General features: G+C 40.1%; 2 protein-coding genes across 4 annotated transcripts; both read right to left on the reverse strand.

The window, feature by feature from the left end:
* Positions 1 to 3,165: 3,165 nt before the first annotated feature.
* Positions 3,166 to 14,493, reverse strand: LOC310946200 (uncharacterized protein). 3 transcript variants are annotated; one of them, XM_083912588.1, is made up of 7 exons: positions 14,462 to 14,493; positions 11,656 to 11,739; positions 10,537 to 10,596; positions 8,773 to 9,390; positions 8,636 to 8,674; positions 6,577 to 7,797; positions 3,166 to 6,454 (listed from the first exon to the last, which is right to left on the reverse strand). In XM_083912588.1, the coding sequence occupies exons 2-7, from the start codon at positions 11,672 to 11,674 to the stop codon at positions 4,095 to 4,097; spliced, it is 4,317 nt and encodes a 1,438-aa protein (XP_083768714.1). In that variant the 5' UTR covers positions 11,675 to 11,739; positions 14,462 to 14,493; the 3' UTR covers positions 3,166 to 4,094. The 3 variants fall into 3 exon arrangements, with proteins under 3 accessions (XP_083768714.1, XP_083768713.1, XP_083768712.1); XM_083912587.1 differs by lacking the exon at positions 14,462 to 14,493 and adding an exon at positions 12,684 to 13,534; XM_083912586.1 differs by lacking the exon at positions 14,462 to 14,493 and having other exon boundaries at positions 11,656 to 11,938.
* Positions 14,494 to 17,012: 2,519 nt separating this feature from the next.
* On the reverse strand, positions 17,013 to 47,811 carry LOC310945887 (GTPase IMAP family member 8-like; the record flags this gene model as incomplete). Its single annotated transcript, XM_083912145.1, has 6 exons — positions 17,013 to 17,017; positions 17,481 to 17,540; positions 38,602 to 40,047; positions 40,847 to 40,906; positions 46,341 to 46,375; positions 47,783 to 47,811. 6 exons carry the CDS (start codon positions 47,809 to 47,811, stop codon positions 17,013 to 17,015), a joined length of 1,635 nt encoding a protein of 544 aa, XP_083768271.1.
* Between the last annotated feature and the right edge of the window lie 24,278 nt (positions 47,812 to 72,089).

The raw sequence follows: 72,089 nt of genomic DNA on the forward strand, positions 1-72,089 counted from the left end.
ATGTGTAAAAGGTAGTGTAAAAATAGTTCAAATTAAGTTCAGTTCAAACTAAATCCATTACAAACATGGTTTTCATTGCACTTTTATTTAGTTCTCGCTTTATTCAATAGTTATAATAGTAATCCAAAAAAATCTGCACTTTTTTCAGATAAAAAAATAAATGTTCTTTACAGAAGCATTATAAAAGCGCATTTGAATGTTAAAAAATGTATAACAACTCCAATAAATGTTGGTAATTACCACAATGTGTTATTTTGTTTTTTCCCCACAAATTATAAATATATATCTATATCTATATCTATATATCTATATCTATATAGATATATATATATATCTATATATATATAGAGAGAGAGAGAGAATGGTGAAAATGTATGGTTATAGTGTGGCCCCCGGGTAGTGCTGGAAAAAAAATGTGGCCCTCCATAGCATTAAAGTTGCCCATCCCTGATCCAGTTCATGATCATCTGTCATTAAAAAATATACAGCAAAGTTATTTTAATTAGTGTGCAATTCTTTGAGCTCTCAAGATAAGTTCTGTGAGAGACTGCTGTGTAAATTTTATTTGGGTAATTTTATCCTTCCAATCAAAATCATGTTTTTACAAGCTGTGACTGAATTGTTTTGATTTCAATTTGCCTCTACACATGATGAGGTGAGGTCTTTTTTGTTTGCTTATTTTAATCAGTCTATTTGTTCTGATCAGGTCTCTGAGAAGGACACTCAATCCAGCCTGAAATACATATAGGTGAAATAAAATGACTAAATAATAAAATTATCCTTTTTGCTGTTTTCTCCTCATTTCCAGGAGCCCAGTTTTGACCGAGGTGTGTGCCAAAGTCCCGACATGTCAGCCAATACCTGGTGGCTGCCATCAGCGCCTGCTACACAGAGCAGCTCTGCTGAAAGACCGCCGTCATCCTCCCCTACACAGAGCAGCCCTGCAGACGTAAGACCGCTAAAGTGTAAATTATTTTTGCCCCAATATTCCAATTTGCCTCTGTGGGCTTAAAATTGATATGACCAATAAAAATGTATCTGTTCTAATTCTTTTCAGGAGGAGCGATGTGACACAAGAGATGTTCCAGGATGGGAGAAGGTGGAAACCTGAGTACCTGCTCAACCTCAACCGCACAATAACAGCGATCTCAACAAGAGAGGCTGCTGACATTGTGCGGCTGTATTCTTTCCTTTGCCAAATGGACAAGACGCCGTCAAAGTATAGTCTGAAGTCAAAGAAGACTACCTTGACAGGGTCATGGAGGGCTTCCAGAAAAAGAAGTGGCTCTGCCCCTGGTCAACAAGCAGCTGAAAGGCGAACACTGTAGAAGATATACACACTATGTGCTACACATTTATCATATTAATCGTTATCAAATGTTAAAGTTAGTGGTATTTCACAGAAGCAGCAAACCATCTTTGCAGCAAAAGATCCCCTGGTAAAGGCTAGGGATCTTCCCTCTTCACCTGTTAATCATGGACATGAAGTCCTAGAGTTCCAGTAGCCAGAGAATCGGGAGGGCGAGGCAGTTATACGTCAGCGCCGAAGTGTCAGAACTGATATAGAACACCAGTGTCCTCCTGGTTCTTCTGAATACCAGCAGGGTTACCCACCTCCGGCCCCATCGCCTGCCTGGCCCCCATTTGCCAGGGCAACCCACCTCCGGCACCATCACCTGCCTGGCCCCCATTTGCACAGGGCAACCCACCACCGACTCCTTCACCCCCCTTACCCTCCAGCCTTCTATTTACCATCACAAGCAGCAACATCAGAGCCGTCTGACGGCAACTTAAGTCGGCATCGAAAATGGAGACTGCAAAAGGCAGCCCTTGAATACGAGGAGCGTGTGGCAAGAGGGGAGCAACCAAAAAAACGTCAGCGCAAAGAAGATTACCATTACCAGTGCAAAATATGTGGACAGTCTAAGAGTAAGGGCACCGGTCATACACAGGTAAAGGGCAAGTGGTTCTGTCCAGCGTCTGGACGGACTGTAACAGAATGGAAAGACACTCTAAATAATTAGTGGAAGTCTGTTTAAAGAACAGTGCCAACCACTAGTAGCAATTTCTTTTTCTATTTATGTTTTAATATTGTTTGAGTGTTATTTAACTGAATGTTTCAAAAGTTGCTTTTTTTGTCAAATGTTTATTAAACTATTAAACTATTCTTTAGTTAAACTATATTGTACAGTTATTATACAGTAATTCAATTGAACTATATTATACAACTATTAAACTATATTGTACAGTTATTATACAGTAATTCTATTGAACTATATTATACAACTATTGAACTATTTTATTAAACTGCTATACTATATTATTAAACTATATTATACAGCTATTAATCTATAATGTACAGCTATTGCACAATCTGATAACTATTATATTGTAGGACTGTTAAAAGCATTTCTCATATTCTGTAATACACATTATTATGTGTATTATTACTGTTGTTATTTCAACAATAAAAAGCCACTGAGAAACATATGTATAAACATACCTGTTTTATTTCTAAGAAAAGTACGTGTGGTATAGGACAAAGATGTGTTTGAGAGTCCCTCCCCCCAGTCAGGATGGTTGAGCAAAGCTCAGTAGCTGATGAGGGGATGAGCCACAGCTGGACGGATCCATGCCTACCTGCTCTATCAGACAAACATATGGGAAAGTCACAAGCAGGGAAAAACAAACAGACAGAGGGAGACAAACCCACACAAAAGGAAGAGGGAGAGGCCTGACAGGACAGTGATCCTGACATCATATATCACAAAATGCTTAAAAGATCCATCTCCTGGAAATCAGTCTAACATTACTGTGACACCAAAACAAAGACATAGAGGTTAAAATGTAAAACAATCAAAGTTCATACAGTGTGGTTATCTAAATGCTTCAGTATCAACAACATTCTGAATTACAGTATCTGCCTGTTCATGATGTCTGAACATTGAGACATGGGAAACAGATTGTTCTTAAAGTTTCCACAAGCTGTCACTGTAGAGCTTTTTAAGTATTAAAACAGGGAAGTAAGAACGTTTGGCCTTCAGATACTGTCCTTCATGTTGAGTAAAGAACAAAATGAATTCAGACATTATTCACTCAGCCATCCACTTTAAGAATGTGGTTTCATTTATTTGAGAGATCAAGAATTTACAAATGTGTCCAGTGGAAAGGAGCTGGAAATGCACCTCACTTACAAAAGTAAAACATGCAAACTGAAAAATATCGTAAACATTAGTCTTAATCAATTATTTTTTATTCCTGGGTAATTTCAAATATTTGACCCATCGCACAATAGATTACAAAATCACTACTGTTTAACATACATCTTCTGTTCTCAGCACAAAGCATGTGGAAATTGAAAGAGGGTCAAATAAACAAACAATGAACAACAAAAACATCATCTCAAATGAGCTGTTAACATAAACAACAAATGTCTACAGCTCAGATTAATAGCTTTTTTCCATCCCAGGCTTTCTCAAGATTACAGGTGAATTTATATATTTCACGTGTTTCAACAGCCATCGTAGTATGTGAGCATCATCCATATTTACAAAATCAATATCTATTTGCATGTTATTGAATAAAGCATGGTGCTGTTCACATCTCTTTTTAAATATGATTAAGAAAATACATTGGACAGATCTGCTTTCCTTCTTCTAGATTAAAGCGCCGTCCAGTTTAAATATTCAAAAGGAAAACACTTGATCTCAACTGAGCACGAGATCTTTGCTTTTTTACACAAATTACATACAACACAATTCTCTGTGCCATGTTCAGGTTTTATATTTTTGGTATAGACATACAAATACAAATATGATATGCAAATCACAAAATGTATCTTAACAATGAGTCTGTTACCACTGGAAGACTCCAAAACAAGGAAAAAAGAGCTGACAGGGTCAATAGGAAAAAATATGCACACTGTGTAATGTGAAGTCAGGGTGTCAAGGAGGCTTTTCACAGCGTCATAGGCTCTCTGTAGGGTATGGGTTAGAAGGTTAGGCCATAGGCTGAAAACTAAGGATTACACCCGCTGAATGGAGTGATAAAGCCTGAATTAGGTGGCTGTTGGGACACTTAGATCAAAGTATATCTCATAGAATTGAGCAAGACCATGAGTCATCTGTGTCATCGATTGGCAAAAGTTTCTCTTTTAGCGCCTTCATTTGTTTTTCCTGTCTTTTCAGCAATTCCTCTCTGTATTCGGCCATCAGTTGCTGTTTCAACTCATTTATCTCTTCCTTGTGTTTTTTCTGAAGATCATCAATTTTCTCTTTCTCTCTTTTGTTATGTTCATCTAAAATATTCTGTTTCAATTCATCCATCTTTTGCTCATGTTGCTTCTTTAAATGATCAATTTGTTCCTGCTGGGTCCCAAGTTCTTGTTTCAGCTCTTCAATTTCTTGTTCATGTGTCTGCTGTAGTTCAACTATTTTCTCTCCCTCATTTCTTTTCTTTTCTTTCAGGAGTTTCTGTTTCAATTCATCCATTTTTTGCTTCTGTTGCTTCTTCAAATTATCAGTTAGTATCTTCTGATTTTGTTCCTGCAGCGTCCCAAGTTTGTTTTTTTCCAAGTCTTCTTTTTCTAGTTTATGTGTCTTCTGCAGTTTATCTATTTCTCCTCTTGCACTTTTTAGATTTTCTTCCAGGAGTTTCTGTTTGAATTTGTCCAATATCTGCTCATGTTGTTCCTGTAATTCTGCCAATTTTTGATGTTGTTGGTTCAATAATTCCAGTTTCAAGTCATTCATTTGCTGCTGATGTTGTATGGTCAGCATTTGTTTTCTGATGCTATGATCTTCTTTGTTTCGGGTTGAAAGTTCCTCGTCCAAGGCTTTCATTTCTTGATATAATTCATCAATTTGCTCCTTCTCCTTTTGTTTGTTTTGGGCTGAAAGATATTTTTTAAGGGTATCCACCTCTGTTTCGTGTTTCTTCTGCATTGCCCTAATTTTCTCCCTGTTTTCTTTCTTTTGGGTCAGAAGTTGCAGTATCACACCAGACATTTCTTTGTGTACTTCATCCAAATCTAGTTTCAGCCTTTTTTCTTTGTGGGTTGATAGTTCCTGTTGTAGCTTTAGATCATTCACTTCCTCCATGTGTTTTTTTATCAGAGCTGCAAAGTCCTTCTTTCTTGTTTCTCTGAATTCATTTAACACTTCAGCTTTATTTCTGGCCTCTTCTTCATACTTTTTGGTCATTTTGTCCAGTTTCATCTTGTAGTGCTCCTCTAACTCTTTACGCTTCCTGTCCTCTTGTTCCCTTCGGATTTCATCTGCTTTTGTTTTTCTCTCATACTTTTCTTTTTCCAGTTCATACTCTTCTTGTTGCTTTTTAAGTTTGGTTTGCTCTTCCAGTCGTCTCTGTTCATCTTCTTGCTTTCGTTTGTCCCACCAGTCTTCTCGTTCTTTCTCCCAGTTCTCTCGTTCTTTTCTTATCTCTTCTCTGCTCTCCTCCAGCTTTCTGTCAGTGTTCTCCTTTGATTCTGACTCTGATCTTATTTTTTTCTCCAAAGCTTTAACTCTTTCTTCCCACTCCTGTCGTTGTATTTCTTCCTGTTGTTTTCTCTTCTTGTCTTCTTTTTCTCTCATTTCCTGTTCTTTCTTTCTGCACTGACGTTCTTTATTGATGTTCTCCTCCTTTTCTTTAAGTTCTTTTGCTCTCAGTTTTCTCTCCTTTTCAATTACCGCTCTCTGTTCTTCCACTCTTCTTTTCATCTCTTGCATTTCTCCCTCATATTTTCTTTTAAGCTCCTCCCTCTCTCTCTTCATCTCTTCTTCCTTCTCCTTGAGGATCATCTCCACTTTTGTCCTTATAGCTGCCTCTGCCTCTTGAAGCATCTCATTGGTGTAACAGCTGCCTCCGTTTTCCTTCACCATAGTGTCAATCTTGGTTATGAGATCATCAACTTGTTTGCAGTTTTGTTGAGCAACGTTATTAAACACATGGTATCTTCCTCCACAGTCAGCGATCAGTTTCTTAAAAGAATCATCACATTCCTTTTCAATATACTCTTCAATTGTCTGCTCATCACGTTTAAGTGCATCTCCTCCAGTTAAAAGAATGATGGTGAACTTTTCAGAATTCTTCCCGAAGCCTTTCTTGATGAGTTTTAATGTTTCTCTCTCCTCTGGTGTAAATCTGCCAATTTGTAACACCAACAGGAAGACATGTGGTCCTGGAGCCAGAAGGTTGATGCATTTCATCATCTCCTCATTAACCTCTTCATGGGACAAACTATTGTCAAAGAGACCAGGAGTGTCGACCACAACCACCGACCGACCATCCACCTCACCCTGTGCTTTCTGACAAAACTTGGTGACTGATGATTGGCTTGATTTAGCTTTAAACTCCTTTCTTCCTAGAATGGTGTTTCCCGAAGAGCTCTTTCCACAGCCAGTCTTCCCTATCAGCACAATCCTGAGACCCTCTGGGCTCAGCTTCTCATCATCACCTGCAAAATCAGAAGAAGTGGAGTTACTTCAAAGTTCCACATTTGTTACAGAATAATCTTAGTAAAGTAGGCAATGTAGATCATGGTTCAGGACACAGAAACAAACTTTTACAAGTACTTACAAGTGATCTTGTTATTTTGCCTCAGCCTCTCAAGTTCATCTTGTTGCCTGTTGATACGTTTCTCTTGTTGTATGACCTTTTCGATTTGGGCATGTGCAAAGGTTACAGTTGTATAGCAGTCTGGTTCATTTTTAGATGGACTGATTTTTCTCACGGCTTCCAAGAGTTCTGGGATCTGCTGCTGGTCCTTGATGTTGAGAACAACATATCTTCCTCCAAAGCGCTGACAGAGCTTCTGGATGTCGCAGTCTTTTTTTACAATGTTAACAACATCTGGAGCTGTAAGATCTGACTCCACAATGAACAGAATCATGGTGAAGTCATTGACTCGAAAGCTGAATGTGTTCTGGATGATCTTAAGCTCTTCCTTGTCTTCATCAGTGAGGGGACCCACAGGTAGGACCAGGATGAAGGCATGGACACCCTCAGGATCAGAGAGGGAGATACACCTCAGTGATTCCTTCATCACTTCCTCCTGAGACCTTCCACACAAGGCAGGCAGCTCCACCAAGGAAACCCAACGTCCACACACCTCTGCCTGACGTTTAACACACTCTGGTGAGTTGGAGACTGAATGAAGCTCTGTCTGACCTAAAATGGCCTTTGCTACTGAAGTCTTCCCTGCTCCTCTCCTCCCACACAGAACCAGGTTTAAAACTGGTTTGATGTGTTCTGACTTTGGTCTGATGATCTCTTCAGTGAAGGTGAGGAAGGTTCCTTTATTTTCCTGCACAATGTTCTGAATCTTCTGCATTAACAATGTGTGGTCATTTTTACACATCATGTAGTGTCTTCTTCCACAGTCTTTCAGGAGCCGACTGACAGAGAAACCTGATTCATTTTCCTTGTGTGTGCTAATGACCATTGAATGTTTAAAGGCATCTTGACCAAACAAACTCAGGATGAACTTCAGTCTTTGTCTGTTCTCCTCTGTGAACTCAGAAGGCTTCACTAACAGCAGCAGAACATTTGGTCCAGGGAGACAAAGATTCACACAGCTTCTCATCTCTTCTCTAACTTCTTCAACAGAAAGACTGAAGATGTTTGGAGTTTTCACCACTTTCACCCCAGGATTTCCTCTTGACCCTCCACAGGCAACCTCACATTGCTTGTTTTGATGTAATTTTAATAATTTAAATGGTTTTGTCCCAATGATAAAATTGCATAACGTTTTCTTTTTGTCCTCACTTTTTCCAAACATCACAATCCTGAGTTCAGGTGCTACGAAATAACAGAGATATAACATTAGTTATAAGATTTCAAAGAGCACATTGTCCTCCCTCCTCAATTTATCAAACAATGTCATTAACTTATCAAAAGAGGGGTGCATAAAATAAAGAGTGATCACTCTCCACATTTAAATATATGAACCAAGATCCTCCATGGTAGAAATGTTAAAATAAGCATGCCTGAAAGTTTTAGGCTGGTTTGCTTATTATGGGTCCTTTACAATGAGCAAGAGTATTGATTCACCAAAAGGAATGTGTAGGAGCAAGAAATGTGTAATGTATACCTGTCACTGCATGCCTGTCACTATGTGTCACTGCTAGCATTTGGAGGGATGTTTTCATGTTTGGTTGGAGGTGTGTGTGTGTGTACATCACCAGGGGCCTAGTGGATAATTAAAATCACCTGTGTAGGAGAGGAGGGCCTAATTTTTTCCACGACTACGACTGCCAAATGCTTATGCTAACAATACTACTCACAATTCTATAGAGAGCACAGGAACACAGTTACAGACTCATATTTGGACAAGCATGTTAAACAGACATCCCTGCATCTCTCAATGGCTGATTGTTTGTTAATAGTTGCTACAACTGAGCCAAACATTTTCAGCCACATCTCTAACTGATACTACAGATATCAAGATATGTTTCATTGTTGTATTATATATTCAATTCAATTCAATTTTATTTATAGTGCTAAATCATAACAAAAGTTATCTCAGGACACTTTACAGACTAGGTAAAGACCACACTCTATGACTTATTTAGGATTTACATAGACCCAACAATATTGCTAGTGTATTTATCTGGATAGAAACATGTGATTTACTTACATTGATGGGACAGGGTATATTTTCTAGGAGCTTTCATCTCTGCAAAAGATTGTAATATCAAGTACAACAGTATGATTCAACAGTCAATTGTTGTCAGTTGAAAGTTCTCATTAACTGTGTTAATGTTCTGTTCTTACCAACAGCTTTCTGTAGATCTTCTGTTTGTTTCGGGCTTTCAGCAAAAGCTGGTGCTGCATCCTCAAATAAATTGCATCTGACATGTTCTCTATTGTTCTCTTTTAAAATTTGGTCCAAACGTGTTAACAGCTCTGGAAGTTCAAGGTTCTTCTGCTTCAGGTGTCTGTAGCTACATTTCTTGATCATGTCTTTTAAAGGCTGGTCTGGTTTATCTGTGTCCATGAAACCTGAACCCTCCTCTCTGGGTGGTAATATCAGAACCAATGCATGATCAAACGATTTTTGACTGAAGTTTTCAAGGATTGATTTTAGCTTCAGTTTTTGTTCCTCAGTGAAGTCTTCAGGCTGTAGAACCAGAAGGAACACATGAGGTCCAGGGTCAGAGAGTCTCACACAGTTTTTCACATGTTCTGTCAGTTTGTGTTCAGGGATGTTGGGATGCAGCAGATCTGGAGTGATGATGATAACTATTTCTTTCTCCTTCACCCGTTCTCTGACTGTCAGACAGAAGTCTGGTTCTTCCTCAGTGTTAAACTCTGTCCGTCCAAGTATGAAGTTCCCCACTGAACTCCTCTCAGACCAGCTGTTCCCCAGAAGAACAACTCTCAGCTCAGACACTGAAAAGAAAACACTGATATAGGAAAACCTCCTTGTGTAGTCTTTGTCCAAATAAAGTATAATTAAAGTGGATATATATGGCTTTGACTCCGAACTTCGATATTCAAATATAATTTGAATATTAAAAAAACAACAACATTCAAATGAATATTAGGCATATTCGAACCTGTTTTGAGCATTATTTTTTGTAAATGTGTTTGCTTGGAAACGTCATTTTTAATACAGATTCAGAGGCTTTTTCACACCTGGTGAAGTTATGAATTGCAAGCTCATTAGCAAGGCTATTATTGGTCATCTGGGCTCATGTAGGTGACGTTAGCGTCAGTCTGGAACGGTCAGGAGTGTTTCACTCAGCATTGAAACTGATACTAATTATCTGGGCAACATTCTATAACAGCTGTCAAGTTGTGAATTTGTTGTAATGTAACATCAATAAACAGGAGATGACTTATGTGATGCACAGAGCTCCAGTGGTTGTAGCAGAATCACATGAATAATTCCAGGATAACTATGCTTTTTTATTATTGGTTGTTGCGTTAAATCTTACCCAGAATGGTAATTGTAAGACCACGTTATTTTTTTTGATTGACTGGTCTCTGATAAGTGGCAGCTCTTGATTCCTGCCAGTTCCATAGTGAGAGTGGCACTACTGCTGTAGCATATTAAAAATTATATTTCTTTAAAAGAGTGACTATCACGCTCAGTGCGTAACACTTGAGAGGCCGGGACATTTAATAAAAAAACAGTCATGACAGTATGTTTTTCTTTAGAAAACATCATTGCCTGCCTATGGACATTGATACACTACACTTTGGTGGACAGATCATATACAACTTAATTCGGATACCAATATACAGTAGATCTTATTGAAGGCATTTAATGGGCATAATATAATTAATAAATATTTGAATTAATTCAAATATTAATATTAATCAACATACAAATTTCGAATATGATTTTTGGCCAAAAGTCACAGCCCTAATGTATAATAAATGAGGGAATCACAAAGTGAGTCTGAAGCAAATTCACCAATGAACTTGCAAATATTCAAATACAATTAAATGCCGAGTTTGTAACCACCACCTACAAACAATTATAGATATTGAAAGAAAAGATTATTTGTGACTCAGTTCAGTTTGACTCACTGTAAGGTGGCAGCAAATCCAAGCTGCTGATCTGCTTCAATGGTTGAGGATCATCTGTCTCTGTAAGGATACAGAAAACTGATTAATTTACATGTAATTGCATGCTGTTGATTATTCTGCATTCATGCTTGTTTAGTTAAAACTTGCAAAACTTGTTTTTGCCTTTGATTTAGACGAGGGAGAATCTACAGGCAACTCAGTTTATAACAACATATCGAAAGGCTTGCACAACAACAACTCTGGGACTTTTGGATAATTCATCCAGGAATTCAGATACCTAAGGGCTGAACCAGAACTGTTTAAACAAGGGGGCAGATTCAGTGAAGCATTTAACATATTAAGGCACCAATACAACTATAGGGCTCTTCTGGCAGTAAGAAACACTCTGCCTGCATACTTGTTTGGTTCTACAGTGTCTCACTGTTCTCCTCATGTTAATACACAGGCAGTAAAGTGCTTGTAAGTTCCGGATTTACCAAGTACCTTGTGTAGTGAGGATGAAGGGCACTTCAGTTACAAAAGTTTGATACAACTGTTACATCATGCGACGCAAGACAAATTTCCGAACACTATTTTAATGATAAAGAATAATAAAAGTAAACAATCATTAATATAATCAAAAGAGAATGTTGGTATTTTTAAACGTTTAAACCTATGTCCCATGTGTTTGTGCCCAGATGACGAATGTGAACAACAATTTAAGAAACTGGTCCAGTATTGAGCAAGAGTGCTAGAGTCTGCAATGTAATCACACAGGGCATTTATGCACCATCAAATAGTTTTATTGCAGCCAGGCTTCTATTGGTTCAAAGACATGCTGTCTTTGCTTGTTAGCTTATTTAGTTAAATATATTGAGCCTTTAGAAAACACTAGTCTTTGAACATGCTTAACTTGCTAACTGTTCCTGCTGTACATGCTTACTGGTTATCATGCTAGTGTAGCACATGTAAAGTATTTAGTTTTCTTTTTTGGACTTGAAGAAGAAATGTTTTACAGTGAATGGTTGAAACAAAGAACATGGACTATAGAGTTTTATTGAAGCACATGCCAGCTATGTACTTTGGCTCCATAGCTTATAGCTGGGCATTTTCAAGAAATAAAATCTGACTAGAATTCACCTGCTCCTGCAGTCTCCATGATGTCACTCTGCTACAAACATCAGCGAGTGATTCAGCTGGAAACCAACTGCTGGGTTTGAGAACCTAAAGAGAGGATATAAAATGTTATATTGTCTTGTTAACATGTCTTCTGCATTCTGGTGATTTTTTATGCAACAATTTGTGGCGCAAATGTCTTATATAAAGGAAATTATTTTTCTGATGACTCTGCCATATTTGGCTGCATCAGAAAGGGGGGGGGGGTGAAAGTGAATACAGCGTTGTTGTGGGCAACTTTGTCACTTGGAGTGAGCTGAATTATCTGCAGCTCAACGTGACTAAAACAAAGGAGCTCGTAGTGGATCTGAGGAGGGTGAAAACACACACACACACACACACACACACACACACACACACACACACACACACACACACACACACACACACACACACATACACACACACACACACACACACACACACACACATACTATTTATCCGTGCATGCGATACATTTCTGTTGCTCTTCCTCTACTATTAATACTATTATTATTACTATATTGTCAATATTTTCATTATTAACAAGAATATGACTGTGCTAACTATTACTAATATTATGCTCACTTTGTTAATTGTGGTTATTAATATTACTGACTATTGAATATTATGATTATGATTGTTATTACTGACAGTTCTATCACTGCTATCATTACCATGTCATATATATCATATCTCTTCATTTATTTTTTGCTTGCTTTATTACTTATTTATTATTATTATTATCATTACTATTATTATTAATTTTGTTTATTTATTTATTTTATTTTATAACAATAATCATGACAATGACATTTGTATAATACATTTAAGAGAAAGGGCGGGGCTGGACTGGAATGGTTGAAGGTGGAGGTGGGCGGGAGCTTCATGTCGGGGTCTCTTGGGGCAGGGCAGTACCTCGGTGGGGGCGGGTGGGGCTGAATGGTTTGGTCCTACCTCACATCCCCTCTCTTTCAAAACAAATCATCAAACAAAACAAACAAACAACCCACTCCTCAGCGGGCAGACTTCTTCCCTAGGGTCTGGAAGTTGCCCAGACCAGGAGTTTAGATTTGCAACGGGTCAGCAGCTACCTTTGGGTTTGGCAGCGGCCCAAGGCACAATCTAAACAAATAAATCATAAATCAATATACAAACAGAACAGCAGCAACAACAACAACAACAACAACAACAGATAAGACGACACAAAAAAAGGGGGGGGGGGGCTTTTCACTACCTCCCCGTCTGTCTCCCGCTGGGGCTACCAACTGGGCTACTGGGAGCCGGCTAGGGGGCTCCTTCGCTTCTCTTACCTTGAACCCCGGTCCAACTTCGCCCCTGACTGCAATATATAATCATCGACATAATATAATTTATTTATTATAATCCCAACAATTAATCTTACGATAGACATTGTCACGATATATTGCTTGCATTAGGTCATGTCCACATACGTTATGTTCACATATATATTACGTTATTATCCTTTATTACAGCATGATATATTACATTACAAATCTGCCCTGTATTACATTATCATACCCCACACTATCCCTTCAGACTATATTTGGTTATAATATTCTGCATTTCTTATAATAATATCTCATATTACATTATACTGTCTTATCTTACCTCAATCATCTAATCACATTATATAAGGTTAAACTATAAAACACTGTATCATGTCAATATATCTCATATCATGTTGCATACTATTTCTACTTATTTAACTTATCTTTTTCCTAGACTTCCATCCCTAGGAGTCTGTGATCTCCTCACTTTAATTCAGACTCAATCATAAACAATCTTTTCTTTGCAAATCTTTACGGTACTTTGCACGCTATTACAGCTCTTTTGATCTGTATATATTACTATTGTAAATTTGATATATATATATATATATATATATATATATACTGTATATATATATATATAATATATATAAACTGTTTTATATTTCTGTTTTTACAAATATATGTTATCTGTATAATATTGTTGTTGTTAAATATGTTGTTTGTATAGCTGGAGTTTGAAACAAAAACAATTTTCCCCCTGGGATTATTTAAGTATTTCTGATTCTGATTTCATTAGGTTAAATAACAAAGTTAAATAATACTGCTTAATGTAACTCTAATAAGAACCTACTACATGCATGGTATTACTCGGGCCTAGCTGGCTAACTGTTGAATGACATGATGAAACTATATATAAAGTTTGATCCTGTTGTCAGTTATAGTTTACTAATGTATGTGAACTTGGCACTGAACAAACTGAACAAACTGGTTTCCTACTCCTTGAAACAGGCGACACCTTAACCGACGTGTGCATGAATGCCAAAATGCAGTAACTACAAATTGATTAAAACAATAAAAAATGGCTTTAAAGTTGTATTACTACTTATCAAAACAAATTGAAAGTTTGCAGATCTATGATACAGTTGATTAGGGTTTACTGGTATGCCATGTTATATTTTTATACAAATCAAGCCGAACATACATTCTTTCAGGCCCAAAAACTGTGTGATTTAGTGATTTTAAAGTTATTGCACTCAGGCTTTGTAGGGCAGAGTTCATTTTGACAGAGTTTTAAGATTAAACACAGACTGAAAACATGTCAGGAGCTCTCGGTTCAGACCCAAACACACAAAATAATCTGTTTCCTTGCAAATTGCTCACAACAGACTACACGGGTTATTATGGCAGTTGAGTGTCTATCCAGTAAACCAGATATGATACCTTGACTTGGATTACTTGGTTATTTTTCTTGATCTAGATTTGTTCCGTTCACTCACCTATTCGATTTCTTGCTGCGACACGAACAGCCACGAAAGTGAAAGTAAAAATACCTTAGAAGTCTCTATATTTTTATTTATTTATTTATTTATTTTAAATCTGTAGGCTATAGCCTACCCATTTAATCAAAAATAAGTGTCCTTAATGTCATTCCTTACTACGATATGGTGATATTTATAAATTGTAACATAAACCACATTTACGCCTTGCAGAGTTCACATATTTCAAAGGCGTTACGAGTAAAATGTAAAACCAGTAAATGAAAAAGAGAGTTCAACAGAAACAGATCTGCAGAAGAACCTTCAGTTCAGCAGTTGATTTTAGAGCACCACCTGCTGGACAAAAACACTGCTGACACACATGAGGTGCAGTGTATCACCTGAAATATAAAAGGTGTATGCAGGTGTAGCTTGGGTTGATGCGTTTGTGATTTACATAGATTGATAAAATTCCATCAGGAAAAACATGAAAAAAGATGTTAAATAGTGAATAAATCGTCAAAATGAATCTATGGATTAAGATAGATAGATTAAGATCAACCATGAATTCTAACGTGCCCAGTTCAAGTACAGTCGGAGCTTTTGTTGCTCTCTACCTCATTTCTTGTCATGTCTTTACTCTCTGTATTACAGACACAAAAAGAAATCTGAATGAAAGAAATAACTATATATTTTGTATTAGTTAACAAAAATATTATATATATACACTGAATGATATTATACTCTTATATTCTTTGTATATAATCAATAGCATGCAGTAAAAGTTGTTTGTATCATGAGAAAATCAAATCAGAACAGTCAGTACAAATGTAAACATTTTTCCAAAGATTCACAGGTCTGGACATTCAAATCCTAATGGACAGATGTTTTTGAATAAAGATGAAAATCTTTTAAATTATATTTTGACTTGTATACATATGGACTTGTACTTATATAGCACCTTTCTAGTCTTCTGACAACATAATGCATTTTTTGCTCTATTACATGCACACATTCACACAGACATTTACACTGATGGCAGAATCTACCTGCTTATCATCTAGTGTGATCATTTAAAACCACATTCATACACCCATGAACACCACAGGTGGCATTTTGGGGTTCAGTGTCTTTCCCAAGGAAAGTTCGACATGCGGACTGAAAGAAGTGATCGAACTGATGACCTGAGTCACAGCTGCAACAACAATGTGATTAGAACAAAGTGCACCTCAATAAAAACCGCATCTTTATTTCTAGTGCCGTCTGCTGTAACCATCCAACATCACAGCTCCAGTCAATTGCACATTGCTTCAACGTCAGGCATGCTTGCTAAAAAATGGGTTGTGGTACAACTGCAGGCCACTTTAGATTTTAGATAATGTGGAATACTGGGATTGGCTCATAGACATGCAGTCAAATATGTCTGTGCATTTGGGTGGTGTCAGATGACAGTTAACATATATCCATACATTCTAGATAAGTCCACTGTCCAAGCAAATTTCCTCGGTTGACTTCTCGCTCTATGCTCTACATAATCAGTTGACATTGCATTTGTTTTTCTTTTCAACACGTTTTGGCTTCATGTCTTTAATTTCTTGTCTCAGTTTTTTAATTTATTCCTCCAACTTAAGCTGACTTTGTTCTCCGTGTTCTATACCTCTCATTTCCACTTCAGATTTTAGTGCCTCTAGTTTTGCCTGCATTTGTAGCATATCTTCATCTTCCCAGCTCTCTAACGTGTGTGTGGTTTGTGTCATCTTTGTTAATGAAGACCTGGTTTCTCCCTTTCAAAGGCATTTATGAGTTTTTGACGAACCAATTACAGTCTTCAATGTAACTCTGAAATGTCGGATTATCAAGTTCTTCTCCTCTGGGGAATATAATGATGATAAAATCTTCAGATTTCTTGCCAAAAACCTTTTTGATCAGTTCCACAGAGTCTTTTTCCTCTTGTGTAAAGTTTCCGACCTGCAGCACCAGTTCGAACACATGAGGTCCAGGAGACAACATGCTGATGCATTTGTGAAGCTCCCGTGGAATTTCACCATCAGACAGAGTTGGGCCAAACTACCCAGGGGTGTTGACCACAACAACAGGTTGCCAATCAATCTCTCCTTTTGCTTCTTCAGAAGACTTGGTCGCTGCCTTTAGGGCAATTCTGGGTGTGAAATGCTTTTTGCCCAAAATGGTGTTTGCTGTTGCACTCTTCCCACTGCTACTCTTTCCAATCAGCGCCAGGTTTAAAACTGGTTTGATGTGTTCAGACTTTGGTGTCATCATCAAACCTGCATTCTCATCCTCAAATACATCACAGCTCACACATTCTTTATTATTCTCCTCTGCAGTTCGACTCAAATGTGTTAAGAGCTCTGGAAGTTCAAGGTTCTTCTGCTACAGTTGTCTGTATTTACACATTCTAATCATGTCTTTTAAGGGCTGGTCAACTTTGTCCATCAACGCTAAACCCTCCTCTCTGGGTGTTGTTATGAGAATCAATGAATGATCAAATGATCGACCACCGAAGAGTTGAAGGACTCTGCAGAGCTTCAGTTTTTGTTCCTCAGTGAAATCTTCAGGCTGTGGAATCAGCAGGAACACATGAGGTCCAGGGTCAGAGAGTCTCACACAGTTTTTCACATGTTCTGTCAGTTTGTGTTCAGGGATGTTGGGATGCAGCAGATCTGGAGTGTTAGTGAGAACAATTTCTTTCTTCTTCATCTGTTCTCTGACTTTCAGACAGTAGTCTGGTTCTTCTTCAGTGTTTAACTTGGTCTGTCCCAGTATAAAGTTCCCCACTGAACTCCTCTCAGACAAGCTGTTCCCCAGAAGAACAACTCTCAGCTCAGACACTGAAAAGAAACCACTGATTTAGAAAAACCTCCTTGTGTAGTCTTTGTCCAAAACAAATGTGGTTAAATTAGATTCATAACCAATGAGGAAGTCACAACTTTTTAAGGTGGACTTGAGTAAGTCTAAACCCACAGACACTTACAGATATTGATAGAGAAGATTCGTTGTGAGTCAGTTCAGTTTAACTCACTCTGAAGTGGCAGCCATTCATAGCTGCTGCTCCACTCCAGTGGTTTCAGATAATCTGTCACTGCAGGGATACAGAAAAGAGATTCAGTGACATGTAATCTTTAAGTACAAGGGATTCTTGCTAGCTCCTGCCTTTGACTTTAAAAAAGGATAATCTACAGGAACTACTCCTTAGGGCTGAACCAACTAATATATTAAGGCAGTTATACAACTTCAGGTCTCTTCAGGCAGTAAAGATATTCCAGTACCAAATTTAACCTGATACAAACTCAATCTAACAGGATTATGGTGAAACATAACCATAATTAGTAGCAATGTTGTAAGTGACCGAGTTTATGCTGTTTATGGGCCTGAGCGGGGTCCCTTCTATGTGGATTTTTGGGAGTCCATATAAGCAGGGGGTTGAGTCCTGGGATTAGAGCCAAGCACATAGCCAATATCACCACCACTAGTGGGCAACACCCCACACTACATCCAAAGTCAGAGACTTGAAAATGGATCCAGATGAAACCATGGTATCCTACGACGTGACTTCTTTGTTCACCTGTATTCCAACCATGGCCACCGTTAGAGAGCAGCTCACACAGGACAACTCCTTACACAACCGAACAAATCTCAAACCAGACCACATTTGCAAACCTCTGCCTGAACACCACATATTTCCAGTTCAATGGCACTTTTTACAGACAGAAACACGGCTGTGCCATGGGTTCACCAGTGTCCCCTAATGTGGCAAAGCTATACATGGAGGATGTAGAGGACAAGGCTTTGAACTCCTTCAAAGGAGTTACCCCGAGCCATTTGTTCAGATATGGGGACGACACACAGGTTAAAATCCAATCCAAAGAGGTGCACCCTTCACTGAACATATAAAACTCAGTGGACAGAAACATCAAGTTCACCAGAGAAGAAGTCAAGTACAACAGTTTGCCTTTCGCAGACTGTGACGTCCATATGGCGAATGACAGGAGCCTCCGCATTGGGGTATACAGAAAACCCACTCACACAGATCAATATCTACTGCTGACTCCCACCACCCCCTGGAACACAAGCTTGGAGTTACCAGAACACTTCAACATAGAGCTAATAACGTACCCACCAGCTCACAGGCCCAAGGGGAAGAACGCAAGCACCTGAGAGGCGCCCTCACAACTTGTGGCTACCCCAGCTAGATCTTTGTGAAAATGGCAGCTGCTTCCAGAAAGAAAACCAAAGTGGTTAAAAAAGAAAAAGAAAACAAGAGAAACAACATAGTCATTCCATATGTGGCTGGGGTAACAGAGAAACACAGGAGGATCTTGGGCCTGTGAATGTTCTCATTCGTCCAGGTCATCGTTATCCTAAAAGCAATTTCAGTCAAAAACAACTGGACTGGTTGTTTGTCTAGGAAGACGTTTCACCTCTCATCCAAGAGGCTTCATCACTTCATGTACACATCTGACCAGGCTGGGACTGGTCCAACTAACTGGTGTGGAGATCCAGGTATTTAACCTCTCACAAGGCCGATGATGTCACTGACACCCTTTGTGCTCCAAGTGCCCACGCCCGTCGTTAGAGTGACAGTTGTTGGTGGGCAGTTGGTTTCGACTTCGTTAGTGCTCTATTGAGTCTGAACGACAGTCGTTGGGGTCACCCGGGCCATGTGTGAACAGTTGTCCTTTGAGGTTAGATTGTTGAATCTCCTGGGAAGGGTTGAAAGGGCAGCATTGTAAATTGGAGATAAGTGGTGTCTCAGACCCCCTCCTCTGTTTAGCGATGGTTTCTCCACTTTTACATAGATGGCTTCTTTTACTCCTCTTTCAAACCATCTGTCCTCTCTGTCCAAGATTTGGACATTGCTGTCATCAAAGGAGTGGGCTTTCTCCTTGAGGTGTAAGTGGACAGCCGAGTCCAGGCCTGAGGAGTTAGCTCTCCTGTGTTGGGCCATGCGTTTATGCAGTGGTTGTTTTGTTTCTCCAATGTAAAGATCTTTGCATTCCTCGTTGCATTGGACAGCATAAACCAGGTTGCTTTTGTGGTGGTGTGGTGTTCTGTCCTTCGGATGTACTAGTCTCTGTCTGAGCGTGTTACCGGGTTTGAAATACACAGGGATGCAGTGTTTGTTGAAAATCCTCCTGAGTTTCTCCGATACCCCAGCCACATATGGGATGACTATGTTGTTTCTCCTGTTATCTTTTTCTTTCTCAACCACTTTGGTTTTCTTTCTGGAGGCAGCTGCCGTCTTAACAAAGGTCCAGCTGGGGTAGCCACAAGTTGTGAGGGCGCCTCTCAGGTGCTTGCGTTCTTCCCCTTGAGCTTGTGAGCTAGTGGGTACGTTATCAGCTCTATGCTGCAGTGTTCTGATAACGCCAAGCTTGTGTTCCAAAGGGTGGTGAGAGTCAAAAAGTAGATATTGATCCGTGTGAGTGGGTTTTCTGTATACCCCTATGTGGAGGCTCCTGTCATTCTCCATATGGACGTCACAGTCCAAGAAGGGCAAGCTGTTGTCCTTAACTTCCTCTCTGGTGAACTTGATGTTTCTGTCCACTGAGTTGATATGTTCAGTAAAAGTTTGCACCTCTTTGGATATGATCTTAACCCATGTGTCGTCCACATATCTGAACCAATGGCTTGGGGTTACTCCTTTAAAGGAGTTCAAAGCCTTGCCCTCTACCGCCTCCATGTACAGATTTGCCACAATAGGGGATACTGGTGAACCCATGGCACAGCCGTGTTTCTGTCTGTAAAAAATGCCATTAAACTGGAAATATGTGGTATTCAGGCACAAATCCAGAAGTTGGCAAATGTGGTCTGGTTTGAGATTTGTTCGGTTTTGTAAGGAAATGTCCTGTGTGAGCCGTTCTCTTACCGTGGCCAAGGCCTCCATGGTTGGAATACAGGTGAACAAGGAAGTCACATCGTAGGAACAACCACAGTATTACAGGCTTTACCCCCAGGACTCAACCCCCTGCATATATGGACTCCCAAAAATCCATAAAGAAGGGGCCCCTCTCAGGCCCATTGTCAGCAGCATAAACTCGGTCACTTATAACATTGCCAAGCATGTTGCCAATATTCTGGCACCACTGGTGGGAAACACCCCACGCCACATCCAAAACTCCATGGACTTTGTGAACAAAGTCCGAGACCTAAAAATGGATCCAGATGAAACCATGGTGTCCTACGATGTGACTTCCTTGTTCACCTGTATTCCAACCATGGAGGCCTTGGCCACGGTAAGAGAACGGCTTACACAGGACATTTCCTTACAAAACCGAACAAATCTCAAACCAGACCACATTTGCCAACTTCTGGATTTGTGCCTGAATACCACATATTTCCAGTTTAATGGCTTTTTTTACAGACAGAAACACGGCTGTGCCATGGGTTCACCAGTATCCCCTATTGTGGCAAATCTGTACATGGAGGAGGTAGAGGGCAAGGCTTTGAACTCCTTTAAAGGAGTTGGTTCAGATATGTGGACGACACATGGGTTAAGATCAAATCCAAAGAGGTGCAAACTTTTACTGAACATAGCAACTCAGTGGACAGAAACATCAAGTTCACCAGAGAGGAAGTTAAGGACAACAGCTTGCCCTTCTTGGACTGTGACGTCCATATGGAGAATGACAGGAGCCTCCACATAGGGGTATACAGAAAACCCACTCACACGGATCAATATCTACTTTTTGACTCTCACCACCCTTTGGAACACAAGCTTGGCGTTATCAGAACACTGCAGCATAGAGTTGATAACGTACCCACTAGCTCACAAGCTCAAGGGGAAGAACGCAAGCACCTGAGAGGCGCCCTCACAACTTGTGGCTACCCCAGCTGGACCTTTGTTAAAACGGCAGCTGCCTCCAGAAAGAAAACCAAAGTGGTTGAGAAAGAAAAAGATAACAGGAGAAACAACATAGTCATCCCATATGTGGCTGGGGTATCGGAGAAACTCAGGAGGATTTTCAACAAACACTGCATCCCTGTGTATTTCAAACCCGGTAACACGCTCAGACAGAGACTAGTACATCCGAAGGACAGAACACCACACCACCACAAAAGCAACCTGGTTTATGCTGTCCAATGCAACGAGGAATGCAAAGATCTTTACATTGGAGAAACAAAACAACCACTGCATAAACGCATGGCCCAACACAGGAGAGCTAACTCCTCAGGCCTGGACTCGGCTGTCCACTTACACCTCAAGGAGAAAGCCCACTCCTTTGATGACAGCAATGTCCAAATCTTGGACAGAGAGGACAGATGGTTTGAAAGAGGAGTAAAAGAAGCCATCTATGTAAAAGTGGAGAAACCATCGCTAAACAGAGGGGGGGTCTGAGACACCACTTATCTCCAATTTACAATGCCGCCCTTTCATCCCTTCCCAGGAGATTCAACAATCTAACCTCAAAGGACAACTGTTCACACATGGCCCGGGTGACCCCAACGACTGTCGTTCAGACTCAATAGAGCACTAACGAAGCCGAAACCAACTGCCCACCAACAACTGTCACTCTAACGACGGGCGTGGGCACTTGGAGCACAAAGGGTGTCAGTAACATCATCGGCCTTGTGAGAGGTTAAATACCTGGATCTCCACACCAGTTAGTTGGACCAGTCCCAGCCTGGTCAGATGCGTACATGAACTGATGAAGCCTCTTGGATGAGAGGTGAAACGTCTTCCTAGACAAACAACCAGTCCAGTTGTTTTTGACTGAAATTGCTTTGAGGAGAACAGGAGGATCTTCAACAAATACTGCCACCCCTGGTATTTCAAGCCCAATAACACACTCATACTCAGAGACTAGTACATCCCAAGGACAGAACACCACACACCCACAAAAGCAATCCGGTTTATGCTGTCCAATGCAACAAGGAATGCAAAGATCTCTACATTGGAGAAACAAAACAACCACTGCATAAACGCATGGCCCAACACAGGAGAGCTAACTCCTCAAATCTGGACTCTGCTGTCCACTTACATGTCAAGGAGAAAGCCCACTCATTTGATGACAACAATGTCCACATCATGGACAGAGAGGACAGATGGTTTGAAAGAGGAGTAAAATAAGCCATCTATGTAAAAGTGGAGAAACCATCACTAAACAGAGGAGGAGGTTTGAGACACCACTTATCTCCAATTTACAATGCTGCCCTTTCAACCCTTCCCAGGAGATTCAACAATCTAACCTCAAAGAACAACTGTTCACAATGGTCTCCTGTGACTCCAACGACTGTTGTTAAGACCCAATAGAGCACTAACAAAGTTGAAACCTACTTCCACCAACGGCTGTCACTCTAACGACGGCCGTTGGCACTTGGAGCACAAAGGGTTTCCAGTGACATCATCAGTCTTGTGAGAGGTTAAATATCTTGATCTCTACACCAGTTATTTGGACCAGTCCCAGCATGGTCAGATGCGTACATGAACTGATGAAGCCTCTTGGATGAGACAAATAACCAAGTCCAGTTGCCTTTGACTGAAATTGCTTTGGGGATAACGATGACCTGGACAAATGGGACAGTTCTTGGATCTGCTGCTGGTTCTTGATGTTGAGAACAACATATCTTCCTCCACAGCGCTGACAGAGTTCCTGGATGCCTCTGTTTTCCTTCAAAAGTTAACAACAACTGTAGGCTTTGACTCCATAGTGAACAGAATCATGGTGAAGTAATTGACTTGAAATCTGAATGTGTTCTGGATAATCTTCAACTCTCTCTTGTCTTCATGAGTCAGGAGACCTACAGGTAGGACCAGGATGAAGGCATGGATGCCCTCAGGATCAGAGATAGAGAGATACACCTCAGTGATTCCTTTATCCTTCCTCAGACTTTGGTTTGATGGTCTCTTCAGTGAAGGTGAGGAAGGTTCCTTTGTCTTCCTGCACAATGTTCTGATTCTTCTGCATTAACAATGTGTTGTTTTCTGCCATCAAGTTGTAGTGTCTACCTTCACAGTCTTTGAGGAGCTGAATCCAACCTTTTTCATTACCTTCATGTGTGCTAATGACCATTGAGTGTTTAAAGGCATCTTGACCAAACAAACTCATGATGAACTTCAGTGATTGTCTGTTCTCCTCTGTGAACTCAGAGGGCTTCACTAACAGCAGCAGAACATTTGGAGTCGCACAGCTTCTTATCTCTTCTCTGATTTCTTCAACAGAAAGACTGAAGATGTTTGGAGTTTTCACCACTTTCCTCTTGACTCTCCACAGGCACAGGCAAACTCACATTGCTTGTTTTGATGTAGTTGTAAAAATTGAAACGGTTTGGTCCCAATGATGAAGTTGCATAACATTTTAACATTACATAACATTTGCCTTGGCTTTTTTTCCAAACAATTTTTCACATTCCTGAGTTCAAGTGCTATGAAAAAACAGAGATATGTCATTAACTTATCAAAATAGGGATGGATAAAATAATAAGTGATCACTCTCCACATTAAAATATATGAACCATTTACTGTATAACCCATTTATACGAATATATGGTGTATGATTGGGGATCATCTGTCACTGTGGGGATACAGAAAACTTGAAGTTCTTGATTCGTAGTTACAAGTCTTAATGGCAGAGGTTGGTCGATCTGTGCATGTCACAACAATTTCACAAGTTCTACATGTATGGCAAAGTGGCAAGAAAGAAGCCTGTTCTGAAAAAATGTCAACACACATTTTGAAGATTCTGATACCATGTGGAAAAATGTTATATGGTCAGATGAGACCAAAATTTAACTTTTTGGGCTGAATTTTAAGCGCTATTTTTGGCAGAAAACAAACACAACACACCACCAGAAACACACCATACCTACAGTGAAGCATGGTGGTGGCAGCATTATGTTGTGGGCTTGTTTCTCTTCAGCAGGGACTGGGCAACTGGTCAGGATTGAAGGGAAAATGGATGCTGCCAAGTACAACCACATTCTTGAGGAAAACCTGCATGAAAACCTGCAGCCCTCTTTTAGACACTTGAAAAAGGGCAGGGGGTTCACCTTTCAGCATGACAAAACCCCCAAAAAACCCTGACCTAAATCCTATAGAACATCTGTGGATGGCCTTGAAGAGTGCAGTCCATTGCCACTCACCACAGAATTTGACGAACTGGAACAGTTCTGATTGGAAGAACAGGGAAATATTTCCCTATCTCGGTACACGAAGCTGGTAGAGACATATCCAAACAGTCTGATGGCTGTAATTAAAGCAAAAGGTGCCTCCACACAGTATTACATCTGGGGACTCATCCCTTTTACAACCCTGCTATTCAAGCTTTTCTTTTTAAAAAATCAATTTTCAGAAATTTTGAAGACAAAAAAATCACTTGTTGTAAGACATGTTGTAAGGCAAAATGTGTAAATCACGCTGGAAAAATATATAATTTTTATGTATTATCATTTCAGGCTGTAAAACAAAAAGGGGTCTTTTTATAAGGGTATCATGACTTTCCATAGCACCACAGTCTCACTCCCAACGCATCAAAAACTGAAGATCGGTCAGGGCCTTTGGCGTTAGTTACGGACTACAAAGGTCTCCTTAAACGTACAAACCCGACGCGGAGGGCTTTCAACTCATTCCAATGTAAGCCCGTCCGCAGCGATATTTGAAGCTTACGGCTATCCTTAAACGTCCATATTTGAAGTTTTGGGCTCTCCTTAAACGTCCATATTTGAAGCTCAGGGCAGTCTTTAAATGTATATACCCGACGTAGGGGGCTTTTAACCCATTCCAATGTAAGCCCGTCCGCGCCGATATTTGAAGCTCGAGGAGAGCTCCTCGGGGCGCTCATCGGAGCGCTCCTCGGGGCGCTCATCGGAGCGCTCCTCGGGGCGCTCATCGGAGCGCTCATCGGAGCGCTCCTTAAACGTACAAACCCGACGCAGGGGGCTTTCAACTCATTCCAATGTAAGCAGCCTGTCCTCCATCCAAAAACGATCACATAGGTTATTTGATCTAGGAGCTTATTACGACCCATAGGCACGTTTCGAGTTTAGCGGTCGTGTACATAACTACAATAAACGGTGTGCTGGGTATGTCGTCATCGCCTACCCTTTAACCTTTGGCACCAATCAAAATGTGATGCGCCAGAAGGAGGCGTGGCATTCACGTTTCACTGGACGTCGTAGCATTAGTAAGTCCGTTAGTGTACTCAATTTATGTGGTCATGTTGTGTTCTGTGCGTGAGCTATCACAGTGATTGTCTGCAAATCATGTGTAAGTAAGTTAGTTCAGTTTGACGTTTAAGTTACAACTCAGTTGGGAATGCCACTGAGGTCGTATGTTAACTATCAATAAGGCGCTAAGGTTAGCGCACATGCTAACACGCTTTTTATTTATTCTATCTTGACAAAAAAATGCTACCTTATGTGATTTTGTGTATTTGCGTCAGTATTAGGACATCTGTTAGCTATTTATTTTGGTAATAAACAGGTGAAAATGCACTGTAAGAACTAAGAGAGCACATTTTGATACTCAAATACAGAGCCCTGATAGTTTTAGTTAGTGTTAGTGTACTCATAACCTTTGTAGGCACACGTTTTATTTCTCTTTTTATTCTTTTGATAATTTACTCTACATTTTGCTAAATTTTTATTTTTAGTGGCAATAAGTAACATTTATGGAAGTGCAACTAATCCTGCTTCATTTTTTTTTATTATCAAAAAAACTCTCTTCATATATCACATATCCAACGGTTCTTTTAAGAGCCATTTTCTTAATCCTTCTCCCTGTTACACTCATTTAATTTTCTGAGCTTTTGCTTTGTCATTTTGTCTCTTTGTCTTTATTTTGACTGTTGCCTTTGTTTGGTCTTCTGTTTGTTAGTTTCTTCTCTCTCTCTCCTCTCTCTCTCTCTCTCTCTCTCTCTCTCTCTCTCTCTCTCTCTCTCTCTCTCTCTCTCCCTCTCTCTCTCTCTCTCATCTAAAATGGCATCTGGAAAAGAAAAGAAAACAGAAAGGGACTAAAGTTTCCAGAGTTACCTTGAGGAAGAGGGACAAGAATGGGAACATTATAGCTCAACACTTTAGGAAGAATCGATCTGGTCAGTAAAATATAATACAGTTCTACTGTTAATCACAAGTTGGTCAGCAGTAATGTTTCCTACATTATGTTTTGTGTTCATAGTTAAACCGTGTGGCGCTAGGAAGCCCCCAGAAGTGGAGGAGTTGCTGACAGATGACATTCCTCAAGATGTCCTAAGTCTTGGTACACATATTGACATCTGATAGCTTAAATAGCTTAAGGAACGACCTTTAGGTTTCCATTTAAAAATGTGAAATTTAGGCAACTGACTTAAGTAGTGGCCGTGATTTTTTTATGCACATGCAGTAAAAAAGCCATTATGGAAATGACTTTTCTGTCTTTAAATACACTGTCCTTTACATCAATTTTTGTGTTTTATTATTTTAGATCAACATCTTCAGAGACTAAAGTGGAGGAGATACCCACAATGTCAGCATGGACAAGAAAACAGTTAATGTCTGAAAAAGAATTAAGAGCTGCAATGCCAGAGCTCTTGAATTCGAAATTGGGCGCAGAGACTGTAACTCCACATTGCTGTCAGCAATGTAAAACAGCTGATGCTGGTTGGTGTGTAGTCAGAAAAGGGTAGGCTTGACTGAGGGTAGGCTTTTCTGAATTTTGATATTTTCTGGGGGGGTTTTGTGTGTGTGGATATTTTTTTTACAGGCAGAGCAGAGATGATAACTGTGCTTGCCATGGGATGGAACAACAGGAAGACAGAGAGTCTGCACAAGACCCTGGCAAAAAGATTTTTCAAAGTAAGAAGTCTTTACTGCAAGTTAACATTTGTCATTTCATGGTTACTTTCTGTGGGCTTGAATACTGGCATCACAGGTTAAAGGAGTGACAACTTTGTTCAGCTCATGTCCTGTGACTGGTGTGGTGTGGAGGCATGGCAGAGCCATATGCTGGTTGGCTGCTGGCTTGCTGGATCGCTGTGTTTTTGTGCTGCATTGGCTACAAAAAATGAGCAGAACAATGGGCTTATGGTCCACTGACTCACTGCTACTGAGTTTAACAGTCCCTTCTCCTCACACCTTCCTCTGAAGAACATCCTCCCAACTAGCTGTGGCACACTTGACGGCCCCACTGGCGTGTGTTGTCATCATGACAACTCACAAAAATCACCATTAAGTGTTTTTGACATCAAATGACTGCAGCAAACAACTCAATGTCCTTTCTATCCAATTAGCATTCTTATATACGTATTGCATTCTTTCACCATAAAATAGCCTTTGTTATAACAAGGAAATAATTGTTTCATGAGGCACATAGTCTCTTTTGAGGACATACCTTTAAGAATATCCTCTTAAATTTGTGCTTGAATGTTTTGCATGTTGTCATTTAGGTTTTTCAATCATGATTAGAGATACACTCACTGATATTGTCCCCTTTTTTTAAAATAACATATTTTGTCTGATACTATGAAATACTTTTGGTGTATTAAATTCCTATAGATAATTGTCCTACATCTTAAGCCCCTGTCACACATGCACTGCAAACCTGAAACTATCTGAACATTTCCTGGTACAGCTGTGTGTGTACATAAATATCGGATTCAGTCGTTCCGGGCATCAAATGGAGTTTACCCTCCCAGCTTAATAGTGCAAAGACTGGGTAATTCCAGAGTGTGCACATGTGTGAATACAGCTGCACGCTCCCCTTGCCTAAACCAAACTAAGTAGTTACATTAAGTGTGAACACATCTAAGTGTGTGCTGCATGTGTGAAAGAGAAACTCGGGACTATCTCCGGACCTGATTCTCTGACATTATGCACGCGCGCACGCACACACACACTCACACTCACTCACTCACTCACACACACACACACACACACACACACACACACACACACACACACACACACACACACACACACACACACACACACACACACACACACACACACACACACACACACACACACACACACACAGTGCTTTATTTGATGATGTAGATCAAATATCCTCAGCAACATATTATTGCATATATAGATTATATGATTATCAAACCTGTGACAAGCTTCAGCTGCTTGATAACGAGCACATCATTAGAATCAGGTGTGTTGGACCAGGGAGAAACTTAAACATGCACGACAGTGGCTCTCCAGGACTGGAATTTGGGGAAGTTAACAAGGACCAAGGCTGTTGCCTAGCACGGGAATTACATTCAAATGTCTATAGCCTGTTATCTATTATTTAGTATTTACCTTTTATTTATTTTTTGGTCTTTTTCCTTTTAATATGACAATATGATAATAAAAACCCATTCTGATTCGGATGTGGTTCAATATTAATTGAGGAAGACACATACGAAATACGATTTTATTTTAAATATAATCAGCCATATATTCTTAAAAATATAATATTAAATTATATTAATGAGTCACTTCATATTTTACAATCACTGGCTATAAAATGTCTCATCAACAGAGCTAGTGACGCTGAGCGGCGGCAATTTGAGTTGGAATGCAGCCCATCCACGGCGGACAGCTCATAATAGTATTCGAACACACCACGCTGAGCGGCGGCAATTTGAGTTAGAATGCAGCCCATCCACGGCGGACAGCTCATAATAGTATTCGAACACTCCACTTCTGCCTTTAACACAAGCCAAACAAGCGCAACGGTGGCTGCGGGTAAAAACGTAGCCTTCCGTTATCCAAAACTGACAAAATAAAACTACATTTCTCAGATCCGAAAGAAATAATTATAATCGATGGCCATTGCATTAACCCATCGTATTGTGAAGTTATCAAGGACTCTTTATCAGGAGATTTGTTGAAAAAAATACTTCCGGGAGGCGGGTCCTCGGTTCTCCAATGGGACTGCAGGATGATTTAAAACCCATGTCAAGTCATAAATGTATTCAAAAACAAAAGCCCAATTATTTACTTAGTAAAGGACAACAATTATGAGTCTAAGCTAAGTGATTCTACGATAAGAACGTTATCCCTCTCTGGCATCTTCTTACCTTTTCCTTATGGGTGTTATTACACCAGCCAAGAATGAGCATTTCAGATGAATCGATAAGGTGCCTGTAGATCATGGTGATTGTGAATACATTTAAAAGTTTATTTTTAGCTGTGTGAACAGGATGTACTCTTCCTTTTGTCTGGGTATTGTCTTCAGCGTACAAATACATAATACATTGAAAGAAACCCAGGGGATGGAAAAATATTTCTGCTTTAAGAAAAGGTGAGGGAATAAGCCAAAAAATAATTGTTTTACATCCACCTTTTTTTCAGTAAATCATTCTATTTCTCATGTTTTTAAGATGGTGACTGAACACTAAATTTGCCAACAGTAAAAATAACACAAAATCTTGAAAGGTTCTGAACGATCATAGAAATCAAGTGTATATGAAGGAACACAGCCAGTAACTGGTATATGTGATTTAAAAACATTTATTTTTGCAAAACATTTTCTTTCGGCTCCCAGGAGTTTTTCCATTTGTCCCCACTGTAAGACAGAAACACAGTAAGAAGTATTACTGTCAAATTGTTCATAATTTTTGAGAATATAACTGACACTGTACTATTTACAATGAGATATGGATTATACAGGTATGCATGCATTCTTTTTTGAAAATGAGCTTTTCAATATCATATTTAGACAGTGTATAACAAAACTCCCCAACGTCTGTGTGAAAGGTATGGAGAAGGAATGGGGGCAACAGAACTGTTACACCTCTGAGCTGGCATTGGAGGTAGTCACAGAGATGCAACAGCACAGAGTCGACGTCTGTGTAAATGGGAAATTTGTATGGGGGGAAAAAATGTGTAAATTTAGGTTTAATTTGACTAAAGAATGTATTGCCAGTATGAATCTTTTTTTCTTCATGTTTTTGGCCAAGTTAAATCTTGCAGTTTTGTGCCGTTTTATGAGGAATGTTTTTTTCTTAGATTGCATTAGACACCAGGCCAAAACTGAGAAAATTGTGGCGTTCACTTTTATAAGGTGATACAATTTTGAATCATTTCACATTATAGTGATATTGCACAGGGGTTTTTTCTTGATTATGTTATATACTGTGAATTTATTTTAAGTCCAATGCACAATACTGCCCAAAACATTTGACTGCTATGTGACTTGCTTGACCCTCAGACTTTGCTGTCCCTTATTAGACAAAGTTGAAGACATTTTTCTATTTTTATATTTTTATCTATTAAAAAAAATATATTTTTATCTATTTATCTATCTTATTTATCTATTTTTATTTTTTTTTAAAAAGAAAGAAAGATATAAGGAACAATAAGTGTGTGACACTTGATTAGAGCACAAAACAGTTTGCTGTACAAACTGAACATGTCAGTACCAAATGAAAGAGACATAATACCACTATGGAATCAATCAAGATTCATTATTCCGCATCAAATTGTGGAAGGACACAGTTAAAGACTGATGGGTAACCAGGTCTGCATTTTCATCCTAAGCCATGTTGTTCACATGTTAACAAAGAAAAAAAGACTTTGCTTTGCTATATGCAGAAATATGTTGCAAAGGCAGTATTTCAAAGGAGTCTTGAAAATATAGCATGCACTGTGTACATTACCGCTAAGAAGACTTTCATAAATCCTCTTAATTGTAATAAGGGCATTCCTGGCATCTTCTGTGTCCATTTCCCATGGACAGACACACTCGGCTGTTAACCCATCTGGAGTTCTGCTGGCAAGGAGGATGGGATGTCGATTGTGGAGCTGAAACAAAATTGGCACAAAATCACAAGACAGAAAATTGGATACATAAATGGAAGGTCATAATACATAAAAAAATATATTTTATGCTTTGATACCTATACATATAAGCTATACATTGAGACTCAGAGTGAGGTCACTATAAACTGTTTTAGTAGCAATGTAAAAAACAAAAGACCTTGGTAACAAACACAGCTATTCCAATTCAGTGTGAGACAAGGGAAGCATCACATGCTTCAATATCTAAAAACACAGCTAACGCTACAAACTATCCAATTCAATTTTATTCATGGTATCTAATCATAACAGAAGTAGTCTCAGGACACTTTTCATAAAGAGCAGGTCAAAACCACACTATAAGATATCAAAGACCGTCAGATATGCGTTAAGGAACAACTTCCGAATTCTAATCCTGCAATGTAAATGTTCATTTTCAGGATATTTTATCCAAAATTGATAGATAGCAATGTGTTTATATATACGCAATAACAGCAGGCTCTGATCTAGTAGTACATAACCCTGTTCACCAGTGACTTAGGGCGCACTCACACTGTCCTTCCGCACCGCGCCTCGGGCTTTAGGGTACTTGTCCCCCCTCCCTCTCCCCCCTCGCGCCAGGCCCGTTTGTACTCACACTGCCTGGGCCTCGCGCAAATGCTTCACATGTCACATGCATTGATTGACGTTATCTCCATGCGTCTCTTTGTTTACAAATCTTTCCACAGACCTCTGAGTTTCTGTGCATCTTGTCCGCGCATGCTCCGTCCTTCTATTTACTATGTCCGAACAGGCGCACATAAATGACGTCAGAACCGCCGTAGGCATCGTGCTTGGCTCGTACATGTGCAACAGGCTCTACAAAAGCCCACCTCTCTCAGGGCGGCTGTGGACGGCCCACTGGCCGCAGTTATACCCGGAGCGGGTGCACTCACACTGGTCAAACGCACTAGGCTTTAGCCGAAAAACCAGTTTTGGCCCGGTGCGGAAGGACAGTGTGAGTGCGCCCTTAGGTAGAGTGAAAACAAGACAACAAGACAAGACAATTGGGAGTGGTACAGTAAATCGAGAATTCAGGATTGTCTTGCACAATAAAACAAAGATGAGTGTTAAATTGCTGCAAAAGCAAATAATGTAAGAGAAATATAGCAATGTAAATGTAAAGATCAGCAATTAATTACTTATTATTTATGACAACTGTCTGATAGAAAAAAAATAACCTACCAGTAAATTTGTTGCATCATACATTTTGTTGATGCTGCAGTTTTTTTGTGTGTGTTTCCAATCGTGGCCAAATTTCTTCTTTTGATTTTCTAATTTTTTTGTAAGGCTGCTTGGCCCCGCACTGCTTACACATTTTGCTGGCCACACCAATCGTTTCCTTGCATGTGATGCATTGTTTTTGAGTAGGCATCTGGAGACAGAAACAGAAATAAGAAATGAGAACACTGCATGCTGTGTTACCAGTGAATAATAAATTAACACAATAAATACAGTGCTCTTACATGAAAACTGCTACAGCATAATACTACTCAGGACCTGTGTCCCCAAATTAGTTTTTTTTCCAAGTCAATTTATAAAAACTGTATATGTGATAGTTTCTTGAGGGCTCTAGAAGGTAACAATAAATGCTTGTTATGAATTAAGAAATACCTTTTCAAAGATGTAAACTTAAACATTCCAAAACAGTCCTAGTTTATTTCCTGCTGCAGTGTATGTGAATGACACCAGCTGTCAGGAAGTAAACAAGGAACAAGGCTGTTGCCTAGCAATGGAATTCTGTTGAAAAGGTTAGGTGGTATATTAACAAATGCATTCTTCCTTAAAACATGCACAAATAGTCACAAACATAGTAAAAGGGTCACATATTTGACGGTACACCTGTTTTGTCTGTCCTCTACCGTGTCTTATGTATTCCTGGCTTTGCACCTGTACGTGTCTTTACGTAATCTAGGGTGTCTAAAAATATATTTTAATCTCAACTAAACAGCCTGATTAAAAGAAAAGATTAAATCTAAAATACATATAATTTTAGCTTACCATTTCATGTAACGTAAGACTAATTGGGAGCGTGTAAACGCATATAACGTTAAACACCTAAAACAATAACGATGAGCGATCTCTTTCAATTAATATTAGCTATTGTGAAAACGGATATTTATACAAAGCATCATCAAAGTTTAATATCATGTTAGCGGTTGTCCGCGCTAGCTGACTAGCTTTATTGCCTAGTTAAATGAATGTTAACTGAGCTCTTAAAACATTATACAGCCGATAATAATCTAGTTTCTATTACATTAATAGACGGCGAAAGGACATAGAATGCAATGATTTACACATTTGATCGTTCTCAAATCGTTTTTAACACTATTTATTACTAGCTACTTACCTTTAATAGTCCGTGTGTCAAGCGATGAAAAAAGATGTAATCAAATAGACCCACAATGCACAATGGACACATGCAAAAAGAGGCATACGTCCTGCCTACGTTCAAACCCGACGCAGGGGGCTTTCAACTCATTTAAGGACTTCCCTGAGCTTAAAATATGGACGTTTAAGGAGAGCCCAAAACTTCAAATATGGACGTTTAAGGATAGCCGTAAGCTTCAAATATCGCCGCGGACGGGCTTACATTGGAATGAGTTGAAAGCCCTCTGCGTCGGGTTTGTAAGTTTAAGGAGACCTTTTTAGTCCTTAACTAACGCCAAAGGCCCCTGACCAATCGTCAGTTTTTGACACGTTGGGAGTGAGACTGTGCTGTCCATAGGCACTGCATGCACTGTCAAAGATAAGATCTAGTTTAATTACCATTGCAGCCAGGAACAGAAAATATTAGTATCATCCACGAGTAATATTAATTTCAGAATATTGGATACTTTGCATATGTCATTTATATATAGTATAAACAGCTTTGGACCTAGGACTGACCTCTGTGGGACCCCACAAACTATTTCCAAGCGAGATCTCATTTTAACAAATGAAGATCTCTTCTGTACGTAGCTCTTGATCCATTCCAGTACTATACATCTAATACCACACCTCTCCAGGTTAGCTATCAAAATTTCATGGTTAATGGTTTCTGCTTTTTTCAAATCTATGGAAATTCCTATTAAATTTTAATTTCTGGTCAATAGCATCAGTAATGATTTCCACAGATTCAATTAAAGCTAGGGCAGTCCAGTGGTTTCTTCTGAATCCATATTGGCTGTCATACAGCTATGTCATGTATAAATACATATCTATCTCAGAGAAGGAGACGAGCCATATAAAGATTTAAAGAGAGACAGACATAAAATAAAAGTAGATGTCTCCAAGACACACACACACACACACACACACACACACACACACACACACACACACACACACACACACACACACACACACACACACACACACACACACACACACACACACACACACACACACACACACACACACACACACAGAGCATTTATTTTGAAGGGAGTGTCAGACCGCAGTGATGATGTCGATGGTCAGACTCATGAGGCAGAAAGAGACTCAAAGAGAATGTACTGAAGCGCATCTCTCAAACTCAGTCCTCTAGATCAAAGACCGTAACTCTGAACGCTTAGGTCTCTGGCAATGAGGGTGAAGTCACCCCCACACACCCTGGTGGATATTGTGTAAGATTTGTCTGGTTAGTCCAAAAACTGTGAGCGTGAGAGATGTTTTTACAAAGACCCTGCATTTGGTCAGCTCCACATAAGTGTAGGTACTCTAGGTAAATTGGATCAATAGTGTGACTATCAAATGAAATATTAGAAAAAGAAAATTAATAAAGAAAAATTACTAAAAATGAATAACTTTAATTTATTAAAACTTCACATGGAGAACCAATTAAATGTAGGGCCTTGACTCATGTTCAGATTATGAGATTGAGTATTCTCAATAAATGTATCGTTAATCACGTAAATATTAGTTATCACCAATAATTATCAAAGATAATAATAAAAATGACTCTAGTTAAACCAGAGTTCCTCGGGGCACCACCGTCATAGACGGAGTGACAACTAATATTAAAGTCTCATTTAATATATTAAACTATTAATTAAGGGTTGAACACCGATAAATGTAATAGTTTAATTAGTTGAAGTATTTAAAAGTTCTTTTCTTAGTAGAAGCTGGCTCATTCATCTTTGTGTAATATTGAGTAAACAGACATATGGTAAACACAAACATTTATTAATAAATTAATAAATGCAACAAACAAAACACAATAAACTAACTAAAGCTAACAGCAAATGTGTGTGTGTGTGTGTGTGTGTGTGTGTGTGTGTGTGTGTGTGTGTGTGTGTGTGTGTGTGTGTGTGTGTGTGTGTGTGTGTGTGTGTGTATGTGAAACAAAGAGGAGAGGTGGGGGCTTGGACCTCTGCAGAGATGCCGTGAACATTTAAGCCACACAAAAGCCAGCAGGCTGAAGATCTCAGAAGTTCTAATTCAGGTTATGACAAAGTTACAGTTCTATCTAGCCGTTCATACAGTCTTATTACATGTAGTAATGCCCAGTTGGTGATTAGTTACCAGTCCATGAGATGGGAAAGATACGTTGCGTTGCTTTGATGCCAGTGGCTGGTCCTTGTGAAGGAAGCTGGTTGAAGAAAGGCTCTTGTCCTTGTTGCAGTGGAATCAGATCGCTCTTTGTTCTGCTCAGTTGGGTTGGTAACCGGTTGGTTAACCTGGCTGATGATCCTACTCCATACAGGCCATGTTCAGGGCCAAGGGACAGCAGGCAGCTGGTCCCTGGATCCCGCAGGAGAGCGTCGAGTTGAGTGAATAGAAGAAAAGAGTCCAAGAAAGAGAGTGAGCAGGAGGTGTCCTACAGTTTTATAGACCTGATGGTGATGTCATCATCAGAAGGCAGGTCACCCAATGGACTGACAGTTTGGGGTCCCTTGGAGAGTTCACACCTGGGTATGACCTGTTGGGGGCATGGCAGGCCTTTGTGTGTGACCATGCGCTCAGGGACAAAGGCTACCAGGCTTTTGGGCCTAGTCTTTACCTTGGTTTGATCAGGCTGAGGCCTTCTCATAATCAAAGTTCACCTAAATCCAGAAATGAACAATCATCTTTGGGATATCGGTTGCACCTCCATACGTTATTATAGGAGTCAAGGTTGACTTTCTGTCATTTGGAGGCTCACTGTGCCAAATATATGGGTCTGATTGCTGCTAGAAAGGGCACACGTTTTCCTACATTTTAATGTAAAAATTAATTCCGCATTATTTTTACTGCAAGCTCATAGGTTACTCACGCGGCTAATTAGAAGACAGGAAAGAGCACTTGTGACCGGTATTTTTTGCCTCACAGTGTGTGGGTGGTGGACCGGGGTGTCCGTCACCATTTTCTGTGAAACTAACCAATAGACACTCAAAAAAGCACCCACCCACTACCGTCAGAAAGTTGGTCTGATCCTTTTACTGCATCCTGACGCTGGCCGCAGATCACAACAGTGGATAACACAAGCACCATTCTGGAACTGGTTTTGGCCTCGACGAGGATTACGGTGCTTCTGGGCCAGAGGGTTGATTCCTCTGACAGAGAGGAACAATAGAGATTCATTTGAAGATGGGTAAGTGTTTTTACTTTGCAAAAACGTAATTGTGACCAGATTGGCCAAACTGTGGTTCTGTGCGCAATGCGTAAATTGGTCTGTGTATCAATATTATTATTTATTAGTGAGCTTTACTTACTAATAGTCTAGATGTATGGATATGTTTTAGTCATTATTTCAGCACACTGTTCTGTGCAGATGAAACTGTCCGTCATAGAATTGCATTTCTTTATTTGTATGTAATTTTTATACTGAATGTAACAGTGAAATCCTTTTCTGTCTGCCACCAGGAACACATCATCCTTGTCCTGTGTGCCTGCACCACAGCCATCACCACCTCACCAGCACATGGCACAGCAGAATATAAGAAGCATAAAAACATGCACATTATGTAAATATTGCAAATTGTGTAATTTTTTGTATATAATAAATATTTGGTTTGGAAGAAAAACTGTTGTTCATGGTGGAAATAGAGTGAGAGACAACACTTTTTCTCAAAAAGCGATAATGACAAAATTCCATTTCAGACATTCATTTTACATTTATCTACTATTTTATTCATACATTACACTACTTGTGAACCTAAGACCTTGGTCAACTAATTTCAAGCACAAAAATAGTTCATCCACATGAGTAAAGATATGTTTTCATAAGAGATAAGAAGAATTTGAAAAAGCGGTATTTAATTTTCAGCATTTGGGCCAAATAATCTCTTTATGCATTGCTCTAGGACAAATGTGAACATCACTATACATAAAGTTGAGTTTGTTCTGAACATATATCATAGAAAACACTTATATCGTATACAAGTACCCTTAAAAGGGGAATTTACCAAAGTATGCAAAGTCGAGAAAATAGCCTTAGACCTCAGAGGGTTAAGAGTGATTTTCTTCTGTTGCTTTCCACTCTGATGGTTGGGATCTGTGGCTGAACTTTCCATCCAATACACACCCATTGAAAACTCAAAAAAAAGTCTGAAAACAGCATCATATTTAAAAGGTGATCATTTAAAAACTGTGAAAGCTATAAAACATCTGGACAAAAATGTAATAGTTCAAGGTGTTTTAGGTTGTTTAAACCGTAAATGGAGTCTGGTGCTGAAAATTTCTGTGGAGTATGTTTAAGAGGATTTGAACATTCTCTCGATCGATTTACAGTATAAAAAAACACCAATTACCAGAGAATATCCAAGAATTGTTTATGATAAGAGAGTACCAACATTTTCAAGTAACTTCCCTTAACACTTCTCTTAATCAGAAATTTCATTGACCAACTCTTTTCAAGTGTCTGTATCCGGATTGATTTAGCCGTGGAACTTTTTTTTGTTTTTTACTGAATGACATAACATTTACATAAATCTAAACTGTAGACACTCATCTGTAAAGTCCATAAATGCAAACCTACATCCTTTATCAGCCTCACATAGTTGTAAAACTCTTCATGTGTGTTCTTTCGTTGTGGCACTGTCTGTAGTGTGTATGCTCACCTCAAAAAACATAACATAATAGAAATAATAGAAACAACAACAGTGCAACCATAGAATATGTCCATTTTCTTCTTTTACGATGGTACTCTTCTTGGAGCTTTCTATAGTTTGTTTTTCCCTCCTCTAGGCTCTGTTTGTCCTCTTGATGTATTCTTTCCCAGGTGTCCCTTCTTTCCTTGTCCCAGGCATCTCGATCTCTCTTTATCTCTTTTCTAAACTGCTCCAGCCTCCTCTCAGCAGTTTCCTTTTGCTCTCTTTCTGATTGAACTTTTTTCTCTGAGGCTTCCAGTTTTCTCCTCCACTCTTGTCGTTGAGTTTCTTCTTGTTTTTTCCTTCTCCTTTCCTCTTCCTCCCTTTCTCTCTTTCTCTGCTCACGCTCCTTGCTGATGATTTCGTCTTTATCCTGCAGCTGTTTTGCTCTCAGTTTTCTCTCCTGTTCAATTTCTTTACGCTGTTCTTCAGTTTTCCTTTTCATTGTTTTCAAATCTTCATGCTTTCTCTGGAGGTCCTCCTCTTTTCTCTTCATCTCCTCTTCCTTTTCCATCAGCACCATCCTTAGAGACTCTCTACTCTGATGTTCATGATCACCTGCCGTTGCACTCCTCTGTTTCACATCCTGCAATTCAGCTTCAAGTCTGTAAACCTTCTCCATCTGAGCCTTGGTAAACATGTCCTTTGTAAAACATGTGGATCCCTCAACTCTCATCTTTTCCACATTATCAAATAGTTCTGGGATCTGCTGCTGGTCCTTGATGTTGAGAACAACAGATCTTCCTCCACAGCGCTGACAGAGCTCCTGGATGTCCTTGTTTTTGTTTAGAAACCTTAAAACATCTGGAGCTGTAGGATCTGACTCCACAGTGAACACAATCATGGTGAAGTCAGTGACTCGAGAGCTGAATGTGTTCTGGATGATCTTAAGCTCTTCCTTGTCTTCATCAGTGAGGGGACCCACAGGTAGGACCAGGATGAAGGCATGGACACCCTCAGGATCAGAGAGAGAGATACACCTCAGTGATTCCTTCATCACTTCCTCCTGAGACCTTCCACACAAGGCAGGCAGCTCCACCAGGGAAACCCAACGTCCACACACCTCTGCCTGATGTTTAACACACTCTGGTGAGTTGGAGACTGAATGAAGCTCTGTCTGACCTAAAATGGCCTTTGCTGCTGAAGTCTTCCCTGCTCCTCTCCTCCCACACAGAACTAGGTTTAAAACTGGTTTGACGTGTTCTGACTTTGATTTCATCATCAAACCTGCATCCTCATCCTCAAATAAAGCACAGCTCACATGCTCTCCATTATTCTCCTTTGCAGTTTGACTCAAACGTGTTAACAGCTCTGGAAGTTCAAGGTTCTTCTGCTTCAGGTTTCTGTATTTACACATTCTAATCATGTCTTTTAGGGGCTGGTCAACTTTGTCCATCAACGCTGAACCCTCCTCTCTGGGTATTGTTATGAGAATCAATGAATGATCAAATGATTGACCACCGAAGAGTTGAAGGACTCGGCAGAGCTTCAGTTTTTGTTCCTCAGTGAAGTCTTCAGGCTGTAGAACCAGAAGGAACACATGAGGTCCAGGGTCAGAGAGTCTCACACAGTTTTTCACATGTTCTGTCAGTTTGTGTTCAGGGATGTTGGGATGCAGCAGATCTGGAGTGTTAGTGAGAACAATTTCTTTCTTCTTCATCTGTTCTCTGACTGCCAGACAGTAGTCTGGTTCTTTCTCAGTGTTAAATTTAGTCTGTCCAAGTATGAAGTTCCCCACTGAACTCCTCTCAGACCAGCTGTTCCCCAGAAGAACAACTCTCAGCTCAGACACTGAAAAAAGAAAACACTGATTTAGAAAAACCTCCTAGTGTAGTCTGTCCAAAACAAATGCGATGCAATTAGATGTATGAGGAAGTCACAAGATGAAAGCTGCTATCATCTTAAAGCAAAATCAACAATGATCTTGCAAATATTCAAATTAAACTTTAAGAATAGTTTTATCATGTTAAGAATATTACGCAGCAGTCAGCCAGCTAGGTCAGAGTAGAAGCATGCATGCAGTATGTTATTATTAGAGTTACATTTTGCAGTTATGGCAAGTGGTTTTACCATTTAATAGCTATACTGAATGACACCAGTTGAGTCGAAGAATTTCTTTCACAGAAGGGATACAGAAAAAGGATCCATTTACATGTACCCGCCTGCTGTTGATGATTGAGTACTCATATTTTATGTGTTTTTACTTGTTTTAGTTAAAAGAAGTAAAAATAGTTTTTGCCTTTGATTTACACAAGGGATAATCCACAGGCAAAACTCAGATTATAACAAAGTATAGAAAAAAAAAAACAATTCTGAGATTTTTGAATAATTCATCCCAGAATTTAGATACCTTAGGGCTGAAACAAAACAGGTATACAAGATGGCAGATTCAGTGACGCATCTAATATATTAAGGCAGCGATACAACTTCAGGTCTCTTCAGGCAGTGAGAAACACTCTGCCTACATACTTGTTTGGAGCAATGAACTTGCAAATATTCAAATAAAATAAAATGTCAGTTTGTAAGCTCCACCAACAAACATTTCTAGATATTGATACAGGATAATAATTGCAACTTCAGTTTATCTCACTGTGAGGTGGCAGCAATTCATAGCTGTTGCTCCGCTCCAGTTGTTTCAGATTATCTGTCACTGTAAGGATACAGAAAACGGATTCATTAACAAGTAATCTTCAGTATAATGTTGTCATCATTTAATGCCATGTTAAACATAATGCCAGTATCTTATTTTACTATGTGTTGATATTGTATTATTTAGGGGTGACCCCGAACAGTCGACTATTTGACGATTAGCACCGAGGAGCCTGATTCAACTGCCAATCTCACATATATAAAACATAAAACAATGGATTACTCCATTCTGGCTCTGGGGGTGCTGAATGACTGATTTTACATATAGATGCTTGATTTCTCCCAATAAACCATGATAAATAGCCTATTTTTATATCATTTACATGATCTTAATCTATGTCTTTCTCTTAGTCTCCCCAAGTTGTTCTATCCAGGATCCGGCACCGTGAGACTGCATCTTGGCTGGGCTTTAAATCTATCTGAGCGCTAGAAATACAACAGTCTGCTTCTGTTTAATCATCAGCATCATTTAAGTTGAATATTTGCCCAATTGTTGTTTTCCATTATAGACGTTCATCCAACACAGTCTGACACAGTGCTGTGAAAGTGTAACTGCAGTTCTAAATATACCGTCAGCTATTGTCAAAGAAAGATACAAATAAACCACGTGTATGCTATAACAACTAATACTCTTAATAAGATGCCCCTATCAGAAATCATATCTCTCAGTAACAGTGGCGGCTGCTGGTCTTTCAAGGAGGGGAAGCTCATTTTTCCGGCCTACATCATAAATGTGTTTATTTATATGTAAATTGTACCCTTCGTTCATTTTTAAGAAAATGATATGTGACCTTGTCGTACCAACTAGGTGTCTTTTCCAGGGACTTGACCAGATCCCTCTCAATGGCCAGCAGAGCTAGGCTGCTTAAACAGCCTTGGCCCAGCTGGAGCTGCTGCACCGGCTACTGTAAAGTGTGATTGCCTGTGAGTGTGAATAATCGTGACGGGGGAGAAGCTCCGCAGCTGCTGCTGCTTGTTGGGGACAGAAACCGCAGAGTGACAGAACAGAGTCGTCAAACACAACGCTAGTCGTTTTTACCAAAGATAAAGTCACTGGGGATCGGTAAAGTCTCCAGAACAGTTCAGAACAAAGATGTGAAAAACTTTAAAAATGCTCCGGTGGATGTTTATTCTTCAGCACCGCTGATTCGCTCATTAAGCTGTCCATCAAAAAAGGATTCTGTCTCAGACAGCTCATCCAATCATTATGCAGAAGCCAAGCGTCCGGGCCAGCCCACTGTCCCATAGACCCCCAGAGACGCTGAGCGTTCGATTTTTTGTGACATCTTAGGAGAAGATGAGCTGGAGCTGAGCAATCACCACTGCTCAGTAACCCTCCGCCTGACACGCGTGACCGTGCAGTGCTGGACTCATGTGCACCCGCCGCTGTCTGCTGAATGTCCATGGCTCGCCACGCCGGATCAGAGGGTTTTTCATGAGCAAAAAAAATGATTTGATGGTTAGTCGACTATAGGCAAAACGTGACGAATCAGATTTGACTATGAAAATTTTTCAGTTGGGGGACCCCCCTAGTATTATTATTATCTTTCACAGTGAATATTTATGAACAAACTAGGAATGACTCAATCAGCTCACTCTTGAAAATGATTTATGTTGTGTAAGCCATAACAGTGAACAAATTCACATAAAAGTTACTATATTAGTATTGGTTAGAATAATAAATACAACAATATTCTTTAGCAGAAGTGGACAGAGCTCTGGAAAAGTGGACAGAGCTCTGGAAACCAATTGACCTTGGTTGGTCCTGTCAAACACCTGTAACACAAACTACAAACATGTCTTTACTATCTCAGATCTCTAAAATTCTAGAAAAGCTTTTATATAACCGACTGGACAATTTCATAAATAAACACCAATTACTCACTGAAAGTCAGTATGGATTTAGATCCAACAGAGCAACATCACTGGCATTAATCGATTCAGTTGAGGAATTTACAAATTCAATAGATCAAAAAGAGTATACAGTAGGGATATTCATGGACCTAAAAAAAGCTTTTGACACAATAAACCATGGTATATTATTCAAGAAACTAGACCGGTATAGCATCAGGGGGAAAGCATTAGAGTTGATCAAGAGCTACTTGACAAAAAGGAAGCAGTTTTTGGGTGATGCTTCTTCAAAGTGTTTGGACATTACCTGCGGTGTCCCTCAGGGGTCCGTGTTGGGCCCCAAACTCTTTATACTCTATATCAATGATATATGTAAGGTATCAAAAGTGTCTTAGTTGGTCTTGTTTGCAGATGATATAAATATTTTTTGTTCTTGTAGTGATCTACAAATTTTAACAGAAGTGATCAATACTGAATTGAATAAAATAAAAGAATGGTTGGACAAAAATAAATTATCATTAAACCTTAGCAAAACAAGACTAATACTTTTCGGAAATCACAGAACTAATGTACAACCAGAGATACTATTAGATGGGATTAGTATTTAAAGAGTAAGTGAAATCAAATTTTTAGGGGTGATCATAGATGAGAAGATTAGTTGGAAATCACAAATTAGACATGTACAAACCAAAATGTCAAGATGCATCGCAGTATTAAATAAAACAAAACATGCACTGGATCATAAATGACTATGTACTCTGTACATTGTACGTTAGTTCTGCCATACCTTATTTACTCTGTAGAAGTTTGGGGCAACAACTATATGACTACATTACATCCAGCAATACTGATCATTCATGGGGTTGGATACAAGGATCACACAAACTCACTATTCTTACAGTCAAAAGTAATTAAATTCAAAGATATGGTGGATTTTTATACAGCACAAATACTATTTAAAGTAAAAAATAATCTACTACCAGAAAACATTCAGACACTATTCACTGGAAGGGAAGGGGGTTATAATCTAAGGGGGAAATTTAAATTCAAACCACTTAAGGCATGCACAACAAGAAAAAGTTTTTGTATTTCAATATGTGGGGTTAAATTATGGAACAGTCTGGAGGGGACGCAACAGAGATCTTAACAGTAAAATAAAACATATTGTTTCCAATCTTAGAGTTATTATACATGCAGATAACATATTCTTACATTTATAATTATATATAATATTCTTACAAGTTAACATGAAGAATGTACTTTCAGAATTTTCAGAAACATTTTATAGAACTCAGAACAAAAAATGAATTATCTCATTTTGCAGAACAACTAGTATATGTAAAAAACTTTGTACTTATAATATACATACTTGGCTTTAAAAATCATTGGATCTCAGCGAAAAAATTGTATGTGGTAACGGTAGCAGCAGTTTTGGTGGTGGTGGTTGGAAAAGGTTAATGTGTTATCAATGGTGGTAAAACCAGCAATTGTAATCTTGATGTTGTATTGTTTATTAAGGGATGGTTCAAATTATTGTTTACCTTTAGTCTGGACTTCAGACTTTTCAGTTGTATCACATATGAGACACTGTTGCACACATTTTAAACATTGCACTTGATTTTTTAAAAGTTTTTTAGAAATCACCAACAATTTCTTGAAACAACTTTGTGTTAGACTCACCTGGGGACCGTTTCACAAAGCAGGTTTAGTGAAAACTCTGAGTCTGTTAACCCTGAAATGAGGGAAACTGTGAGTTTTCCGTTTCACAAAGGGAGGTAACTCAAACCAGAGACAGAGGGGTAACTCTAGCCTGTTTCACAAAGAGAGGTCACTTAACCTCTTGGTCAGTTACCATGGTAACATGCTCTCTGAAACTAACCTGGTCGGGACCAGGTTTTTCTCAGAAAACCTGGAGTTTCTCTCTGTCTCCGCCCTCTTTCAGCCACACACGGTATTTGATTTCCTCATTCATTCAGTCAGCACGCGAGTTTTGGCGTAGTATAGTTCCGTCTGTTTTTTCAGAAAATCATTGCAAAAATCAGTCAGTAGGCCTACATTAGAAGTTATATTAGGTGGCGACTATTTCACTACCATGGCATGTCCTTTGGATAATGATCCCGTGGATGAAGCTGCAGCATTACTGCACAGAGAATTAAATATGCGTCGGGAGATGATTATCTAACTATCGATTATAGATGTTCTTGCATTTCCAGGCAATTCTCTTTTTGAGCGGTACCGTTTCATATCCCAGCAGATATTCTGTGTTGCGCTGCGTTTTTTTCCAAAAGGGAGTTTTTTTTATACAACGTATAAAAATCATTCAGTAGGCCTATATAGAAGTTATATTAGGTGGTGAATATTTCCACTACCATGTCATGTCCTTTTGATAACGATCCCGTGGATGAAGGTGACGCATTACCGCAAAGAGAATTAAATATTCTTCGGGAGATGATTATCAGACCGCGCATAGCCGTCCTTAATATACTGCAGCCATAATTACAAAATGAATGTATTTGACTCAGCGTTTCCTAAATATAATCCTAGCTTTTCTTGCAATTCATAGGTTCAAAAGTGTGTGCTTTTAATTGGGTTACCGGTATATAAACTACTCTTATAGGTGGAAACAACAGCCTTCTGATCAAGAATATCACCTATAATGCGAGGGGTGCATTTCACAGCACGGGTGCTGAATACGGCACAACACCGTTTCATGTCACAGTCCATCATTTACATACAGAGCCTCATCCGTCCTTACATTACCAGCATTAACAACCAAAGTCATGCTCTCACATCCCAGCAGATATTGTGTGTTGCGCTGCGTTTTTTTGCAAATGGGAGTTTTTTATACAACATATAAAACAGCCACAGCCACTACGTTTAAACTTACGCACTGACCCGAGCAGCAATGTTCTCCCACGCCGTCTCCCTCTCTTTAGCTGCTGCAGTGGTGTCACACTTTCGGCGAAAACATGCTCAAACTCTCCGTATGAGCGCATTAATATTTCCAATTCCAGTGGTAGCGTAGCGCTCCGCTTCCCCGTTGCTATGGTGACTAGTCAAATCAGGGCTCCATTGATGCTGTCTTTTTTTACTTGTGGTGCACGCGCTTAACTACAGGTCAAACTACTCTGAGTTGATCAACCTAACGCAAATCTGCTGTTCTGTTCCTATCTCAGAGTAGATCAACTCAGAGTTCAGGGTTAAACTCAGAGTTTTTTTAACCTGCTTTGTGAAACGGACCCCTGATGTGGCTGTTACTGTTATTGTGGGTTGAGTGTCTCCCATCACAGATTTAAAAAAATATATATTTCAAGAAAGAATAGCCTTCATTCCTTTCAGTTAATTAATTTTGTTACTTTGGTAACTACAAACAGCAATAATTCTGGTCCTGCTAATCACCACTGCTGAATAGTCAGCACACACCTGAGGATTAGTAACAATCAGTTTTTACTCAGAAATCCAAGAATATTGTCTTTCCTATAAACACATTTGTTTTTTGAATTTCAATTGGTTCTACTTACCAGGTGAAAATTGTTTTGCTTCCATCAGTGAGATTACAAACTTCACAATGACAGCGAACTCACCTGACACAACCTTTCCCCTCAGAGTGGGCAGGACACTGCAGACACATGACACCCGTTCAACAGCTAAGTTAATGTTTAACAAGAATATAAACTCATAAACCAGAAACTGGGATGCCTGATATAGTTTAAGACCCAGTGATTTACACTCTGATTTAATATAAACAGCACTTTCCTTCACCTTGATGTTCGAAACATCTATCATAGAGCATAGGCCTGGTGGATATATTTGAACCTTTAATGACGAGATGTGATAATCATTTAATTTAAATTAGGGATCTCCCTATCAAGTTTTGTGACCCTGGTCCCAGGTTACTTTAAACGTACATTGGGCGTCATTGGTTGCTGCAGTCATTCTTCTTGTCCATAGTGGTTGTTGTGAATATTCTTAATGCAAGAAGGATGTAAAAGATGGTGTGACCCATCTTTTACATCGTTCTTGTGTTAAGAATCCATGGTCCTCAATCGAGCATGAGGCCATCAGTTTTGAAAGGATCTAGATGAATAAAACTTTTCTTACTTTACTTATGTACATTGAGAGTCATTGGTCTTTGCAGTCATTCTTCTCGTCCATAATGGTTGTGACTCTTCTTAATGCAATAACGATGTAAATGGCGGGTCACAATCCACGGTCCACAATCCAGAATGCTGCAAAATCAAGTAGGTATTTTCTATGGACTGTTTTTCTAGGCTTAGCTTTGACGGAAGGAAATGGCCTCGCTATGGAACAAAACTATGGACTGCAAGGACAAACATTCCGGGTATTATTAGAACAGGAAAATGCAAAACAGAAATGCCAAAGATATGTTTGAGGTTAACCATCAGAAGATATAGCGCAATACAACAATGGTGAAATTTGATGATTATTAATGTCCCTAATTGCTGAAGTAGCAAAACTAGGAGGTGTTGCCACATTAACAAGTTTAGTTTAGCTAATCAATATCATAACAGAAAACATAACCTAGTAAAGAAACCAAACAATCTATAGAGGCCTATAATTACATTTGTTAAAATAACGTGAATTTGATTTGATATTTGCTATTACCATATCTACCCCAATGTGCGTCACACATTTTGACAGTGAATTGATCTAACATTATGGCAAATTCATCCCTTCCAGTTAGAGTTTGCACAGTGCCGAATTTAATATTTTCAGTTCATTGATTATGTTCTCTCTCACTCTAACTGTTATGGCAATTTCTCCCATTTTTGTTCCATTGTACAGTTGCCATTGACACACAGGTGTTCGCAGTGATCTCTTACACAGACACGGTTAACAGGTAAAGTATATGGTTATAAAAAAGTAAATGGGTAGTTGATGTAGATGCACCTACCAGATTCTGTAACTCTTTTCGTCGTAGTTGCTTCTCCGTTGCCGGTCCGGTGAGAACTGTTTGGCTCCTGCCTGTGTTATTGTTTCCTGTCACCTGTGCCCCTATTCATACCACTGCGGGCTCCCAATGACCGCCACCATGTGTCCAAAAATAATAGTACACTAAAGACAAGACTAAATAAAAAAATGCAAACAGTGAACATAAAATAGCTCCTACACTGACTATGCAATTAGTTAGGAAACAGATTTTCCATAAAGACAAAGAGAGCACCCAAGAGGGATGACCTACTTTTGTGCTTGTCCATGTACGTCTTTGCTGAACTTGAAATATAGCATGTGGTTTTGTGAAGCAGTTAGGCTAGCTCTGATTGCTAGCTTACGATGATGTTAGCAAGCTACTAAGGTAGCTATCTCACTGTTGAAATTTATTTTTGGTGTAGCAGTTTTTTTGACCGTTGTAGCAAAAATAACACTTTAAGAAATTAGTTAAATGAATAAAGCAACTCAAATTTAAAATGTTTGATTTTAGCTTAATTATTACTTAGTACTTCTTCCACTATTGTACAAAAGTTGCTCAAACTTACGGGTTACACTTTAATATTTAACATTATACTTCTCTTTTCTTCCTAAATTGTAGTGAAATTATATGAATGAAAAATGAATGTCATTCTTTCAGGTTAATATGTTGTTGTTGTTGGTTGTATGTTAACCTTTACAATTGTAACTCCAAGTTCACTGCTAATATCATGACTAACTAGCTGACTTTTTTCTAAATGAAATTTTACGGCCAATTAATGGATTTGTTCTCAGCCATCTTGGTAATGCTAACAACTAGCCGTTAGCACAACTGTTAGATAACCTAACTGCCCATAGTTGTAGTCCTACACATACTCTTTATTCATTCATCTTCAACCGCTTGTCCCTGTCGGGGTCGCGGGGGGCTGGAGCATATCCCACCTGACATCAGACGTGGACAGGACGCCAGTCTATCGCAGGGCACATCGAGACGAACAGAGACAGACAACCATTCACACCTACAGGCAATTTCAGAGTCAGCAATTAACCTAACACATGCATGTCTTTTGGATTGTGGGAGGAAACCGGAGAACCCGGAGAAAACCCACGCAGACACGGGGAGAACATGCAAACTCCAGCCGGGATGCAAACCTGGTACCTTCTCGCTGTGAGGCGACGGTGCTAACCACTATGTCACCGTGTCACCGAAACATACTCTTTTGTGTTGTTTTAATAAAATGATGTTAGATACCTGTATAAGATGTTTTGTTAACCATTATAACCATTAGGCAACTGTTGTAGCAAAATAACATTTTATTATTATTTTACATTATTACTTAGTACTTCTTCCACCATTGTACAAAAGTTGTACAATGTTGTTACACTTTAATATTTAAAATTATAGTTATCTTTCCTTCCTAAATTGTAGTGAAATTATATGAATGGAAAAGTAATGTAATTTTTCAAGTTTACATGTTGTTTATTGTTAACCTTAACTATTGTAACTGCAAGTTCACTGCTAATATGATGACTAGCTAGCTGACTTTTTCCTTAATTCAGTTTTAGGATCCATTAATGGATTTGTTCTCCGCCATCTTGGTAATTCTAACAACTAGCTGTTAGCACAACCTATGGAGCTTTTCAAAAAGTAAACATAAACATTCCAAAACAGACCTAGTTTATTTCCTGTTGCAGTAAGGGTGAATTACATCAGCTGACAGGAAGTTACCAAAGACCAAGGCTGTTGCCTAGCAATGGAATTCTGTGAAAAAGGTCTACAGCTAACCTAACTCCCTACTCTTTAATGTATTTCAATGCCGAAATGGGTTTCCTCAGGAGGGTGGCTGGAGCCTGAGAGAGAGGATGAGAAGAATGAGAAGAAGCCATCCGTGAGGAACTCGGAGTAGAGCCGCTGCTCCTTTGCATTGAAAGGAGCCAGTTGAGGTGGTTCGGGCATCTAGTAAGGATGCCCCCTGGTCGCCTTCCTAGGGAGGTGTTCCAGGCACGTCCAGCTGGGAGGAGGCCTCGGGGAAGACCCAGGACCAGGTGGAGAGATTATATCTCCACACTGGCCTGGGAACGCCTCGGGATCCCCCAGTTAGAGCTGGTTAATGTGGCCCAGGAAAGGGAAGTTTGGGGTCCCCTGCTAAAGCTGCTGCCCCCGCGACCCGACCCCGGATAAGCAGATGAAGATGAGATGAGATGAGACATACATAAGACGTTTTGTAAACCAACAGGCAACAGCTGTAGCAAAAATCACATTTTTAAAAATCATTAAAACGAATAAAGTAACCCAAACAAAGAGCGTTCGCTTAATTACCGGGTGCTAGGGCGATTCCTTCATTTCCCCGTTAATCAGCGTCACTTTCTTCAGGTGTGTTAACCGTCAAATACGGTGAGGAGCGTTCGCGCCCAACAGGTGATTTGACTGTTTCCTCCTGTTTTATTCAGTTATTCAAATGCGGAGTCAAACTATCACCGGAGGAGAGAAGTGGAGGAGACAACCACCACAAAACTCGGGCAGTTCAAGCTAAAGTTAGGCCTGAAGTCCGGGAGGGTCTCTGTCTGTGCGAGAGGCCGGCCTCACGTCGATACAGTGGGGATGAGAGGGGGCTTCAATCACCGGTGATTCTGAACGGTAAGAGCGCGCCAGACCTCGCTTATAAATCTCCCTGTTTATGTTTTTCCGTGTGTGTTTAAAGGCACACACGTATAAAACCCGCTTATTTTTGATTCTTTATAAATCAAGAGGACGTTAGGGTACATTCGGCGTGGATGACTGTCAACAAAGATACGTTAAAAGCCGAGGACGAGGCTATTTATTGTAAATGTACACCTCACAACTGGTTCCTTCCTTCCTTGTCGCTTGCACATCATGGTGTAGCTTATCGTGCAAGATTAACGTGACGTTTTACCAACAATATGTGATGGGCCTATTAGTTATGTCGAATTTTAAGGTTACTGGTAGGCTACGGATTAATTTTTTTCATGTTTTTGAAATACATTTCTATATTATTTGCACAATGACGGTATAAATTGTAATTTGCTAGATTTTCGATTGGAGTTTGGTGTCCCCCTGGAGAATTAATAGGTTCCTGCTTTGAAAACGTACATGCATCCCATTTAGCAGATTATTATGCTCAATTGCATATTAGGCTTATTTTTTAATGGTTCGACCCGTTTATAGAAATACTTAAAAATAAACTATTTGGAAACAAGGAGTCACAATGTCTCCATGTAGGCTCAATGTCTGGACTCTGGTTTAGGATAAGTGTTCAAACTGGCCACTAAAGTGACAACTGGTCTGTGTATTTAGCCCTTTATGATTGACAGATCTACGGAGAAGGAAGTAGGAAGTGACAGGAGATAGCTGCTCAGCGTGGTGTGATGTCATTTACATGAGGATTCAAGACAGGAACATTTTTTTATGTGCAGAAATGAGTACACACGAAACCATAAAATCTCCAGGTGCACGGTTTTTTGTGCAGGAAATTGAAAAGTTGCACATTTAATTTAGCTTTTATAGCAGAGGAAATGAAAACCTGAACTTGACGATTTCATTCTATATTTTCCTAAACATCGGAAGAGCAAATATTTTGACTGTCAGAACCTCTATTGGATGTAAATGCAAAAGGAAAATGTACTTAGGCCTACTGCCAATTTGGCATTTCATCAAATAGTTCTGATCTGCTCCTTTTTGTCCACTGTGACAATGGACTTTATTCTTATAGACCGATAGAAACTTTATTGATCGTGAAGGAAATTAAATTTTCAGCTGTTCCAATATTAAACTGAAGTAGCAAGCAGGAAATTTACAAAAATATAGAAATAATTACAATATAGAGGGAAATTATGATGAGAAATACAGATGTGCGCTGAGAGGAATACTCCAACCAGAAAATGTGCAATATAGTGAAGTTTATTATCATTATTTTTATTATATGAAAGTGTACGAAAAATAAAAACTATAGCCATATGTGCACAAAGTGACCAAATGAGCTCCAACAGAAACTACTCTAAAGGTGCATTATTGGTTGATTCCCTGCACTCCTCCCAGTGCGGTGTTGTCATGAACAGCCTATTTATAGTGGATTTAATCAGATGTACATGGCTTTAACTTTAACTATCTACAGTATAATTGAGTTCAGCTTAGGATGCATCTAAGTATAGGCATATTTAAAAAGTTATGTCTATTGATTCACCATTATTGCTGTGAAATTGGCATTGCTTTGAGTGTCCTGACCAGAATAACTGGGTACTGTCCTGAAAACTTGCATCAATGTCTGTCTCAAAAACAGAGTTGTATCTCGTCGTGGTTGTGCATATTTGATCATTTCAGTCTTTGAATTCTGACTCAAGTTTATTTTCAATTTTCCACACTGTGGTCTGAAATTAAAAGTGAAACAGATGCATGATGAACACCTGTAAGAACGTTCATGTAATTAAACAGCCTGGCAATAAAGTAACTTATACTCATCAACAGGCTTGAAGCATATTATGCTAAAAGTTCTGCACAAAATAATTTGTACGCTATCGATTGTATGATAACGGTTAGGTTTAGGCACCAAAGCTACTGACTGTTTTTACCATACAAAAGGTGACAGTTAGGGTTAGGCATGAAAACAACTTAGTTAGGATTAGAAAAATGGTTGTGGTTTGATTTAGTACGTCCGGGACATGAAAGGCAACAGGAAAGTCAACCCAACTTGCCTCCTTGAGCGGAGATTTTCCATCTTAAGCCTCATTTATGCTCCGCGTTAGATAGGGATACGGACGGAGCCTTCTGTCCGTACTCTGCGCACATTTCCTCCGTATTTCTGCACGTATTCTGCAAGCTTGCTCATGCGTACCGATACCGACCGCACGTTGCAGTACCACCGGAAATCTTGTGGGCAGTGTCGGGCCCTTGACACAAAGAGTGGCGTGAATATCAGGAGCGAGCGAGCGAGTCATTAAAAGTCCAGACGGACATCCTGAAATACTTTGTTGTCAATTTCCCTTTATCTGTCAAACCAACGTGTGAAATTCTCCGTCCACATTGTGGGATGTATTTAGTGTCTCACAGACCACCGCCTTCTACAACGCTGCCTGAACGCTATAATTTTGCCTCCTTCTCAACAGACGCAAGATCGTTATCTCCTCCTTTGTCGCCACGTTTGTTGTTATCATGAACTTTTTTTTTTCAAACTTTATTGGAGTCACTTTTGAATCTGAGCGACGCCCCAGAGGATGTTTTGCTCAGCGTCCATTCCAATGTAAAAGATGCATTAAAGCATGAGGGCCGTGATGATTAGAAGGTTAATAATGTACACACAAAATGGGAGCAGAACTGGGCCTTTATATGACGTCCCCTGCTTTTAATACGGGGAACACCCATGACTTCAGCAACAAACATGAAATACACACAAAATAAATATGTGGAAAATGCATAAATTACTGCATATTACTTCTCATTGTTACAGTGCGTGCGTGCGCGCGCTGAGCCAGCTTGTTTTGCATGTTATTTCCCTTTAAAAAAAGTAATACAGACAATGCAAATTATGTCCCCTTGATGCCAACAGTCCAGTTGTTTCAGCACAGTTACTCACTTAGTAAAGAAGGACGATGTGAAAGGACTGCAGCTCTTTGTAACTGTGGAGGTAAGGACTTTGTCTTGTTAATAAATAACTAAGAAGTATTCCAGATGGATTATTTAATAGATTTTTTTTTTGTGAAGCACAGGTGTATTAAATGACATTATAGTCCAGTCATTTTAAGCCAAAATAGGGGTCAACGTTGAACAAACTGGAGCAAACTCATATGATTTTGTATCCTCAATATGTCCTGAGTAAAGGAAAAAAGCCCTGAAGTATCCCAACAGGGGAAAGTTTCTAAAAAGACCCAAATATTCCCTATGCATTCAACTATTCGTTATTTTTCTCTCATGAATAGGGGAAAAAATAACCTCCAGATATCACCATGAAAATTACTGAGTTGATTATTTAAATCGAAACAAACTAAATGTATTACAGGTTTTTTTTAAATGGTTTGTTCAGATGGGCAAAAAGGGCATAATCTAATTACGTATGGTCTCATTTTCATAAGTACCAAAACAGATGTGAACATTGGGTACAGACAGGTGAAAATGTCTGGTTGAATCTCGTTGACATAGAACAGTAAAAGACTTCATGTTCAGTAGTGAATGAACCCATTTAGTCGACCCATGAGTGTTAATAAATGGAGGCAGGAAGAACAGCTCAGGCTTCTGAAGTGACCCGTATGTGCAGTTGATCACTGATGACATCACGCCACATTGGTGTTTACGGGAGCGAACGTGTCAGCGGCAACTGGTATTGTAGGACTTTATGGCTTAATGCTAAAAAAAGTGTGTGACGGCAGCCGGAAAAGTTTAATAAAAATGTCCCTCTCCCTCCACTGGGCGCCTGCTTCCCTGCTGTCCTCCATGTTTGTTTGGATTCTGTTCTTGGCTCCCGCCTATGGCACACTTGTTTTTTTTAAATCAACTTTTTTTGTCATTCATTTCCAAAACAGTCAAAGTCACATTAAATGCGACCTGGCTGTTCAGATTGCGGTTGCATTCAAAGCAATCCGATACGTATCCGATTCAGTAGCACTATTAAAAGTGGTCTAATTCTGATTGGAAAATGTCAGATTCAATGGGACTTGAGCTGTTCTCACTGTCAAAAGCAAATCAGATATGGGTCACATGAGCCAAATAATCAGATACAGGTCACCAGAAACTGCAGTGTGAACATTCCTTTTCAAAACATTCCCCTATTGGGATTCTTCAGGACTTTTTTTTCCGCCCTTACTCAGGACATAATGTGGATACAAAATCAGTTGAGTTTGCCTTCTGTTGCAATTTGCTCAACCTTTTTTCATAAAACGACTGGACTATTCATGATGGCCACTGAGGGCTGGCTCATTGGATGAGCTTACTGAAACACTTAATGGGACTGAGACATTGTTAATGTCGTCAGTATCGCCTGTGTTTTCCTGCTATGAAGAGTCTAAATCTCGGCTGTGAAAAAGGTTAATGTAAAGTGCATGTTTCTGAATGGGTATAGCAGGATTAGAGGTTTTATGTGGAACTTGTTAGATTTTAATATGCTGCAACAGTTGGTTTAGTAAAACTGCCTGTTATTCCTGCATGTGTGCACCATATTGGGCAGAGGCCAGGAATGAACCAGCTCTACCTATTTTATAATTTGGTCATTTTAGTGGTGATGTAACGCCTTTTCAAAGTACTATTTCCCGTCCAAGCCTCGTATTTCAACAATGCCACAGTGCTGTGTTCCTGTTGATGAAAAGTGTCTCACTGAAGAAAGAAGTGATCGGAAAAAAGTTAAGTTTGTTTTGTTTGACAGAGCGTTTGCACCCAGATGTAGTATTTTGAAAGTGTGTTACATCAGACATAAAGGGAAATTGTGGCGTAAAATCACCCCATGGTTTCTTGTAACAACTATTAACCGAGAAATCCTGTAAAGTCGCTAACAGCCCGGACGTGGCTAACAGTGATTAGCTTGGGGCATTACAGTGAAGGCATTTAAAGGCTTTTTTAACCACTAACATTGCTCAAAATAACAGCAAACCTCTGCAGCAGCATGAGAAGAGTCCCTACACAGAAAACAAAGCACCAATGGGCCAGTAGGTAAGTCTTTAAAACACACTTTAATAAACTCTGGGTTCACTAACTACGTTGTTGGTGCTTTGTTTTCTGTGTAGGGACTCTTCTCATGCTACTGCAGAGGTTTGGTGTTATTTTCAGCAGTATTAGTGGTAAAAAAATGTTTTAATGCCTTCACCGTACTGCCCCGAGCTAATCAGTGTTAGCTACGTCTGGCTGTTAGTGACTGTAAGCAACTCTCCCGTATTTCTTGATGTATTCAAGTGTCTAAAAAGACCATGGGATGATTTTACACTGGAATTTCACTTTAAAGATGGGATTTTGTCAGATATTGCTCTAGATAGACTTCAGTTGGTCTGCAGTGTGTTGATGTTATCTCTTCATCTGTAGATTGAAGACTGAGGCTTCACCAGGAGCATCTTCACAATTTCTTCATCATCCTCCATGCCTGCTGATCGCTGACTGCTCTCTACCCTCCACCCTCCAACTCCTCTTTTGCTTCTTTCACTCAATCGCTCCTCCGTCCGGTCATGAATCCCTACAGAGACTCAAGTCCGACTTCATATTCACCTCCTGACTCTTACAATAATTCCCATAACCCACCTCTGTCACCGTCTCCTCCAGTCATCCTGACAGGTCGAAGCTCTGCGACAGTTCTGAGTCATAACTCCGCCCAGTATCAGGCATCTTTAATCCATCATGGAGGTGAAAACCTGTTCCCAACACCAAACTTGGAACGCTCTTCCTCGCCACTTCCAGGCTTTAGCCTCCAATTGAGGCCTCGGTCCAGTGTAGTTTCTGGCTCGGCTCCTACACCGAACCCGTACCCTGCCCCCGCCACACCCCACTCCCGCCAGGTCTCGGTCATCATCACGTCCCCAGACGTCCGCCCGTCTCCTCTCCCGTCCCAGTGCTCCGAGGACTCCTCCCCGGACCTGGAGTGCGCCATCTGCTTCAGCCAGTTCAACAATGTCTTCCGCTGTCCCAAGATGCTTCAGTGCAAGCACACATTCTGCTTGGAGTGCCTTGCACGCATGAATGTCAAGTCGGCAGAGCCCAACGCCATCCAGTGCCCGCTTTGCCGCAGGCTCACGCCTTTGCCCACCCTTGGCTTGCCGAGACTGGCCACGAACTCAGACATGCTGTCCTACCTGCCGGCCGCCATGCAGAGAGTCTACAGCGTCCGCTTCCTGCGCAACAAAGGGAAGCTGCAGGTCAAAAGGTAGCAGCAACCAGAGAACGTAGCTTTTGAAAGGAATGTGATTTTAACAATTTCAAAACATGCTTATTCTTTTAAAAGCTCTTTATGGATGAGTTTAACTCTTCTGATCAGGGACATCAGACGTAACTAGGAAACGAGATCTTGGCAAATGTTTTCATTTATGGCAGTGGCTATTATATGACTTGCAATACTCTTTGAGTAACAATCTAATATACAAATTCATCTCATGTTCTTCCCCACTGCCTCCTCACTGTGTAACCCCAAAAACAATACAGTAAGTCCTCAAAAATGGCTTCATGACAGTAAACTAAATATCTTTGGCTACTCTCACACTGCAGGGTCTTAATGCACAATTCCAATATATATATATTTTTTTTGTTGCTAAAATCACATTTCGCATGTGCAGTTGATCATTGATGACATCACGACCCAGTGGTGTTTACAGAAGCGAACATGGCAACAGCAACCGGTATTGTAGGACTTTATGGCTTAATGCTAAAACAGTGTGTGACGGCAGCCGGCAAATTTAATAAAAACCTCCCTCTCCCTCCAGTGGCCGCCTGCTTCTTCGCTGTCCTCCAATTTGTTTTGATTCTGTTCTTGGCTCCCGCCTGTGGCACACTTGTTTTTTTTTCAATCATCTTTATTTGTCATTCATTTCCAAAACAACGCAGTGCGGGTCAGAATGACGCCAAAGTCTCATTAAATTCGATCTGGCTGTTCAGATTGCGTTTGCACTCAAAAAAATCCGATTCAGTAGCACATTTAAAAGAGGCCTAATTCTGATTAGAAAATGTCAGATTCAATGTGACTTGTGCTTTTCACACTGTCAAAAGCAAATAAGATATGGGTCACATGAGCCAAAAAGTCAGATTCAGGTCACTTGGAACTGCAGTGTGAACGTAGTAGAGAACGAGCCTTCTCACATAGAACTTAATAGGATCAATAACACTCTCCATTTCTTGTCAAGGTCATCTCAAGGTCACCGGCGGTGGGGTCAGAGGTCGCTGAACCGCTCTCTGGACGTGGGGCTGCCTAGCCCGCCCGTTGGTGCTCGTGGCGAGCGGGGCAGCCTGGGCGAAGCTCTGTTCCGAATGACGGGCCGGCCGGCCTGCCGAGCCTTCCTCCTGACGTCTGTGGTGATGATGATGGTGCTGCTGACGGGCATCATCATCTTCCTCTTCTGCTTCAACAGTCAGGACCAGCAGTGAGTGACATCTGTCTCAGGGCTGCAGTTAGATGAAGATAATGTGCAATAAATCCGTTGAACTCAGACACGGACACTCACACCTGAGCTGAAAAAACTTGAACCTGCTTCATAACGTTCAACTTGTGCCAAAAGTTTTAGATAATCATGGGGATGTCTGAAAGTACTCCTGTAGCAGCTGGGGTGGAAAGGTATCTATTTCACTGAGAAGCAGTGGACTTAAATCTGCTGGACAGTATTTAACTCCAAAGACGACTTCAGTCATCCTCACTGCACTGATAACGTTGCCAAAAGCTTCAATTTCTCTGCTCAAGTACGCAGCACAATCACCACCACACTTTTTAATGTGTGAATTTCATGTCATAAAATGTCCCGTCTGAAGGTCGTTTGATGGCGAAGATAAGAAATGTAGTGTGTTGAGGTCAAAGTTTCTTAGAGTTGTGGATAAGAGCCAAACTTTTGACTCCAGGAACTGAAACTATTGATATAATTACATAAATGCGTCATCTTCATATTCTCTGTTTAAACTCATTCTGGCAGCTCTTTAAAGAGGAAACCCAGCGACTGAATGTCTGGTTTGTTTCCGTTTCTCCTCTGCTGGGAGTGCAGCTCTCAACCAAATACTGTAAACAGGAATCATGCAAATAAACCGAGTCAGTCTGACGCAGAGAGCAGAGGATTTTCATAGTCGTGAAACATGAACACATGACGGTGGCTGGAACAACAGTGTGCAGCCTTTAACCTGCAGACATGTCTCTACATGCAGATAGTTTTGCTTTTATTTGTCCAGGTTTTCAGATTTCTGCCTCCCAGAAATTAGAAATTTGATCACGTTTTAACCTGTCAACAGATGAAACTGGTGTTACAACAACTTGTTCCAGAGAATACGAGAAAAAATGTAAAATATGTATCGTAAAAGATTCTTTACGGATATTTATCTGACTGCATCTGACAGGGAAAATGTTTTAATTTTAAGTTTCTATTTCTTGTATGATTTTTTTTTCACTGTTTTTAAGGCTCCCACCTGTTTTACTGTGCAATGTAAAATAAATGATTTTATATATTTATATAACTGTTTTAACAACTTAAATAAACAAACGTAAGCTAAAGGCTTTGCTGTGTAGTTAAATGGAGGAGGCTGTAAACTCACTATGCATGTTACATTGCGATTTGAATTCTCCCTGCATCTGGGTCTTGCAAAGAACAGGTCTATTCGTTCCGTTTCCTATTCCTTTTTTTGGCCCCAATAACCAAGCTGGAGTTTTTCATCTGCCGTGCTATTGGCTGGTTAAACACGATGATGACAGAAGCATCCCAAGCAGTTTTTTGTTTACAATTCACATTCAACATGGCGGCCACCCAAGCCAGGCAACCGCTGCCCGTTGATGTAGCTGTCACTGCAGTTTTAAATGATTTCAGTGGATTTCAGTTTACTTTGAAAGCTGAGCAGAAACTTGCCTGGGAGAAATCCCTCCAAAGAAAGGATGTATTTGCTTTACTGCCGACTGGTTTGGGTAAAAGTTTAATCTACCAGTTAGACACAAATGGAGCCCGTCATCCGGATCGTTGATCAGATTGTAGTAGTAGCAGTAGTACGTCATCCGGATCGTTGATCAGATTGGTTGAAGGACTATCAAATTGCGTGCAGCCATCTGAACTACCCCCGCTTCTTGTGCAGAAGACAATGACAGCAGCCTTCCCAGACCAAGTTAAATTATTTGGCAATAGCCAGGCTAGTAATCTGTAGCGTCCACTGCAAGTTCACTCCCTCATCCATACTTTTGGAAAGTGCTTTTTTTAAGCAGGGTTGTATGAGGTAATTATACGTACATAATGTTAATCAATGTATCACACACAGTAGCCGGCAGTCAGTAGCAATGCAAATTTTAGCCACCTACAAAAAGACAACACTAGGAAAATCAAGGATTGTCTAAAGACCCCATTTATTTAAACATGAACTACTTTATGAGCAAATTTGCAAAAAATATTAAAAAAAAGTCTTAAGAGTAGAATAAAAGGGGCCCATAAAAACTTTTTCTGCCGTACGTTCGTTTGATAAATGAGGGCAATTGACACCAGCACGTGTACACACACACACACACAAACACACACACACACTCTCACACCCACCTTGCCCTGTGTGAATGTGTATGACTGCTGTGTGTTTGACGAGAGGCCGTAGGCGCTGATTAGCAGCCGCGCTTTTGTCAGTCTGCCCGGAGCAGCTGTGACTACTACGTAGTTTACCACCACCATGTATGTCTGTGTGAATGAATGGAACCTGGACTCTGTATAGTGCCTTGAGTACTGAGAAAGGCTCTATATAACTCCAATTCATTAATTAATAAGACGCAGTTATTTTTACTCACAATGGCGGTGGCAGGTATTTGATGTTATAACATAAACATAAAAATGTTTGCAAACCTTTGCCGACTGAAATGTAAAGGTGTGCTAACTAATTAGCCATGGCTGCATTACTACGAGGTACAGGCTATGTTCCCTATGTTCCCCTGTCGCATAAGCCTATGCCTCGGCTGATTTAATTCAGGATTTTATTAGGGTCAGGGTTAGCATGAAACACGGTTTCCAGGATGGGCACCACGGAAGGCATGGGCACAAGGGGACTTTGTGTCATTAAAACACTTAAAAAGAACCTGGGTAGGTTGTTAAAGTAATGTGAATTTAGATTTAATAGAGATTAAGTGTGCCACTGGTCAACAAGATCAACCGGAGATCCATATTTGTACCCATGGTAACAGTTGGATAAAAGTGCTTTAAAAGTGTGGGTGGATGCATTTCAAAAATTGTAAAACAATAAAATCACACTCTAAAATTCAAACCTCTAAGAATAAATGCAACATCCTTTGTTAATAAAAAGTCAATAAATAAACACACATGGTTACAATATATCACTTTTATTAATTCATATCCACATAGGGCACAGCTTATTTGTTATTTAAATTGAAAGGATAATATAAAGGTTAAAGTAAAGAGTAAGGTAAAAAAAGTGCTTTATTTGTGTTTGTTTGGAAGAACCCCCTCTGCTGGTAAAAATAAATGAATAAAGAACTGGAAAAAGGAATAATTAAGATTTAGATTGCCACACGCCGGATCCTTTGGTGGTCAACATGCTGCATGCTGTGCATGGAATATTACATAAAGATAAAATATATATGAATCAAGTAAAATATATATATATACATATATATATATACACACACACAAACACCGAACAAGTTCATGCTGACACATCAAAGAACGATTAAGTATAATAAATAAGTAAGGTTCGATCGGAGTGTGCTGTATAGAGTGGTTAGAATTCAAAAGAAAGCAGAGAGCTCCCTACCTAAAACTGTGGAGAGGATTGTGGAGGAAGGAAGGTGAGTAATTCTAGAAAGTCCCCTGTAAGTAAAAAGTTAAAGAAGTGAAATGGATTCATCTCAATATTTTTCATTCAGACCAGTAGGTTCCATAGTTTTTAAGAGATGAATCCATTTCCTCTCAGCTGTGTGTCGCTGAGCAGTGGTCCAGTCTCTCTTGCTCTCCAGGCCCATGCTCTGTAGGTTTCGCAGGCCATGGAGATTAAAATGTGCATATAAAACCGTTGTTGATTGTGTTTTGGTGTTGTTTTATTCTAGTATAGAGATCGTTTCTAGTCTCCCCCACATAAAATTTGTGGCAGGCCTGCTGTGGGTTAAAACCAACACCAGCATGGAGGTTAAAAATGTGGGGGAGACAGATAAAACCAATTGCCGCTACTTGAAGCGCCTCCCTAGGGTTTGTATCCTGGTTTAATTTTGTGTGAATTAAAATGTCTTTCAGGTTCTTGTTTCTTCTGTAGGCAGAGATCAGACGGCAGCTCCTCAAGGCGTCACAGCCCTCCCTCGCCCCCTGGAAATGACCTCTAATCCCGGATAGGAGTGGTTTTATAGTATATGTATATGTAGAGTATAGGGTCGAACGGCCTGGTAGCGAGGATGTTGTTTTGATATTCGTGGATGCTGCCGCTGACCTCCACCTTGGTTCTTCTAAGGAAGCGCCTTGAGTAGCCCCTGGCTTTCAAAGCAGTTAAAAGGGTTCTGGTGGCCTCCTCCGTGTGTGCTGGAAAAGTACAGATTTTGTGGAAGCGAGTGTCGAGGAACTCCACTGTAGAGGGTTGTAAGTTATGTCTAAGTGTAATTTTGGGGTGGTGGGAGTTCAGTGTGTTAACAAAAGTGTGGACGTCCTGTTCAGTTTTATCCCAGAGGCTGAAGATGTCTTCCAGGTACCGGTGGGTGATGTATTGAGGGCTCCCAATGGGCCAGGTAGATATCTGCCTAGGAAGGTGAGTACTTCCAGACCATTGCACACCTGTACAGCTGGAGATAGTTTTTATTGTTAAATTGAAAGTCGTTGTGAGTGTGAGGTGGAGCAGTTTGATGATGTGATTGTCCGGTCTAGATGAGTCTGGATATTTGTTGAAAATGTGTTTTACTGCAGTCAGTCCAAGGGGTGTTTCTATATTGGTATATAATGAGTCTATATCTATTGAAAATAGTCCGGTGTGTCCTGGTACCTGGAAGTTTTTTTATTTTAACAAAATATAAAGATATCTCTACACTTGCCAGTGAACGCCTCGGGATCCCCCAGTTAGAGCTGCTTAATGTGGCCCAGGAGCTTCTGCCCCCACGACCTGATACCGGATGTTGAAGATGAGTGAGTGACTGAGTGAGTGATAATACAGTATAATATACCTGTGATAGTGTGGGGGCCAGTTAGTGTAGAATCCAGTTAGTAAGGAACCAAGTTAGTGTGAGAACCAGTTAGTGTAATTCTGTGTAGTTTTGTGTGTCACAAACTGAGTGTCTCAACAATACCAGATCCAGAACCACCTCTTTGCAGAGATCTTCAATTCATCACCCTAAAACATTGGTACATTATTGACTCTGATGCAGCACTCAAAGGCTTCATCACACTACCTCGTGTTGTGTACAAGAGATCACCTAACATTAAAAACATGTTGGTGGGATCTCCCACCATGACTCCATCCCACTTTTTACGGTCTATACCTGCTGGGAATTATAGATGTGGTAATTGCCCTCAGTGCAACTTCACACATAAAACCACTACCTTTAATCTTCCATGCACAGGAAAATCTTATGACATCAAAGGTGCGATCACTTGTAACACCATTAATGTCACTTATTTACTCAAGTGTTCGTGCAGCTTGGCCTATGTACAGGATATCGAGGCGTGGTCGTGGTGGGGAGGGGTTGCAGTTCGGTGGGCTGAGGATCTTGTCTCTGCTTTTTGCAGAGGATGTGGTCCTGATGGCATCGTCGGTCAGTGACCTTCGGTACTCACTGGATCGGTTGCAGCCGAGTGTGAAACGGCTGGGATGAGGATCAGTGGATTGCTTTCTCCAGGTAGGGAATGAGTCCTTACCCAAAGTGAAGGAGTTCAAGTACCTCGGGATCATGTTGACGAGTGGAGGGACGATGGAGCATGAGTTTGGCCGGAGAATCGGAGCAGCTGGGGCGGTGTTGCAGTCGCTCAACCAAAGCTCTCGATCTACCGGTCAATTTTCGTTCCTACCCTCACCTATGGTCATGAAAGCTGGGTCATGACCGAAAGAACGAGGTCGCGGGTACAAGCGGCCGAAATGGGTTTTCTCAGGATGGTGGCTGGAGTCTCCCTTAGAGATAGATTGAGAAGTTCTGCCATCTGTGAGGAACTTGGAGTAGAGCCGCTGCTCCTTTGCGTTGAAAGGAGCCATTTGAGGTGGTTCGGGCATCTAGTAAGGATGCCCCCTGGGTGACTTCCCAGGGAGGTGTTCCAGGCACGTCCAGCTGGGAGGAAGCCTCGGGGAAGACCCAGGACTAGGTGGAGAGATATAATCTGTGCCTGGGAACGCCTCGGGATCCCCCAGTTAGAGCTGGTTGATGTGGCCTGGGAAAGGGAAGTTTGGGGTCCCCTGCTGAAGCTGCTGCCCCCACGACCCGACCCCGGATAAGCGGTTGAAGATGAGATGAGATGAGACACAGATTTGGGTACAGGCCTACTGATTGGTAATTTGACGCGCCCAATGGTTTGTTACAGAAGCCATCATTGGAAAAATGTTGGACACAGGCAGACAATTTCAAAAAACAGTTGGCAGGTGATTGGATGAACCATGTCTTTCCCCTCCACCATTTTGTTTTGACAAACCTTTGCAGGAAGATGCTCGATCATAGTCACCGATCGTGGTTACTGAACTTAACTGGCTGTTTTGTAGCATGATTCAAACAACTGCCTGTGAGTTGATGCTTGTGCGGTTTACCCATTACATTCAGTAACCAGTATCTGTGACTAGGATCTGGGATCTGCCATGATCGCTACACACACATGAACAACGGTTGTAGCTCCTCGCAGGACACTGATTGGTCTGAACCGTTGGTGATTAGGAAATAAACACAATACTGGAAGCTTGGCAAGGTGGATTGTCATGTGTTATGTGATCCCCTGATTCCTTCATGAAGTTTGGTATCACGAGAATCCTGCTGCCGTGCAAGGTAAACTGGTGGGTCAGGTGTCTCAAGAGAGCGGATGTTGTGGTCTTTTCTACAATAACATTAATGTCCTATTTTGTCAGGAACTCTGCACCAATCAGGAGAGAGAGAGCAGCTTGTACTAAGGCAGGAGACTGAAGCCTTCACATTGACTCCTACTTACAAGGAATATTACCACAGTGAAGATCAGACTCTGAACTCCAATCCTGAGTGCAGCAGAGAAGAGCCTGCAGTCAACCTCTGTGGTATCAGAAGCAAACAGGACACAGATTGGTCCGTACAGCTAGTGATTTGGACAGAAATTATCTCTTGAAGCCTAAGAAGTTGGATTGTCTTGTGTTATGTGATACTGCGAGAATCCAGCTGCCTTGCAAGGTACTGCCTTGAAACTGTCATTTCAAGAGAAAGAGAGAGAGCCGATGTTGCGATCTTTGCTACAACAACATCAATGTCCTATGTCTTTTGTTCTGCTTCCCTCGAGAGCTCCCACATCAACATGTCTGTAATACGTAGGAAGATCTCACTGACCAGCAGCTCTGTGTTCAGGAGAGGAACTCCAGTCTGGACCAAGAGGACCCAGAGCCTACACAGAGGACATCTGCACCAGTCAGGAGGGAGAGCAGCTTGTACTGAAGCAGGAATCTGATGCCTTCCTGGTGACTCCTATTTACGAGGAAAGTAACACAGTAAAGATCGGAGTCTGAACTCCAATCCTGATGACACTCTGAGTGCATCAGAGAAAGGTTCTGTAGTCAACCTGCCAGTTATAACCTCTGTGGTATCAAAAGCAGACAGTGTCCACCAGTTGCTCTCTCACAACTCTCATGAAGCTGAGAGTCAAGTTAAGGGAGATGACAAGCATGGAGACTCAGGATCAACTAGAAATGCAGCACCAGAACCAAAGAAGAGATTTCAGAAAACCAGACGTGACAGTCACAATGTCAACAACCCTAACCTGGTAGAGAGTTAACGTGATTCTGACACAGCTAAAATGTCTTTCCCATATGGTCCCTGTGGGAAAGATTTGAAGTCTAATTCACTATTGCAGTTACACCGGAGAAGCATCACAGGTGAGAAGCCGCATACTTGCAAAACATGCAGGAAAAGTTTCATACAAACCAGTTCCTTGACACTCCACATGATAATACATACAGGTGAGAGGCCCTATTTGTGCAAAACATGTGATAAAGATTACATGTACAGTAGTCTCTTGAATTCCAGTCTTGATCAAGAGGACCCAGAGCCTCCACAGATTAAAGAGGAGGAACTGCACCAGTCAGGAGAGAGAGCAGCTTGTACTCAGGCAGGAGACTGATGCCGTCACATTGACTCCTACTTACAAGGAATGTTACCACAGTGAAGATCAGACTCTGAACTCCAATCCTGAGTGCAGCAGAGAAGAGTCTGCAGTCAACCTCAGTGGTATCAGAAGTTAACAGTTTCCACCAGCCGCTCTCTCACAACTATCATGAAGCTGAGATCAGTGAGAAGGCAAGCATGGAGACTCAGGATCAACTAGAAATGCAGGACCAGAACCAAAGAGACATTATAGTAACAATGTCAATGACCCTTACTTGTCACAGAGTCACCGTGATACTTTCACAGCTAGAAAGCCTTTCACATGTGACACCTGTAGGAAAGTTTTAAAGTTGAATTCAAAATCGCAGGTAGACGTGAGAAGCCACACAGGTGAGAAGCCGTATACTTGTAATATATGTGGGAGAGGTTAAAAACAATCCGGTTCCTTGACACACTCCACATGAGAATCCACATAGGTGAGAGGCCATATTCTTGCAAAACATGTGGGAAAGATTACAAAACACAGTTGTCTTTTGACAATCCTGTGAGAATTCACACTGGTCAGAAGCTGCCAGAGATGGGACCAAGTCATAAGTATGTCTCAAGTCTTTGCAAGTCCTGTGTCAAGACAGGCAAGTCCAGAGTAGTCAGGTCCAAAGTCAAGATAGGCGAGTCTCAAGTCCCAAGTCCTGCAGTTTGAGTTTTGAGTCCTTTTAAAGTTGTACTCCATAAGATTGTAGAGTCGTTTCTAGCGGATATAATTGCAGCCTACATCTTGTCACGTTCGCAGTCACTATATGTGTTGATTTTTTTTTCACATGTTCCTATTACTAGTGTTGTTTTTGGCGGCCTGTTTTACTTTTAGTCTAGTCTAGTTTTAGTCGACTAAAAGTCTGAGCATTTTAGTCTAGTTTTAGTCGACTAAAAGTCTGAGCATTTTAGTCTAGTTTTAGTCAACTAAAAGTCTGAGCATTTTAGTCTAGTTTTAGTCGACTAAAAGTCTGAGCATTTTAGTCTAGTTTTAGTCGACTAAGAGTCTGAGCATTTTAGTATAGTTTTAGTCAAAGAAAATTGTATATTAGTCTCTTTTTAGTGATGCAATTATATTTAATCAATATAATAAAAGTACCTAGTAGTATTGAGGAAACCAACATTTTCTTTTAGCCAAACCCATGCAGATATCTTTAGTTTACATGCATGTACGGGTCTAGAATAAGTAATCCAATTTATGTTGATGCTAAATTCAGTTCAGTGTGATTTGCTCTGTGAAATACAAAACTAGTGAAAGTATTTGGCCAACAAGGGGAAGTTTAGTGCACTTATAGAGTGAGTCAGTCAGGTAGAAACTAAAAACACACTTTACACTCTCACAAACAAATACACACACACACACGCAAGTCACACACACACACGCACAGACGCACGCTAGTCTCACACACAGACACACACACACGCTAGTCTCACACACAGACACACACACACGCTAGTCTCTCACACACACACACACACACGCTAGTCTCACACACAGACACACACACACACACGCTAGTCTCACACATTCCTGTATTTCTGATCTACTTGGGACCTCAAATTAATGTTGCCTGGAAAGGGTGGTCCTAAGGAGGTAGGCACCTCCTTAGGACCACCCTTTCCTGGCAACATAGGAGCAAATGAAAGACATCCCTGGACTTGGGAAAAAAAACTTTTTTAATGCTATCAGCTCAGATTTAAGATAAGACAGATTTTTTTTCTTTGATTATTTTTTCATATATTTTACTGTACTTAGAAGGTCCGCCTCAACTTTTTTTTTTTTTCAAAGTAACCCTGCTGTATTGGCATTTATGAGTTCAACCAAGTACACAGAGTAACTTTTTAAATATCCTGTACATGTCAGTACTGTGATATTGCTCAAAAACGGATAAAAAATAAAATAAATTCAAAACAGCTTTGTAACTACTAAAACATGCTTCTGTTTATCCCATCCTACTGCTCTCAAACTCAACAACTTTGAACAATGTTACAAAAATTAAAAATGATTAAACAAGATGTTCAGAACCAGCCCCCCTTGTGATGTTATATACTGTAAGTAAAGAGGTAATTATTAGAGTGGGGCACCGAAAAACGGTTCTAAATAGGAACCGGTTCCTAATGTCCCGTTCCGGAATTGTTAAGAAGCTGTTTGAATTTCGATCCTTTTTTTCGGTTCCTAAATGTCCGCACTAGTTTTGTTTGTTTTACTCCGCTCGCACTAGTTTGAAGCACTTCCGGTTCATTATGCTCTAAGCGGTATCGAGAAGGCGGAGTCGAGCGTAACATCACTAGTGTAGGCTATCGTGTCGTCAGACTGTGTGGGAAAGGAAGTGAAAAACGACGACCAGGAGTGCTACCAGGCAGCAGCCATTTATTCAGCGTGCAGGTAGGTGACATGAACATAAAACACTCTCTAAGGGACATAGTGAACAACCTTTAACATTTGCATTGCTTAAATGACTTTCTTTGCATTACAGTATGTCAGACCCAAGGCAACATGTACTTTTGAGTACACACAGAAAAGCACTGCTCAAAATAACCCATTAAACATATGCACACCCCTTCTAATGCACAACATGGGTCTAAAATGACCTATATATAAAACAAAACAATTTAAAATTTAAGAACATTTAACTAACTTAAAAGTATAGTTCACCCAAAATTCAAATTTCACTCATTATCTACTCACCCTCATGTCGACTAAGGGTTGGGAGAAGTTTCAGAGTCCTCCGTGGCTTCTCTGAGTTAGAGGGGGTCTCGGCGTAGCAGTGCATGTCCATATTACGGTTGCAAATGGATACCAACTGTCTTCGTAACAAAAAGACACACCAAAAATCATCCAAATACCTCCATGCTGCTCGTCTGTAATGTCCCTCTTGTATTGAAGCCCCGACATGAGAAATGTTCCTCTCGCGAGATTTGCGCCTGACCCCGACGCAAATTTCGCGAGATTTGGACGAACTGGGAAGAGGAGCTTCTGCTGCAAACAAGCTTGAAATACAGACTTATTTAATTTTTTTCAGAACAATTTCTCATGTCGGGGCTTCAATGGAATGGATATTCCACACGAGCTTCTCTCCTCCGCAAGTTGCTTCACCAATATCTTCATTAAATGGAGAGTTGTCCCTGGTGATAAATGCTTCCAAACGCATCTTAGAGACCTCGCCTTCTCGCCTTCGGTTGAAAAGGATTACCTGTGCTAATATTACTTTAGCAAGATTGCTCCAATTCTTTGAGATTTTGTCATCCAACAACTGCCTGTAATATTGTTTCTGCTTGTCAGTCATGTACATATGCATTTTTTTCACATCCTCTGCTAACGGAATGAGCTTGGGTTTGTTCCATTTATTCTCCTCAAGTGTACGGTATGCAGCAGAAGAGATCATCTCATTCCAGGTAAGACTGTACATGCGTCTAAACTCTTGGACAACCTGCTTCTTTTCATTGTTCAGGGATGTAAGAGCTTCAACTTCCATGATGTCTGCAACCCTCTGAATGCTTTGCCCTAGCTTTGTGGCTAGGGTGGGTTTCTCAAACTTGTTCCTCTTTTCATCAAAGCCAGCTACTTCTTTGACAGCTCGAATCACATGGTGAAAGTGTTGTGGATTAATATAATCCTCCATTTTTTTCAGAGGGGTCACCGTCCTCCCTAGGATCAAGAGTCTTCCCAGTCCTGGCATGATTTGACGAACATTGTCATGTTGGGAGGCAGTTTCACGTTGGCGGTTGTACATCTTCTCTCCAACCTTCATGATATATATGTCTTCTTTTACTGCATGGGCAATTTCATCTTGAGTCATACCATTCACAAGGGCCCATACTTCCATAGTCACATCTTTAGGTACAGGTTGAGCAGAAGCACAGAGTGTTTGTATTCTTGTTTTTCCTGGTAATGTTCTGCGAACACTTTGAGCAAGTGAGCACCGTTTTGCATGCTTCCACAGAGACTTGCGCTGGAAGTACCCAAAGCATGCAAAACAGTGCTGATAGTCCTTTGGATTGCCTTTGGCATCGCTTTGTTGTTTACAAGGTACCAGTGTCCCTTCTCCTTTTGTGAGAGCGTCAATGTTATGTGCCCAATTTCGTTGCTTTCGAAGGAGATCCAGCTGTTCTCTCCTTTCTTTAGACTTCTTTGCATACATCATTGCACTAGCAACTTCCCTTTTATCACCATGTTTACGTTCTAGATGGCGTGCAATCTATGTATGTGGTTCTTCGCAGTATATACAGTAGTTTCTCTTTTGGTGATATTTCTTGCACATCAGCGAAGTACTCTACTTAACTGAGATAGACATTTTTTCACATCTCGAGTAAGTCTTTCTAATTTTCTTCCTTTTGCTAGGTACAAAGTCATCTGATTCACTCTCTACTGGAGAAGTTGTGCCTCGTTTTTGACTCATCTTGTATGTCTTTTTGTATGCTTCTTTGGAATGCACACTGTGTTTCTGTCTACCGGTAATTCGTTCTGATTCTTCCGAACTGGCCTCCGATGACGCTGGGACATAATCATCATCACTGCTGGAAACAGTGGAAAGTGACCTATCTGAGCTGTAGCCCAGCATTTCTTTGGTAAGCTACAATAGAACAGAGACATTTTACATGAGAATCAAAAGGGATGCAACTTCATAACACAATTATCTTCTCTAAAAATGTACATAACAGATTAATCTGTTTAACTGATTATTCAGGGTCAATGCATACAACATTGACTACTGCGCTTGCGACTTAAGCATGTACAACACAAGCTTTATTTACAAATACACTGTCTGTTCTCATCAAGGGTGGAACCTCTATTTCATCTTCCATCTGCAAAAACATAAAGGGAAAATAGTAAAATTTAAATTGAAGCATTTAGAAAATATTTAGCTAAGCTATAAGCTAAAGCTATAAGCTTGAAATATAGACTGATTTAATTTTTTTCATGACCATTTTGCATTTCAGGGCTTCAATACAAGACAGACATTACATACAAGCAGCAGGGAGGTATTTGGATGTTTTTTTTGTGTGTCTCTTTGTTACGAAGACAGTTGGTATCCATTTGCAACCGTTATACAGTATGGACATGCACTGCTACGCCGCGACCCCCTGTAACTCAGAGAAGCCACGGAGGACTCTGAAACTTCTCCCAGCCCTTAGTCCACAGGAGGGGGAGGAGATAAGGAGGGAAATTTCATTTTTGGGTGAACTATTCTTTTAAGTCTGTAAGATAACTTGTGGAACAACAGATCAACTTAATCAATTGTGTAGCTCTGCAACATCTGAGCCTCACTATGACTGTAACCGATGAAAAAACAAATCAAGTTGTTACAACTATGCTCACAATCAGTATAATCAGATAGTTAGTTTCCGATGTTGAAACTAGATGCAAGAATGAGGTGGAAAACGGATTGGGAGCTGAAGGCAAAGACCTGATGTCCTGTGATTTATACCATTTGAAATATATTTGCATGTAATATACATTATATCAGGGATGCAAACGGGTCAGGACCAAAAAAAGAGAGGAATTGTCTGGCGCGCGCAAGTATTGAGTGCATATAGATGGACATAGTTTTCAGAAGGTCCATGTCTTTATTCATTCAGTTTATTCTAATAGTAATAATTATGACTAACATTCAGTGAAGACCTAAAATGCAGTATCTCCAAAACTGAAATATTGCAAAGGAATTTTTTTTTAAAGTATTTTAAAGCTGAAGTATGAGATTTAGAACAATTTTATAACAGAAAACAACTTTCGCTATGTAAATATAGCGGAGTCATGGAACCATGAGCAGAGAAAGAAGTCACACTTCCTCTGTGTTGGTCTGGCTGTTGATGCAGGCAAGTCCCTCTCTGTCCCTCTTCCCATATTAAAGCTTAACAGTACACTAAAATATGTTTCTGAAAACATCGTAAGCAATAAACAGGCTGAAGTAACAAGATTCTGAGTCGTATTTGATCAAAACTACTTAATTTGCCAGTTTGATCAGAGTTTGATGAGCAGTATGAGATCAAATAAATGCACAGTGTTTCCAAAGTCAAAGAGTAGTCGTGTGAAATAATCAAGGGTTATTGATTAAAATAATTGTGAATATGGTTTTTGCCATAATTGAGCAGCCCCACGAGGTCATACAAATTAAACTAAAGAAAACCCTCTCCCTTCCACAATAGAAAACTAAGGAATGGCAAATAAGACATTTTCATGTCTTTAATAGTTACTCCCTGTACATCGTAATGTAGTTTAATATTCATTTGCAGTGCCCATAGTGGGTATAAATGCTTTTTACCGTATACTATACTGAGTGGAGCGGCTTTTAGTTTGATTCAAATGTAGGTCCTTTGCTGTGTGTCATAACTGGTTTTGAAAACACAAACACATCAGATCCCTCTCCTTCAGCTCAGACTGCTGCAGTGTTTTGACCCTTTGCAATGCTTGCAAAGATGCCACAAAAGGTGACTTAAAAGAAGTCTGCATGAATTTTAAAGTGTAAGTGACAGTGGAAGTGAAGCAATGAA

This window comes from Echiichthys vipera (assembly GCF_963691815.1).
Source record: "Echiichthys vipera genome assembly, chromosome: 4".
Classification (NCBI taxonomy): Eukaryota; Metazoa; Chordata; class Actinopteri; order Perciformes; family Trachinidae; genus Echiichthys; species Echiichthys vipera.

Bases quoted from the DNA above. Each gene is read 5' to 3' on its own strand.
- LOC310946200 (XM_083912588.1), bottom strand. The intron at 9,391-10,536 runs GTGAGTCAAACT...TTTTCTTTTCAG, and splicing joins GGATTTGCTGCCACCTTACA to TGTCTGAGCTGAGAGTTGTT. The intron at 6,455-6,576 runs GTAAGTACTTGT...CTGATTTTGCAG, and splicing joins GCAAAATAACAAGATCACTT to GTGATGATGAGAAGCTGAGC.